The 63,580-nt window shown below is 35.3% G+C and overlaps 3 protein-coding genes across 5 annotated transcripts; 1 reads left to right on the top strand and 2 right to left on the bottom strand.

Moving 5' to 3' along the window:
• Window positions 1-7,614: 7,614 nt before the first annotated feature.
• LOC126972770 (kinesin-associated protein 3) lies at window positions 7,615-28,118 on the bottom strand. Its single transcript, XM_050819807.1, has 12 exons — window positions 27,933-28,118; window positions 27,655-27,845; window positions 27,239-27,477; window positions 26,585-27,149; window positions 26,406-26,506; window positions 25,082-25,324; window positions 22,350-22,524; window positions 20,533-20,760; window positions 17,451-17,569; window positions 14,522-14,666; window positions 11,626-11,695; window positions 7,615-9,226 (listed from the first exon to the last, which is right to left on the bottom strand). Exons 2-12 carry the CDS (start codon window positions 27,809-27,811, stop codon window positions 9,112-9,114), a joined length of 2,157 nt encoding a protein of 718 aa, XP_050675764.1. The 5' UTR covers window positions 27,812-27,845; window positions 27,933-28,118; the 3' UTR covers window positions 7,615-9,111.
• A 1,748-nt stretch (window positions 28,119-29,866) lies between these two features.
• On the top strand, window positions 29,867-55,581 carry LOC126972764 (E3 ubiquitin-protein ligase Su(dx)). 3 transcript variants are annotated; one of them, XM_050819795.1, is made up of 14 exons: window positions 29,867-29,987; window positions 30,073-30,143; window positions 30,585-30,710; window positions 31,909-32,196; window positions 32,282-32,514; window positions 33,591-33,802; window positions 39,607-39,875; window positions 40,889-41,094; window positions 43,472-43,765; window positions 47,192-47,692; window positions 49,973-50,068; window positions 51,645-51,797; window positions 53,237-53,368; window positions 54,652-55,581. In XM_050819795.1, the coding sequence occupies exons 3-14, from the start codon at window positions 30,641-30,643 to the stop codon at window positions 54,787-54,789; spliced, it is 2,592 nt and encodes an 863-aa protein (XP_050675752.1). In that variant the 5' UTR covers window positions 29,867-29,987; window positions 30,073-30,143; window positions 30,585-30,640; the 3' UTR covers window positions 54,790-55,581. The 3 variants fall into 3 exon arrangements, with proteins under 3 accessions (XP_050675752.1, XP_050675753.1, XP_050675754.1); XM_050819797.1 differs by having other exon boundaries at window positions 29,925-29,973; XM_050819796.1 differs by having other exon boundaries at window positions 29,899-30,143.
• Window positions 55,582-56,953: 1,372 nt separating this feature from the next.
• On the bottom strand, window positions 56,954-62,800 carry LOC126972756 (alanine--tRNA ligase, cytoplasmic). The gene is made up of 2 exons (XM_050819778.1): window positions 62,632-62,800; window positions 56,954-59,998 (listed from the first exon to the last, which is right to left on the bottom strand). The coding sequence occupies exon 2, from the start codon at window positions 59,983-59,985 to the stop codon at window positions 57,082-57,084; it is 2,904 nt and encodes a 967-aa protein (XP_050675735.1). The 5' UTR covers window positions 59,986-59,998; window positions 62,632-62,800; the 3' UTR covers window positions 56,954-57,081.
• Window positions 62,801-63,580: the final 780 nt, after the last annotated feature.

Here is a 63,580-nt window from a genome sequence, read left to right as displayed (position 1 = left end):
CTTCTATTGAACACCCACTCATAAAATTTTTCCTAACGCTAGCTAGATACCAGATACCTACGCTAAGCAATAGTTGCATATTCCAAAGCTCAACTACGACTAGTTAGATCCACAGTGCCTACCTTGCTAGAAAAGCAATTTTTTATGGAAAAGGAGGACAAACGAGCGTACAGGTCACCTGGTGCTAAGTGATCAACGCCCCCTACATTCTCTTGCAATAGCAGAGGAATCACAGGAGCGTTTCCGGCCTTTAAGGGAGGTGTACGCGCTTTTTTTCAAGGTACCCATGTCGTATCGTCGCGGAAACACAGCACAAGGAAGTTCATTCCACAGCTTTGTAGTACGTGGAAGAAAGCTCCTTGAAAACCGCATTGTGGAGGACCGCCACACATCTAGATGTTGGGTATGATATCCTAACTTGTGGCGTGTCATGCGAAGGTGGAATTCGGCGGCCGGAATCAGGTGAAACAGCTCTTTGGAACACTCCCCATGATAAATGCGGTAGCAGAAACGCAATGAAGCGATGTCTCTACGCAACGCCAAGTCATCCAGACGTTCACTGGGTCCCCGACAATTCGAGCTGCTCTGCGTTGCAAGCGGTCAAATGGATTGAGCTGATAATGGGGTGCGCCAGAACAGAGATGACAGCAATAATCCATGTGCGGCCGGACCTGCGCTTTGTACAGCGCTAGAATATGGGCTGGCTTGAAGTATTGCCGTGCGCTATTAATGATGCACAGTTTCTTCGATGCCATTTTGGCTTTGCTCTCCAGGTGGCCTTGGAATTGGCAATTGCTCGAGATTTCGAGACCCAGTATTCCGATACTAGACGAGGCTGTAAGGGAAGTATTGTCGAAGAACGGTGATACGACAAATGGGGTTTTTTTAGTGGTGAACGCGCATACTTGAGTATTCTAGGGGTTAAATTGGACAATGTACAATTTACCCCATTCCGCGACCTTCTCAAGAGAGGACTCGATAGAAGACACAAGTTTTTTCCCGGGACTGGTCGACCATTTCCCTAGAGAGACCTGCATGGCCCGTGTATACGGAATCGCCCGTGCTGTCGTCTGCATAGCAATGTATGTTGGAGGTGTCCAACATGTCATTGATATGCAAAAGAAACTGTGGGAGATAGCACACAGCCTTGGGGAACTCCAGCGTTCAGGGGTTGGGATTCGAGCAATAACCGTCGATAATAACAGTCTCTCAAAGAAAAATATAAAGAAATAAATATTATGACTGTTCATTGTGAGTACATTTATGAAAATATATTATCTAAATTCCTCACCTATATCTGCAATGAAACTGCTACAGAAAAACGTATCTTTATGTAATACAAACTTTAAATTTAAGCATGTTGATCGCATAGAGATTATTAAAACGTTTAGACTAATTAGCGTTAAGAAAACTTAAGATCTCTGGGGAATCTTTGTTAACGTAGTGAAATCTGTAATAGAAATTGTAGCCAAAGACTTAGCTTTTATTTTCAATAAGTGTGTAGATTGCGGTATATTTCCAAACCAAATGAAACAGAGCAAGATCACTCCTCTATTTAAGTCGGGAGATAAAGCTGACCCCACCAATTTTAGACCCATATCAGTACTACCAACCTTTAGCAAGATTTTCGAAAAAATTATGTTAACGCAATTAATTAACCATTTTTACAATAATAACCTCATGCATAATAAACAATATGGTTTTACTCAAGGTCTTTCAACTACAGATGCTAGTATCGAGTTAATATGAAATATTTTGGATGCTTGGGAGGATTCATGTGATGCGTTAGGAGTGTTTTGTGATTTATCCAAGGCACTCGACTGCGTTCATCATGAAACCTTACTTCAAAAATTTCACCACTATGGTGTTTAGGGATGCTTCACTAGATTTAATAAAATCATACTTGTGAAATAGGATTCAAAGAGTAGACGTTAATGGAAAAAGATCAACTGGCTCTATCATATCGATGGGTGTACCGCAGGGCTCAATCTTGCGTCCTTTTTTGTTCCTGGTTTATGTCAATGACTTACCATACCTTATTCAAAATAAACATGATATTATACTGTTTGCTGACGATACATCTTTGTTATTTAAAATAAAACGCCAGCAAAAAACTTTCTGTCAGGTTGACGACGACATTGCTGAAGTAGTAAATTGGTTTAATGTTAATAACTTACTTTTAAACGAAAGGAAAACAAAATGTGTAAGGTTTACACTTCCAAATATAAAGCAACAACCAACACCTATAAAAATTAATAATGAAAAACTTGATGTAATAGAAACGACAACATTCCTAGGCATTACATTAGACTTTAAGCTACAATGGGGTGCTCACATAAAAAACTTATGTAATCGACTTAGCTCTGCAGTATTTGCGATAAAAAAAATGAGGCAGCTGACAGATGTTGAAACGGCTAGACTTGCATATTTCAGCTACTTTAATAGTGTCATGTCTTACGGAATTATATTGTGGGGTAGGGCTGCAGATATTGAAAACATATTTGTGCTGCAGAAAAGAACAATTCAAGCAGTCTATAAAATGCGTTCAAGGGATTCATTGAGAGAAAAGTTTAGTGAAATAAATATTATGACAGTACACTGCCAGTACATATACGAGAACCTCCTATACGCCCATAAAAATATTAGCCAATTTAAAAAGAATAGTGATATACACAGGGTCAATACTCGAAACAAACATAAACTCGCAATTCCATCTACTAGGCTCCGTAAAATTGCTAGATCTTTTATAGTGGATTGTGTTGTATTTTATAATAAACTCCCAAATGAAATTATAATGTTACCTATTAAAAAATTTAAATGTATCGTAAAAAATAAATTAACATCTAAGGCCTATTATAGCGTGAAAGATTATTTGAATGATAAAGATGTTGGAATTAATGTTCTAAATTTTGTTAATGAATATTGTTATACTCATTTGAATGCTATTGTAACTTTTGTACTTGCACTAAATAACTTATAAAGTTTTACAGTGAATAAAGATTTTTTGACGTTGACTTTGACTATAATATAATGTATATTCAAAAATCCTCACCTTTTAGCTCTTAATAATGATTTTCATTATTATAACACTAGAAATAAGGGATTGCTTCGAACTAATTCTAGTAGGCTTCATAAGATACGTAATAGCTTTAAGAGTAAATGTATACACTTTTGTAATAAAGTCCCAACCACTGTTCAGGCATTATCTATAAATAAATTTAAATGTGTTAAAAAAAATGGCTCTGTCGTAAATCCTATTACTCCACAGCTGAATATCTAAGTGATCGGACAGCCTGGGACTAGATTATGATTATTTTATAGCGATAGAAATGATTGTACAATATTGTATATTTTTATTAAAAAGAGCGCAAAAATAGAATGCTGCGAGAGTTTCTTGCGCCGCTTCTTCTCTCTCAGAGCGCCATTTGTTTCTGAAGCGGTAGTAGTATCTAGTATATTAGATATGACATCAAAAACAATTCTAAAGGAATCAATTTTAAGAAAATAAATGGCTTTTATGCCTTTTTAACAACCTATATACTGCGCCCAGTTAGGAAGCTGGAGGTCCACTTGCATAAGCTCTCGGGAAGCCCAAATGATGGAAGCAATGCACGCCCCTGAGTGGGAGACTCCTTTGCATAGGATGTCGGCTAAATTATGGCTAACACAACAGTAATGTGTACCTAAGCATTGTTGTATTTCGGTCTGAAGGGCGCCGTAGCTAGTGAATTACTGTGACTTAAGACTTTATTAAGGTGACGAGCGTAATTGTAGTGCCGATCAGAATTTTTGTGTTTTTCAAGAATCTTAAGCGGCACTGCATTGAAATGGGCAGGGCATATTAATTACCATCAGCTGAACGTCCTGTTTGCCTTGTCCTTTATTATTATAAAAAAAAATATTAAAAATAATGTAATTTCCAAAGCGACCAAGGAGTAGGTATCTGCTACAACGCAATCCAAAAAGTTACCTATTAAGGAATATTTTTTTTAAATAAGAGGTGGAAAACCTGGGCAACAGGCTCACGTGAGTTAGGATGTCCACGGGGGTTACATCACCAGAGGCAACCCCCGTGGACATCCGTCGTATCGGTTTGGGAAAACTGCAGTCGGTAGGTACATCAAGTACCTTTCCACAAAATGGCTGTGAAAAGCAAGAATTTTCTCGCGAAACGAGCGGTTTTAGAATTCTAAGTGTCAACATGATTCGGGTGAAATTTCCTATTTCGACGTAATGTCCGGTGTTGGAATTCGGCTGACACCTTTGAGCTCTCCCCGTGATATATGCGGTAGACGATGCAGAGAGAACCCACATCTCTACGTAACACCAAAGAATCAAGCCGATCGGAGATGACTTGACGGTCAATGATTAAAGACGCATAAGACGAGCGTTCGCTCTTTTTTTTTCGAAGAAATTTGCACTGGGAAGTTGCCGTCCAGGGGTGATATTCATATATAATGTAGCGGCACAGTAGACGAGCTTGGTGTAGTAGACGAAGAAGGTGAAGGCAACTTGTGGCTTAGGATTGAAGTGTAAGTACTAAGTTAAGCCGACCCCACTACGAGACTTAAAGTTTCAATCTATCCACCTTTAAATTAAAATCCAAATGAAAAAACAATTCAAAGTCAAACAAAGTTCGCATCAGCCTGGCGCAACTTTCCAATAAACTTGAAAATGTTTGAAACGCGTACTAAGAATAATGACGGCAAACGCTGTCTCACTCTAACATATATTCGGCTCTTTCTTTATTTGGTTTGAGTAGGTATCATGTGAAATGTCATTCATTCAAAATAAAAGTGACTGATAACAATTTTTGGTACGAAATGTCGTTTTCTTTAACTTTATTCGTGTATTGTTTTCATGGGAATTAGCTTTATTATTTGTAGAGTAAATGCGTAAAACATTTCTAAGCTTTACGATTAAAAATCTTGTAAAATATGTAGTTTAAAATCTTGCCGGTCAGATGGGAGTAACACCCATATTCTAAGTCGTAAACTCACGATTTCCTCGACTCGACTCAACCTCACTGAGGGGTTTTCATATTCACAGTTGTAATTTTTGTCCTTACCTCAAACACCTTCCTCACTCGAGGTGAGTTTGAGTCGAGGAACCAACTGTCAAATGTAAGGTTGATCGCCATCTACCTTGAGGAAGTTTATAAGTAATTGTTAGCTACAAAAGACATTATTTCATTAATTTTTTATAATGTCTTTCGAAAGTTTTATTGAATATATGTACGATAGTCCTTACGACTACTTATCGCGACGATATTTACGAGATGCAGAAAATCCGATGGAAATTTATGATGAAAATGAATTTCGAATAAGATTCCGCTTCACCAAAAATATTGTGGCAAGCTTTTTGCTACCCGTGCTCTTCCAAAATACTGGAGACAGCAATCGTGGATTGCCGATTCCACCCGTGATCCAAATGCTACCAGCCTTACGATTTTACGCAACTGGAAACTTTCAAGTAAGTATTCTTATAACTTGTCTACATTCATAAAATTGCAATACAAAGCTTTGTATGTATACATTTTTACTTTAATCGGTATTTTTACAGATTGTTTTCGGCGACTTGCACCAAATAAGTCAATCAGTCGTTTCAAAGATTGTGGCCAATGTATCGAAAGCTTTAGCTTTAAAAATAAGGCGCTTCATTAAATTTCCTGACGTCCCTGAGCAAGCTAATGTGAAGATTCAATTACAATAAGAGAATAATAAGAAATTTCATGGCTAAATTCCGTTTGGGTAAAGAAAGGTAAGCACTAAAGAACAAATAATAAGCTAATAAAGAATGCTTAAATTGATAGAGAATTGATTTTATTCGTCGAGAGTAAAAATTATAATAATTTAATCTATCGGTAGTGCTTGACACTTTCCTATCGATTGTCGATATTTTATTTTTAATTATTATTATTTTATTAATGTATGTGATGTGCAAAAAATTGTTTAAAGCCTAATATTAGGGTTAACTAATTTCTGTTAATATGTATTCTGTTCTAATTTCAGATTCAGGATCCACGCCCAGTACTTTAAAAACATTTATTGCAACACCTGAAAAAAGAAAATCAGAGACTGTCTAAACCGAAACTACTTACACAACGCAAAAGAAAACTTTTAAAAAAATATTAATTATGTAAATTGTTTTTTTCTTTGAGATAACTAAAACGTAACCCTATTTTAAACAAATTCCCTCCCTTATTTACAAATCCCTTATTTTCATTAAAAAAAAACTCTTGGCTTAGGTCCAACTTAAAATTAACAAAGGGAACCTTAAAATTAGATAAAATTTATATTAATGCAACTATCGATAAAAGGATATATTTGTATAGTATAGTTAATTATCGATAAAAATTATGGATTGATTACAACCCTTACACTGGGTTACTATATTGGCAGCTCTGCTATTACGTTACTAGGTGATTATGTTGGTATGCAGATTAAGTACGCGTTTCACACAAGCGACATTTCTCATCATTTTCTATGGCACTCCCGACTCTTCAACGTAATGTTTAAATTCTCTTTGGTTGGCATTTAATAAGAGTTTCACTCTGAGATCTCGCACTTTTTTTATTTGAATCCAAAGTACCCAGAACGCCAAAACAACATTTTCTTAAGCCCCCTGTCATTGAAAATAATACATTATCTATGTATACAACTGTCGTTTCAAGTGATGTAGTCTGCTATACGGTAGGGGGTAGTACAAGCAAGCAGAGCGGAGTGAAGAATGAGTTGGTACACGCCAACCATTTATTTATTTATAATAAGTTTATATCCAAAGCATCAGGCGGATATAATATTATGATCCTGTGGTTTATAGGATGCAAACAACATTAGATCATTTATATATAATTGGCTGTGACAGCTGTGAAAACGTCGAAAAAAAATTAGGTTGACAGTTAAGTTAACCTCTTTTTTTAGCAATGCACGCACACTAACACAAAGTGACATACAATTCGGGAGTCTGAGACGTAGCTTGTAACGCGCACTAAAGTAATAAACCTGGCCTGGTTTCATCGGTTGTCAAGCAGCAAGAGTATCTATGTAAACGTATAAGCAACCAACCCGCGCAAGTCAGTCTAATATAAATTCGACAAGTAAGCTTTTCAAATACCAAAACAGGCGGCAACATTATTTTATACAATTTTGTCAAAACTTTGTGTTATATCGACCACTGACCTCTACTATATACCACTGGGCTGGCGGCTGTCAAAGTGCTTTTGCACCTGTTTGATATTCGCCATTTTGGCACTGTTGGCCATCTAACGAGAGTCTGCGGTACTAAAACTATTGACGACAACCTCAGCAAACATGGTAGGAAGCTATTTACAAAAAGAAATGTGTGCCTTATTATAAATAATACGGAAAACGAACGAAATTAATTCAAAATGCAAAAATACTTCAAGAGTATTGTACGTTCCTTCGCAGGCATTTGTATTATACGTCAAAATTAGTTCTCTGGACACTCGCGAGTGGCGCGTCAAATAGGCACAAAAATTGTTGTTGTCAAACATGAAACAGCCTGTCCAGTGGTATTTATACAGGTCAGTGTATATCGACTGTTGATATTTGATTTACATAATATGACATAGGTAAATGAAACACGAATAAGTTTGGTTCACTATATATTATGTATTTGGAAAGCAACTATATAAATAAAAATACAATAAATCATTCATTTCATTAAAAAAAAATATAAGACATATCATTTAGTATCACATAAATAAGAATACCACATTTATTATGGAAATAACATAAGAATTAAGCAACTTACAACACATGTACAACACAACAATGTAGAGTAAGTTATGTTGCCATACCAAAAAATAAATATATTATTTTTTGTTAAATTGGTAAAATTCATTAAATTCAACCATACAACCAATATTGCACAATAGACTAAAACCAGATTCGGAGTATTTTTATTATTATCAATAACAAAAATAATTAATCAACAAAATACCTAAATTTTACTCAAAATAAGGTTTCACATTCAATAAAACATTGAGTATACGTGGACGGAAACGAATACAGGAAACAAAACCGTCAACTCGAAGCCTTTATTAATTAATTTTACGACTAGGGTGTTATATTTGGTATTAATACATTATTAAGCCTAATTTAGTATGAAGTATACGCGTTTCCCTAGTTTGGATAATTATTAGGACTACCCCTTAAAAACTAATGGTTTAGAATTTTTTTTTGCGTTAATTAAAAACAGTGCGAAAGAGACATAACACTACGTTAAGTAAAGATGATTTTTATCGAATTTATTTGTGACTTAGGAGAAGTAAATTATTTATTACCGATACCGTCGGTTCAAATCTCTTACTGGTATCCCTGGGGACGCCGGGATGCGTGTCTTGATACATTGTAGATATTTTATATAATACTGCGTTTTGGTTCGAAGGGCGCCGTAGCTAATAAACCCTTTATGAAGTGGCGGTGGAAATAAAAAGAAAAGAAAACTTTTAACATTCATAAGTGTCATTTCCTTGACCTACATGAATAAAGTGATTTGGATTGGAAAAACAATTTATATAATATGAACTAGCCGTTCCCGCCCGCTGCGCTGGGCGAATTTTAAAAGTAAATAAATTAAATTTTATTCATCTTATTACAAATACAGTAAAAAATGAGTATATATATATAGATAAATTTCGCATCGAATGGTAGTAGTGTCATGTCGATACGATCAAGTGGTTTAGGCGTGATTGAGCCTCAAAGAATGACCATTTTCATTATATATATTGTAGTAGAAGTGATGAGCACATTGGGATGCCGCTCAGAAGTTTAGGTTCAATCAAGAATCAGGTGAACGTCATGCACGTCTCGTCCTTTCCTAAATAAAAGCTCCCAACCAATAATTTCAAAATTTTTACATAACATTAGATTCATATAAAGGAATTTTTATGAATCCATATAGATACAGTAAAGCGTAACCAGGTTTTACTAGCAATAATTAAACCTAAAGATTGTGAATGTCGAAAAGTCTAAATTTATAAGTGATAAAAATAATTTTATTAATACTGTTTAGTATGGTGTTCGTGCACTATAAGTTTGTCAGTGTTCCTCGAACTTATCTAATGCAATATTCGTCGTGGAAGCTTCAAGCAAAAACATTAAGTGTTTTTGAGAAGTGCGTGTCGTCATCCAACGCTGATATCGCGGACACAGAGTCAGATATGCCAAAATCATCGATGTGTCGTCCGTCTTGGGTGTTGCTAGAAATGAAGAAATAAAAATATATGAATCAATATTATCTGATTCTTTAACTGGGCGTTTTTATATTTTTGTGTACCAAAGTCAATTCAATTTATGTGATATGGCGTGTGTACGTAGGCTGCACTAAAAGTATCGGGAATGGAATATTTCCACTGTTCCTGTCATATTAAATCTTTTTAATTGAAAACTCCTTGGTTTTAAAAATCGAATACCATTTATTTATTCAAAAAAAGATTCTCGGTCTCGTCACAAGGTCTTGTCAAACTTGCTTAGTCGTTGAGAAAATGGAAATGACTCGAGAAAATTCTAGAGCGATGATTTATTCTTTCGAAGTGTTTTAACACAAAAACAGTGTGTTGACCGGATGATTTCTGCATTTGGTGATGAAGCCCCATCCAAAACCACAATTTATCGCTGGTTTGCTGAATTTCAACGTGGACGTGTCAAGCTCAGTGATGATCCCCGTCAAGGTCGTCCAAAAACTGCAGTCACCAAAGAAAACGTTGATGCTATGCGTAAGCTGATTGAGGAAGATCGACATTTGACATACCGCGAAATTCAGGCAACTTTAGACATTGGCATGAGTCAAATACAAATAGTCTTGCATGAACAATTAGGTGTAAAAAGTTGTTTTCCCGATGGATACCGCATTTGCTCTGTGAAGAGCAAAAAGCGGCTCGCGTTACTTGGTGCGTCAGAACTCTCGAAACGTTCTACACAGGATCCTCAAATGCTGTATACAATATCGTATCAGGTGACGAATCCTGGATTTACGGGTACGAACCCGAAACAAAAATCCCGTCACGAGTTTGGGTGTTCGAAAATGAGTTAAAGCCAACAAAAATTGTTCGTTCACGGAGTGTTGCAAAAAAAATGATGTCCACGTTTGTCTCCAAAACCGGCCATGTTGCGAATATTCCTCTTAAGGGACAAAGAACGGTGAATGCAGAATGGTATGCTAGCATTTGTTTGCCACAGGTCGTTTCTGAACTCCGTAAAGAGAACTGCAACCGCCGCATCATCCTCCATCAGGACAAAGACGAGTTCTCACACCGCGCATAGAACAAAAGAGTTTTTAGAGCAAGAAAACATAGAATTATTAGACCATCCGCGGTACAGCCCCGACCTAAGCCCTAATGATTTCTATACTTTCCCTAAAATAAAGAATAAATTGCGTGGTCAGAGATTTTCATCACCTGAAGAAGCTGTGGACGCCTACAAAACGGCCATTTTGGAGACCCTAACTTCCGAATGGAATGGTTGCTTCAATGATTGATTCCATCGTATGGCAAATTGTGTCAAATTTCGCGGAGAATTCTTCGAAAATCAATAAATACATTTTTAAATAGTAATGTTATGTCACTTCCTTGATTACCGAAATTTTCAGTGCAGTTCTCGTACCAAAGTCAATATTTGACGAAAAAGAATTATTGACAGTCAATTGATATTTATGGGTTTTCTTGTAATCTTAGTTATGTGAACATTAATTTTTTTTTAAAGTTCTCATAAAAAGCAAACTGATTATTGCTAAATGTTATTAATTTGTCTCAGCTTGAGCATCTTAATGTTCCACTGAGTAATGTTCTTTTTTTCTCTTCATAATGTTCTTTTCTACTGAGTTACGTTTTGGCGATGCAACTCTAATATCTTTTACATTAAAATGTCATCATGTCAATGCAATGAGATCAGATTAATACTTGCTGTAAAAAAAAAGTGCAGTGCTCCTTAAGAACACATAACTTAAAAAAGGGGTATTTTCCATTTCAATAATTAATTATTTCTAAAAAATAATTAAAGGCGCAAAACAGCCATAGGACAAGACAAGGTATAAAAATATAAAAAAAAAATCGCCCAACTCCAACTTTCTCCACAAGGAACCTCTCAATCTCTCTCTCTAAATATCATCTTCATCGGAGGTATCGTGTTCCTGCAGTGTGGTTCCAGGAAAGTCTACCACTACAACCCAACTGCTGAAACAGCTTTTACTGCGGTGTTCCCGAATCAATATGAGATGCGAATCTTCCAAATAAAAATACCAAATTAAGAAAAATGCCGACTCAAATCGCATTATATTACACTTCTCTCTTAACATTAAACTTAACATTAAAATTAATTCTAAAGGAATCAATTTTGAGAAAATAAATGCCATTATATTTAAACAAGATTACTAAAACCAAAATTCAAAAGGTTACGTTTTGCAAATCAACAATTTCAAAAAGTTTTATATAGAAGGCTTTTTTGGTGAAAAAGGTTTTTAATTTGCACATTTTAATTTATGACTGGCTGGGTTATGGGTCACTGAGGAGTTCCGTCGTTCCGGGTTCACCACCGGAACAGATCTGTGGGCTTTAACATGATATTTTTAAGAATTTGGTATCAAAGTAATACATATACCTACCGACTGTTAACTCGGTTGTAATCCACTCCGGTCAGACTATCTGAATCGTCGTTAAGTGATGTTTGTGAATCTAAAAAACAAAAGATAATAAATAATATATAGTTATACAAAAAGCAAACAAAATATCGTATCAAGATATTATCAAAAACCAGTTACCAGTGGGAGGCTCCTTTGCACAGGAAGCCGACTAGATTATGGGTACGGCACAACGGCACCTATTTCTGCCGTGAAGCAGTAATGTGTAAACATTACTGTGTTTCGGTCTGAAGGGCGAAATTACTGGGCAAATGAGACTTAACATCGCATGTCTCAAGGTGACGAGCGCAATTGTAGTGCCACTCAGAATTTTTGGGTTTTTCAAGAATCCTGAACGGCACTGCATTGCGATGGGTAGGGCGTATCAATTACCATCAGCTGAACGTGCTGCTCGTCTCGTCCCTTATTTTCATAAAAGAAAAGATAAAACCATTGTAACAATAATAATATGGTCGTGATGTGAACCAAGTGAGAGATCCTTGCACATGATACCGGTGAGTTCCACAGAGGCACCTTTTCCTGCCTTCGAGCAGAAGTGTGCAAGTATTATTGTGTTTTACCCGGCGAGCATGACCCAGGGTATCTGACAAGATACCCTGGCTATATCTATCTGATCTGATAAGATTTATAATTAATAAAGTAGTGTATTTTTTTAAACCTGGCAACCCTCGCTCGCTCAGTAGCTGAAGGGGTGGGCATGAGGGAGAGGATAGTGACGTGATTGCAGTGTGGCGTGGGACGCCGGCCGGGATATTAGAGCGCAAACCTCTTACGGGTATGTCTGCCTCATTTTTCAAGTATTTTTTTATGTAATTTTTCCATTCATGAGTTTTAACTTTTATTAGTTTTTTTATGTTAATAAACCTTTGTAGTTTTTTTTTTATGATTTACTATATTGGTTGTCTTTCGTTTCTTTAGTTGAGTTTTTATTATTATTTACAGTTTTTGATCAAAAGAGTGAACTCGTGCCTTGTTAGAGGAGAAATCAAGTGATTATTCTGATGAGTCCAGTTCAGAAGATGAAACCCAGCGAGCACGAAGCGAATTATGAATGTACCAAAACTGACGTTGATGTGGTTGATCAGTAGAATGCCAAATTACAACGTTACTCGCAACAGTAAACGATGGCCTATGACTCTTCTCTATGGTCTCTTGAACATGGCAGCTATAATTGCTTGCGTTATTTATCGAGCAAATAAAACATTACGACAAAGAGAACAGAATTCAGAATAAAGAAGAGAAGAAAGAAGAGAAAAATTTATTCGGCTTAAACTGATTTACGAACACTTGCAATCAAGAAAAAAAAATCCCACATACCTCCGCCATCAAATTGAGAAACAGCTAGGTGAACCATCACTTGGACATGAGAATGTACCAGGACGAAATATCAGGGGCCAGGGTTGTAAATACAAATACAAAATCAAGCATTCCTGCAATGCTTGTGCCAAGCCCATTTGCATGGTGTTGATTTTTGTGAACCTCAATATTTATTCCTATTATTACTTAGAGTAAGAAAAACATTAATAATTAAAATATATTTCAGGCTTTAAAACTTTTTTTACTGAATTCCATTAAATTATTCATTATTTGACAAAATAATGAACTGAATGAAATAAGATTAACAAAATTAAGAGATAAATAATAAGTTCTATTTCATGATACATCCAATTATGGGTATGTCATACCCTGCCTCATCCTATATGTAACTTTTTTTCATCCCATGCTCGCCGTGTTAAGTTAGAAGGACGCCATTGTGGTATAGCTCAGAATTTTGGGTTCAATCAGCAATCCTGAGCGGCACTGCATTGTAATGGGCAGGACGTATCACTTACCATAAGGCCTTCTATGTGATGTAGTCACGCTACCATCATACGACAACACACACAGTCAAGTCCAGTCGACCGGTTTCATACCATACTTACATAAAACCGGGTTAGCAACCCAGTGCCAACATGTTTCCATAGATAAGTCACCCTTCCTAAAAACTCCTCATCGCATAATTATGACGAAAGTCCTTATAGAGGTAATACTTGCCGACCTTTTGCAACATCAGGGCTCTAACCACAATATTGACAACAGATTTTTTGTTCACGACGGAGACACAAACAGCTCGACAAAGCGACATAATATAAGCTTGTCGTCTACGCGCCGCTATATTCTTTGTCTATGGTGTAGGCCCAGGCCGCATTACCGTTAAACCGCAGCGATTTTTAACCGTGTGAGTTTATGAAACAAAATAACAAATACAAGCAGCCGCACTTGCGGTTTTATCCCTCGACTGATTTAAAAACTGTGAAATGTTACAAAATTATCGCGAAAAAAACCGCGGGTATACACGGACTAAGCGTTAACCGCGGGCGATTTCTTGCGATAAATTCGGCCGACCGTCGCGAAGAATTGTCGTGAAGTCGCGTCATTGAAATAATGTCGTCATCCGAGTCGGAGTCTGTATCAAACGCAGAGTACGAGAGTTTATCCCAGAATCCCATTTTGTATCCATGGAGGTTATGTATGCTCCCACATCGTGCAAAATTTGATCAAAGCTCGCTACTGACATCCGATAGTAATCGAAAAGTTTATCTGGGTGTTCCCTTAAAATTTGATATTACTTATGAAAAAAAAAACTCTAATCTTAGGCTAGTTAGCGAGATAGATAGTGGATGGACCCAATATTTGCAAAATTTTCGTATCTTAGTATCAAATCAACAAAACTTTTCTTACTTTTCGTTTCTTTTGAAAGCCATCTTCAAAGTGTAAAAATCGCGAGTGGTTTCGCGGTTTATAATCGTGGTGTGTGCGTCTCAATCGGTTTCGCGGGAAAATACTGTAGTGCGGCCTAAGCCTTAAACAGGGTGATTACCTGAAGTGGTAAGTCTGTGTGTAGTGAGATAGTCGGCAGAGAGATAGGGCGGCAGATCATCAGCCGCATCTCCCGACCCACCCTCTGCTCCCAATGTTTCCACCACAGACAACCACTGCCCATTGTGGCATCTGAATCTCTCCACCTGCAATTCGATAATTTTTCATTGTTAATATTTTTTCAATCAGCCGACCACCACGCACCACTCACGAATCACCAGGCTCTTCTGCACAGGATGCCGGCTAGATTATGGGTACCACAACGGCGCCTATTTCTACCGTAATCAGTAGAAGCAGTAATGTGTAAACAATACTGTGTTTCGGTCTAAAGGGCACCTTAACTAGTGAAATTACTGGGCAAATGAGACTTGACATCTTATGTCTCAAAGTGACGAGCGCAATTATAGTGCCGCTTAGAATTTTTGGGCTTTTCATGAATCCTGAGCGGCAATGCATAGTAATGGGCAGGGCGTATCAATTACCATCAGCTGAACGTCCTGCTAGTCGACCTAGAACGACTAGAACGACCAATTATATTGGTATAATATATATATAAGTACCTATACCATGACTAACGTGGACACGAGCACTTTTTATTTTATACTACAGTAGTGCGGCAGATAGTGTTCTAACACCGATTGAGTAAAGTTTGTACTTCATTCCAAGTTATACATTTTTTGTAGACTGTCGTTTTTATACTGTTTTTTTTTTTAATATTCTACTACAAAGTTATTTATAGGGCTTAGGGGTTATATATATAAATAAACTAATGTTTTATATGCATTTGTCAATAATATATCATAGCATCAAAAATTACTTCGTAAAATATGCACCCTGCTGTCGTAAAGAAATTGTTTCACAGCAGAACTGTCAAACCGTGTGTCAATAAATTCTCTCATAGAAATTATGTATGGACACATCAAAGGAAAAACAAATTTGTTGTTTTTATTTAATTTAGCACCATTTTCCTATTTATTCACCTTTTAAACCTTCTCTGGACTTCCACAAATAATTCAAGACCAAAATTGGAGACTAACGAACAGCAATTCATTTTTAAATACAGGGTGTCCCAAAGTTATGGGACATGAAGGGAAAGTACCTTAAATATCGAAGATAGGCTATTTTACTGAAAGAAGACAATGTTATTTTTAAAAGTTAGTATTCAAAGATTTTCTAACAATTACTTGCCTCGTCTGGGAATCGAACCGACTGAAATGTAAAAAAAAACACCCCTACTTTTATAATTCCAATCGAAAGAATGGCCAAAAACTAATAACTCTTCTTAAGTAACATAGTATTTTAAAAGAAAGGAACAACGAAAAAGGAATGTTTTCCTACTTGGATTGGTACGAATGGACCGATTAGATGGCCGGCCAGATCCCCGGACCTTACACCATTAGATTTCTTCTTTTGGGGATATGTGAAAGATATGCTATACAAAAAACGATACGAGAACGTGGGCGAGTTACAAACAGAATTGTGCCATATCATATCGAGTATTCACCTTAAAATGATAAAACAAAATCTTGAATGAGTTCATTCATTCATTCTTTTAATGAGTCCGCTGCCTGTTGATTTTCTTATATTCTATATACTCGATTACTGTATCTTTGCCTATTTTATGCTGGGGGGTCTCTGTAGTGAGGCTCTGAAGGCGGGGAATATCTTGTTTAGTGACACGCGCAAAACTTAGGCAAAATTGAAGTGTAACCCTTCTACCTAAATTCTGTGGTGATAATGAACCATGATGAATGAAAAATTAAGTGTGGTGTAAATATTTCTGTCGTGAATTTGCATTAGTGTTTTCATCTACTTATTTTCTACTTCGCGGCTCACGATTGAGAAACGCTACTAAGTTTACATAAATATACAAATGATTTAAGTTTTCTTTAGTGTTAATTCCGCCAATATTTGTTTTTAAACAATTCGACACGTGCATCCTCAGGACGTGTTGTCTCGCCAAAATCTGGCACGAGACTACACGTTTCATTTGTATAATTATGGATTTCCGCAAAGTAACGCCTACTTCAATAAAAAGTTTACATAAATTAAATTTGAAAACACATTAATGAACGATGCGGGACTGGACACCGTGACCTCTCGCGTTCCGTGCGTGCGCTCTTTCACTGAGCCAACCTTTCAAGTGACGACACGTTTGAAATGATATGTTTTGTTCAACTCTCAGGTTGTGGCTTCGTCTACAGCAACTTCTTTGAAGTTTATACGCTCAAACCCAATATTTGCATATTAGGAAATTGATTTGAGATGTCGATCTTAGAAATCCAAACAATTTGTTATTTTTTAAAGTGATAACCCCCACTTCTACTTAATTACACAAATTAAATTTGGAAACAAAATTCATGAACATGAAACGTTGTGGGACTCTTAAGGTATGGACAGACGTGCTCAAAAAAAGCGTGCTTTTAGGTATGCTTAAAGTTAGCATGCTCATGCAACTGTTCACATTTGCCAGCAATAAGCATGCTTGCTTAAGCATACTCATAAATAAGCATGCTCAAAGCAAACGTACCGGACAGACGTGCTGCTATTTGGCACCAGGCGCTTGGACAAAATGGATGTACAAAAATATAGTGACAGTGATATCCATACAGAACTCAATAAAATAATCATAGTCACCCGCCGCGGATCGAGATCAAATCGATGCTAATAAGCAAACCTGTTCAGACGCGCTCGGAGCACGCCCCCTTCTACACGCGCCTCAATAGCATGCTCGAAAATCAAACGTCGGTTGATTTTTAAGCATGCTCTAAATAAGTATGCTCATTACAGTACACACGTGCTACTAATGAGCACATGCTGCACACAATAAAAGCATGCTTTCGTGCTAGTAATGAGCACGTCTGTCCGTACCTTTACCCGCGATCTCGCACGGACAAATTGACGACTAATTTTAATGTAAATAATATTACCTTTATTCTAGCTGCCCAATCATTTTGCATCTGTGATATGATGTCAAGACAGGAATCACACATTTTCCTTATTTCGACGTTCTTGTCTTGCATAAGATCAATTAAGTAGGCTGGGGCTTCTGTAAAATTTAACACTCTTATGAAATATGCTGCATAAATAATTTTTTAGTAAAAAGGCATTTATTTTCTCAAAATTGATTCCTTTAGAATTCTTTTTGATGTCATTTCTTATACTACTAGATACTACTACCGCTCCGGAAACAAATGGCGCTCTGAGAGTGAAGAAGCGGCGCAAGAAACTCTCCCAGCATTCTTTTTTTGCGCTCTTTTCAATAAAAATATACAATATTGTACAGTCATTTCTATCGCTATAAAATAATCACAATCTAGTCCCAGGCCGTCCGATCATTTAGATATTCAACAGTGGAGTAATAGGATTTACGACAGAGCCATTTTTTTATAAAACATTTAAATTTATTTATAGATAATGCCTGAACAGTGGTATCAGTTAGTCAAATAAACTTTATTTAATTAGGCTTAAACTAAGTACTTCTGAATAGTCACTATAAATATTTCTTTTAAATTACTGAATTTACCAAAATATGTTCGGAAAAAGTTGAGCTCGTGAGAGAAACATACAAGAAACTCAACAGCCACCTTACGGGCCCTACCAGCGATTTTACATAATTAATATTTCTCAAACTATTTACAATCATTAACATTACATGGCTGTATGTAAAATAATTTAAAGCTAAACACCACTTGTTAAATTGGCTTATTATTTACTTTATAAATCTAAAAGTTAGTTAAAAACAGGATTCAACCCTAACAAGAGAATAACTAATTCATTAGTGTTTTAAGGGGGCCGTTCATAAAATACGTTCGCATACGGGGGACGGGGGGGGGGGGTGTCTGGCTGAGTGTGACAAGATGTGACAAGGGGGGACAGGGGGTATACGGTAACGTGACGTTCGCCGTTTATTATTTTTTGACATGAGCGCAAACTCTGTGGCGCGACTCTAGCGGCGTTGCGATCCGTCACAACTGGTTTCTTTGTTTTTCCAATACTTGAGATAGTAACGTTTCCACGTACCCTGCGCTCTCGATTCAGTAACAAATGAAAATATTGTTTCTCGTGTATTTATTATTATTATATTCCTTCATTCGCCATTTAGCAGTGAACTAATACGGACTTATTTCATCTTCTCTATTTAATACTCTCCAGTTAATTACTTTATACTCTTTATTGCCGAAATATTTTTAATTTTCAGAATTTGTGTACTATCATTTAGAGTTTATCATACTCAGCAGGGGGGGGGGGGGGGGGGGGGGTTAGTTTTTGTGACAAAATATTGTGATAGAATGATATAGAAAGTGTGACACAGCGTGACAATAGGGGGCGAGGGGTCAAAAAAACCTGATTTTAGTGTGACGTATTTTATGAACGGCCCTTAATTCAAATTACAACTAGATATAGTAAGTAACAAAAATCTTAATAGTAACCCAACTAAATATATAAAAAAAAAAAAAAAATATATAATTATAATATATATAATAACTAACATGAGAAAGTGGCCTATCACACTCAGGATGAATACCATATATAAAAATGGCGACACAATAAAATCGTAAATGTAGATTAAATATTTTATTTTTCAATCCATAGTTAAACTTGAGAAACCAAAAATATTTTAAAGCTTTGAAATAATCCGCTATGAATAACGGCCGTTCCCAATATTCAGTCTATCTCCGGTTGTGGCATAATTGCGATGAAAATCGTAACTATCGTTGACTTTTCTGTCCCAATAAACTTATCGACGGTAACTCACCTTATCCGTACACGCTGTCTTGTCTGTCAATGGGAAGACGTATAGAGCTTATAATAGAAGTTTGTATGGAAATTGAAATTCACGCGTCCCAATACAAGGCGATAAGAATGACTTATCGGGTATATCGGGACAGCTTCAGATTATTGACAGCTAATTACTGACAGTAGAACATAGTAATTTATCTCTATCTGTAGATAGTATATTGGGAACGGCCCTAAATCGGTTAATGTAGCTATGCAAAGCCAAAATCTTAAATGACTTGCCACATTCTATTAGACATACCAGTAATACAAAATCATTGTTTTTAGGGCGATGTAACAGACATTTCTGGGGAATGAGTGACGTTGATCATGGCCACATACTCTAGGAAATGCCTATTACTAATGAGCATAGCCTGGGTGTTTCATTTTTCCATTATTTCTATTGTTTTTCTTTGTTTTTATTTTGGTTTGTCTCCTTTGCTATTTAATTCAGTCATGTATCATATGTAAAAAAAACTTCGACTTATATGATATTTTTAGAATAATTATTATTTAATATTCAAATATTTTAAGTCTAGAATAAGCGAACTCGCTATTCCTCACATAAACACTTACTGTCTTATTCATAATGACTTAGCCGAGATTTAAAACATCGCTAATATACGCTTGTTAAAAAATGGTATTCATAGTCGCATATTAGAGCTAAAACGCTCATTAACTCTTCGATAAAGCTGACGCGACTTAGAGTAGTCAGGACCCTTCTATAAACCTATTTTAAGCACTCGAAAGCAAAAAAACATGGCCGACATCGATCAGCTGTTCGTTAAATAATGTCATATATAGCTTCCCGCTCAAAGTTGTTGGATATCCGTCATAGATTGACAACCGATAGACTTCAAAACTTAGTTGTAATTATTCTGTCATCGACTTTTGACAACTGACAAACCAGACATTGAAAAGATGTCTGTATTCATTGACAGTTCCTCATTAAATTAGTTAAAATCATGGTTTTTGTACGAAATGGCAACATTGCGTACTATAGGGACGTGTTAGTTATGGGAGATTTATCTAACAAATATGAATAAGGAATTTTATCGAACGTTCGATAGGCTTAAAACACGTTTTAACTAATATAGCTTTATACCTTCGAAAAGCGTTTTATTATGAATAAGGCAGTTAAGTTTCTTGAGGACTCACGGCTTAAACTGTTTAGTAGTTTGTTTCTTGTATATTTTGAACAATATATAAAAAAATAAATTAAAAAAAAGCAACCTGTGTTGTTAACGAGATGGTCTGCTGCGCGCGGGTGCGACAACATCTGCCGGAAAGCGAACACGGTCTGCAGCACGTGCTCGTCGTCGGCCTGTCGCTGGCGCAGCGCTGCCACGAGTGCGGCGCCCCCGCCCCCCGCGCACAGCGCCTCCGCGCAGCGCTGCTCCGCGCACACGGCGCCTGCGCAGACCACGCCCTCCAGCACCAGCTCCGGGTCGCACTTGGCGTCTGCGACAATCACGTGTCTAGTAATACCTGCTCAATGAACTACAATAATAATATGGCGATAAGAAAAGAAGACGTGTAGCACTCGGGGGCTGCCGCGGTAAAGCTATTGCATAGCATTTTTTATCAACTTATGCAATTATAATTATTTATGCAGTATTTTTTTAATAAAATTAAAAAAAAAGCAAACGGGAGGTGAGTAAAATTTAACTTGCGAGATTTGATTACAGACAAACAACGGGACAGGTGAAACTAAATAAAAATGCTTGTCATAATAATAAAAAATAAAGATATTTAATAAAAATCAAGACGTACCCCAGGCTCGAACCTGGGACCTTCTGCACAAAAAGCATACGTGATAACCGCTGTTCCACGGCAACTGAAATGACCGTGGCGAAATATCTATATACATTCAGTAAGTAAGTGTTAGGTTATTTTCGTTACAGAATTTCTGGATTCGGTCTCCACGCTCAAGGCCCGCGATGGAAGCTATGCAATGGCTTAAAATATTGAAGTACTTTGCGGAAATCCATAATTGGATGGTCCAGAAAACCGTTCCAAGCCACAATATCACATTTTAAGAATTCGTGTTTAAAGATTAATAAATATTAATGTATTCCATACATGTGGGTTGGGCTACTAAGTCATGGTGTCATTTAAAGAGTGACAGTAGGGCTGCCATTTTTTGTCAGTCCGTTAATATGAATCATGTGACCAGTTTTGTGTTCTTAACCCAATTTCGATATGATTGTGGTTTGGAACGTTTTTCTGGAATTACGTCTAATTATCCAAATGTTTTCAGTTTTCTTAAGTGTTAATTCCGCTAATATTTGTCTTAAAACAATTCGACACGTGTTTCGCCTCAACACGAGCCATCCTCCAAAACAAACTAGGTCATGAGACTCAAGTCTCGAATTGAGGCGAAACACGTGTCGAATTGTTTAAAGACAAATATTGGCGGAATTAACCCTTAAGAAAACTCAAAACATTTGGACATTATGGCGACATGCAAATTATAATAAATATTAAAATATAGTCAAATATTATTTTTAATAAACTTACTACTTCAATATTTTGATGATATCTTTTAAATTTTGGGAAATTCTTTTTTTTTGCATAGCAACGATGGAACAGAGACTTGTATGTTAAAAATATGACGTAAAATTTTCAACCTCACTAACCTAACCCCTTGTATGTTAATAAGCAAGGGCGTCATAGAACATAACGACCAAATGCAACAGATTAAGATGCTTAAAGTATTGGTGTCAGTTGGTGTTTTTTTATTATAATTTAGTGATTTAAGCCATTTAATAAAAATACAATAAATATGCGTGTTCTCTATCATAAACAGTATGGTTACACCATATTAACATTCACATTATTATTACAATTGAGTGGTATATGGATTTAAAAATCCCTCCATTATACATTAATTTGCACCTAGAAAAAAGCTCATGTTAATCAACCAACTTTACATTATTAATGTCTTGTGTACTAAATTTATAACAGCGTACTAAACGGTGGTGCCATGTCGTTGCCAAATGGCAACGTGAGCAGCCAGGAAGCTATTTGATACATGAATGAATAATTACCTGGATTCAAAACTTTCAAGATAAACGGAATAAGATTATATCTCTCAACTACAGCATACACATCAATGTTATTCACAGGGTTGAGAATATTGCTGAGTGTACCAAGACATTCTATCACAAACTCTTCAGGTGCATCACCACTGGTCACTGCACCAGCCACATCACCAACAAACTCCTGAAAACATAATATAAATGACTTGTTTGAAATGTTTTGAGATATTTTTTCATTTAAAATGTTAAAAAATCAGCACTAGTGTTAGTGTGTAAATGAAAATTAAAATTTACAAAATTTTGTTTAACAAGAGCCGGCAACATAATTGTCGCAAAACCTATTGTTATTTTATTTGTATGAACACTTTAATTACCGATTACTTATACAGTATTTTTGGATGAATATACTCCTTATACTTAAGTGTAGTTATGTGTAACGAACAGATTTAAAAAATATGTATATAATTTTACTATTTACATTGTTTGTACTAACTAATTTTAATTTATAATAATAAAAACAACAACTTGGTTTTTGTTTTCTATGTTGTAATTATTGGAAAATTGGTTAATTCATTGATATTTCCATTAGCAGTTACTTTTAGACCAATACCTATTACTAGATTGGAAACAAACTAGACTAGACAGTATAAATATTATTTACATCAAACTTGAAAAAAAAAATTTCAAATATGTTGTAAACGAAAACATACACAAATTACTAAAATCAAAACTATTCGTTGACATAAGGTTATTATAACCAATACATAGAACCAATACATTGGCAAAAAAGAATAAGCTAAATGCGATTCTTGCTCTCATTCTTCTCAAGTCTGAGGCATACATTTTTGAATGCATGGTAGTTATTGACAATCAATAAGTGTAAACAATTTGTTATTTTTTTAAAGTGATAACCCTCACTTCTGGGATTAATGCGACAACCTAAGTGTTGAACAAATATTTATCTAGATTTATGTATTTTACGCCACTCGAACGGTTACCACAGTGGAAGAGCGCTCGCACGGAACACGAGAGGTCACAGGCTCGAGTCCCGCATCATTCATAAATTTATTTGTATAATCAATAAGTGATCTTTTGTTGCAAATAGGATTTAAAATCCTAATCCTTTTGTTTAAAATAGGATTTTAAGTCCTATTAATTTAAATTATGTATATTGTGTTCGTGCTTAGAACGTGTGCCCCTGAGTTGACGCCGGTGCTAACGCGTTTATTCCGGCACTCTTATTCTAAGGGCGTAGTCCCTGACTCATGGAAGTCAGCCCTTGTCCATCCGATCCAAAAAAAAGGAGACAGTTTGGATCCGGCAAACTACAGGCCTATTGCTAATACCTCCCTGGTCTCCAAAATCATGGAGAGCATAATTAGCCGTCAGCTCTTGTATACCTAGAATGTCACCAGTTGATCAACGACCGAAAATACGGGTTTCGCAATGGTCGGTCGGCAGGTGATCTTCTGGTATACCTAACACATAGATTGGCGGCGGCTATTAAAAGCAAGGGGGAAGGCCTGGCAGTTAGCCTGGATATAGCGAAGGCCTTTGATCGTTTATGGCACAAGGCGCTCCTCTCCAAACTTACATCATTTGGGCTTCCCGAGAGCTTGTGCAAGTGGACCTCCAGCTTCTTCACTGGGCGCAGCATACAGGTCATTGTCGACGGATATTGCTCGAACCCGAAGCCCGTGAATGCTGGAGTGCCCCACGCTGTTTCTTCTGCATATCAATGATATGTTGGACACCTCCAACATTAATTGCTATGCAGACGACAGCACTGGTGATGCCGTATACACGGGCCATGCAGGTCTCTCTCGGGAAATCGTCGACCAGTGCCAGGAGAAACTTGTGTCTTCTATCGAGTCCTCTCATGCGTAGGTCGCGGAATGGGGAAAATTGAACCTTGTCCAATTTAACACCCAGAAGACTCAAGTTTGCGCGTTTACCACTAAAAAAACCCCATTTGTCGTATCATCGCTCTTCGACAACACTTCCCTCAAAGCCTCGCCTAGTATCGGAATACTGGGTCTAGAAATCTCGAGCGATTGGCAATTTCGTGGTCATCTGGAAGGCAAAGCCAAATTGGCTTCAAAGAAACTGGGCGTCATTAATAGAGCACGGCAATACTTCAAGCCGGCCCACATTCTAGCGCTCTACAAAGCGCAGGTCCGGCCACACATGGAGTATTGCTGTCAACTCTGGTCTGGCTCACCCCAGTATTAGCTCGAGCCATTTGACCGCGTGCAACGCAGAGCAGCTCGAATTGTCGGTTACCCAGTGCTCTATGAACGGCTGGATCACTTGGCGTTGCGTAGAGACGTCGCTTCATTGTGTGTCTTCTACCGCATTTATCACGGGGAGTGTTCCGAAGAGCTGTTTAATCTGATTCCTGCCGCCTAATTCCACCTTCGCACGACACGCCACAAGTTAGGATATCATCCTCACCATCTGGATGTGTGGCGGTCCTCCACAGTGCGGTTTTCAAGGAGCTTTCTTCCACATACTATAAAGCTGTGGAATGAGCTTCCTTGTGCAGTGTTTCCGGGACGATACAAGATGGGTACCTTCAAAAAAAAGCGCGTACACCTTCCTTAAATGCCAGCAACGCTCCTGTGATTCCTCTGGTGTTGCAAGAGATTGTGGGCAGCAGTGATCACTTAACACAGGTGACCCGTACGCTTGTTTGTCCTCCTATTCCATAAAAATAAAATTGACATGTTTTGCTTACTTACCACAATTAAGGGTATATTGGCTGCATGATGTGACAAATTCCTAACAAGTTTCATGAGCATTGAGTTCCGGTGTCTAAACGCTCGCGCTAACAGCTCTCGCAGACGACCTTCAGACGCCATCTGTTGGGCAGCTCGCTCATTCCAAGACAAGTTCACACATAGTGCCAATAAAATATCAGTTGTTCCAGGACCATTCTCACAACTCAGGTCACTGTTCACATTTAATAGAAGCATATCTGTTAACTGAAAGAGAAATCAATTATCAACAAACACAAAAAACACACTGAGTACATTAAGCTTTGATCCATAATTGGTGAAATATTGTACTTTAATAGGCACAATATTATGACTTCTTTAATGATTCAAAGGAGGATTATTAAGTTTGCAATAGTGCTGAAATATCCAGTCATAAAAGCCTACATCACAGAGGATATTCTGTGTGTAATATTTAAACATTGTGAAAGACTATGAAAGTTTAAAACAAGTATTTAAATTTCTACCCCAGTTTAACGAGAAACCAATCTTAATTACTATTAAAAAAATACATATTATATGGAATACAGACACAGGATTTTTTATTACCATCTTTTTGCTGCTTTTCAATATATTCTTGATAATGTTATGTATGTACATAGCAACATAAATGAATTTGATAGGAACTGTCATAACCATAATGTTAACACCAGGAACAGATATATTAAACTTAAAATGCCTACTACTTGGCTGAGTTGAGTTAGTAAGTCTTTTGTGGGGCAATGTATATGCTTTTACAACAAGATCCCAGAGCATTTTCAAAACAATTGTATTACGAAAATCAAAAGAATTGTTAAATAATATTTGTGTAGTTATTATAACATTAATGATTTTCTTAATGATACCACAGTCTGGGAATGGAGTGAACACCCTCAGGCTATTTAATTATAAATGTTTATTGTACTATATTACACTGTAAACATATAATTATGAAACAAAAAAAAGGCTGCGGAGTTTCTTAGGCCTGTTCTTCACAGGTCTGAGGCGCTTCATTTAGAATCGGTGGTAGTTGTTGACATTCAATAAGTGATCTTAAATTCTATTTTGAATGAAAACTTCTTAAAGACAAACACAAATCCGTATATGTAAAAAAACCAAATTCACATCAGAATAAATTGCAAATATTTAATAGTTGATCTTTCATTCATAATTAAGTACTGGGCATTAAAAATGATCTCATGTGAATGTTCTATAGATTGATGGAATTAGATATATCAGAATAAAAAGTCTTCAGATGTTACAGAATAATTTGCTGAAATTTTATTTTTTCATTCAGTAATAATATGCTTACCAACTTCACACAATCAGACTGAGTAAACAGTACTTTAACACGGTCATCCATACTGAGATGATATAATATCTTCATAGCCAGTGTTATATGTTTATCATCACCTAAAATCATCACATATACTATAATATACATTATAAGATATATATGAATTATACATTTGTATTAAAGAAAATCCATACTTGTAAATTGAATAAATTTTGGTAATAAGTTCATTTTAATAATCTTGTTACGAATTTTACTGTCAAAAGTCAGATTGAATAGTAGTTTTAATGTGACATTCACTAGGTCTGCATTAGGGGAATCCAAAAGGGGTGCCAATTTATCGATAATCCCCTTTGACACCATTACATTTTTGTTTTCAATAAAAACAGACAGCTTTTGCAAGAATGAAACAATTAGAATAAGTAAATCCATATTGGAATGTCTTTCCATGGCTCCTATGAGCAATCCAACTATATCCTTCTTATGCATTTTCTCTTCAACCTTAACATTGTCAGCAATATTGAGTAACATGTAAAATGCAACTCTTAAGAGTTGTTCTTGTCTTTTAGATAATGCTTTCAGTTTCCTTCTTAATTGCTCTTCATCATTCTTTGATAAACAATCATCAGAAGCATTGCAAAGGTCTTCATGATAACTAGACACAAGTGATCTTGACTTTTGTAGATTGACATCAGCCACTGCCCAAGTTCCTGATTTAGGGCGTCTTTTTGGCTCTGGGATACGACTCTTAGGTAACTCATTCTATAAGAGGGAAAAAAAAATATTTTAAACACATAAATTATTATTGTGAATTAAGTTATATAACATATGTTATAATAAAATATGTTTACCTTATCGGGGGTAGCTAATGGTTTTTTTCCCTCCACCTTTTCTTTCCACTGGTCATATCTCTTTAATTCATAATCAATTACATCCATACATAATGATCCAATCTTATATTGTATAATTACTGAATGAAATTCAATATAGGTGGAAAAGCAGAAAAATGTATAAACAATATTTGTACTCAGTTCAATACTTCTTTTCCATTCCTCTCTCAGAACTCTAGATAGGGCACTCAAAAGGGCCTCTGAAACATAATTATTTTGATTAACTTTGTAAAAATTAAAATATTGCTTTTAAATACTGAAGTAGGTAGTGCAAAATTAGGTAAATTTAAATTTCTGGTGGCCTTAACTACTAAACATATTTAGTTCAGTGTAAATGTATTCAGTATTGTAACCATCACAATATTTGAAGAAGATACCATTTCGAGCCAATTCCACTAAATTATCCGGGTTCCTAGCGAGTTGTAATATCAGTGCCGATCCTTTTATTTTCTCGGGAATGTCATCATATAATAATTCAACATAATCATCGACACGGTTCAAAACTGCAACGGGGACACTCTCAACGGGGCTCATTTTGTGAATAAACTTATTAGTGTTCACAGTTCGGCTGCAAGGTCAAGTAAAATGTTAAATTTCAGACCACTGGTTAATGAATTCTTCAGAAACGAAGATATCATAAATTCAATTCACATACACGGGTTACCATAATAATATAGCCAGTTAAATTTTATGTAGGTAAAGTTGTAATTTATTTCATATTATAGTGAGAGTCTTCTTCTTTCCTTAAATAAAGTTTTAACAACCAGGAGAATATATTTGCTATTACTTGATATATTCATAAAAATAATTTATCCTTGCTTTGTAACTTTGTGTTTTGTAATTTGTTTTGTCATTGTCAATTGTCATAAACTCATAAGTCAAGCAGTCATACGCAGTGTTGACAGTCTGACTCTGAAGCAGGACAGCCAACGATGGCTGGATACGATAATTTCCATGTACGATAGTTTTACGTCCGTGGTTCGTACCACGGACGTAAAACTATCGTACATGGAAATTATCGTATCCATCAGGTGATAATAGTAAATCAGAATAGTACAACTATCATAATATTATTAAATACAGACAATAACATGTTGCAAAAACACTAAACATAGAATTTTGTTATGTCTTGTTCAACTCTTGGGTTGTGGCTCAAAATTTCTGTCGAAGCGTCACTCGGACGGTTGGCTCAGTTGGTAAGAGCGCTTGGTTGCTATTATTATAAAATTGAATTTATATTTTTAATCCCAGAAGTGAGGGATATTACTCGTCCATTTCTAATTTTAGAAAAGTACAAATTCCCAGAATACCTATTTCTATCCCAAGATTTAGGTATTTCGTTTGTTTTTTTATTTTTTTTAAATAATAATACCAAATATAAAGGTTTATTGGTTCAAAAAAATACAGAATTCTTAAATCTAATAACAATATGGACATAAATTCCCAACATAATGCTGACGTCTAGTCATTAGATCTAGAATTTTACTTTTCAAGGCTGGTATTCACTAGACACTGAGACACAGACTTCGAGAATTAAATATTTATTAATTTAAATAGGTATTTAATCCCCCAAGTTCACTGCTACCATAAACATTGTCAATGAAAAGAATAAAATTATATATATATACTCGTATATATATATATATATATATATATATATATATATAAATTCAATCTGTTAGTTATACACTTATTTATTTAATTTAACATAATATTAACATAGCATTATATCATAATATTGGTAAGTAATCGCCTACTTTTTTCTTACAAATAAAATAACAATAGGTTTGAATAAATAATAGGTAAGCCATAACTTTGACCTATAAAACAAAATAAAATATATTCATAACATCAATAAATCAACTATAAATCCAAATAACAACAAATCACGTAAATGCTTATCATTATCAAGTCATAGATATTTAAAGTAGGTAAGTAAAATCTTAATAACAGAGCCACGGACTAGTAAAAAAAGAAGGACTCCGCGCCGTGATATTAAAAAGTGAAGCACCTTTATGCTAGTGTGTGTGCGGTTACGGGGAATACCAGTTACACAATTTTTTCTCCCTTATTTAATCATATATCCACAAATACTTATATATTGTTGTTTTGACATATTTCACAACGCACGACGTAATTTTTAAAATATTTTATTGCGACGCAAACTGATCTGTCACAGTCGATGGCAAATCTCATAATGGCGGCCGATCAGCTTATATTAGTGTTAGTGTATGCGTGGGGCCATGTATTTACACGTTTACCGGTTTGTTTTGGTGCCTCACTGTTATATAAGGTGACACGGAGTCCTTATTTTTTTTCTCGTCCGTGAACAGAGCAAACTATGAACTTCTAGCAAGTGTCATTTGTGATTTTTTTTTAAACCAGTGACAGACCTAATTACCTTACCAAATTCCCATGTAATGCAAACATTCAACCGGTTTTATTTACCCTACCTTGAAAGAAATAGAACCACTTCTAATGAAAGAAATCATAAGCTTGATGCACAGAACGTGCGAGCCATAAGCGCCGAGATAGGAGTGAAAAAAAAACTGCCTCAACCATCTACTCTACTGTCAGTTGTCTGAAAGTGATAATGACAGTTTAATTCTTATTCTTGTGAGTTGAGTTTACTTTACTATAAATTTGTTTATTAATTTTCCTACTTAGTTCCAGTTTATCAAATTGTGGTTTTTCAAGTGAGCGAAAACATGTCGGTGAAAGTTTACTATTAGGCTTAAGCATAGGAAATCTACAAGCATTTAAGTTTTCTTGATAATTCTACCTTTGCCTTTCAGTGATAAGGGAGGAACGATAATGACCTAATCTAAAGATTTCCTTCAGTCGTCAATCGTCATAATTATGTTTTGTAAGTAATCGATAATATTTAGCTAAAATCTGTATTTATGTTGTATTGGCAAGTTGCAGTATGTTATTACTTATGTACAATGACTATAATAAAATCTACGATTACAATGAATTGTTGACAATTACTTTGTACGCAGTTCGCTATCTCACCATATTTTATATATTTTACTATGTTCTTATATCTATGGTGTTATCCATGTGTTGGATTATCTCCCATTTTCTATAACTATTACTTTGGCACTGAATATTCCTGTACCAGAAAAAAATGGAAACATACTTAAAACATTTGAAAGGAAAACAGTTCAAAGTAGACAGAATTATTATGTTTATTGTAATAATTTTGTCTGCTTTGAAATATTTTATCATCTTCATTTATATCTACAATTTATGAAGGTTTCTGTTCGGAGTACCTCTGTTATATTAATTAATATTATTATTTTAGATAAAGGATAGTTAACATGTATTGTATATAAAAGGGAATGATATAACAATATCACAATGTCAGAAGACTCACAAACACTCACAGCCCCAATTTCTTTAACCACATATCATCAACTGAGTTTGACAGGTAAGTGCATTTCTTCCTTTATATTTTAATATATATCATACTTTGCATATTATAATGATATATACAAGAGTAATAAGGCTAAATGTATACACTTCTATAATAAAGTCTCAGCCACTGTTCAGGCATTATCTATAAATAAATTTAAATGTTTTATAAAAAAAATGGCTTTGTTCGAAATCCTATTACTCCACTGCTGAATATCTAAATAATCGGACAGCCTGGGACTAGGTTGTGATTATTTTATAGTGATAGAAATGACTGTACAATATTGTATGTTTTTATTGAAAAGAACGCAAAAAGAATGCTGGGAGAATGCTTGCGCCGCTTCTTCTCTCAGAGCTCCATTTGTTTCCGAAGTGGTAGTAGTATATATAGTTATTAGAAATGACATCAAAAAGAATTCTAAAGGAATCAGTTTTGAGAAAATAAATGCCTTTATGCCTTTAATGTATCATTTTGTTTACAAGTTTTGTTTTCACTTTTATTCACCCAATGCTATATTACAATTTCTTAAAATACACACCAACCTTTCCAACCAATATTATTCTGTGTATTTTAGCAGCATAATTTAATGAAACAATAATGACATGGAAAATAGTATAATAATATTTATATAATAATATTTTTTTGTTACTACAGCGGTCAATAATATCTCAGCTATGCTATATAATGCATTATGTGCTAACATGTCTTTAACTATTTGAATAGCAATTTTTTAAGAGATTAAAACATGTGTAATTCTAACTGTTTTTAAATTTCTTTTTGTGTAAGAGTTACATTTTTATTATTGTTCCAGTTAACCAGACACTTCAAAACCTTTCCAGATCTCCTTTTCAGGGTCCCCTTAACTGTAACTTTTATGCAAAATCTTAATGTAAAAACAGTTACAATTACAAACATTTTAATCCTTATAAAAGTGTTTTATTTAAATGTGTAACACATATTGTGTTAACCAAACAAGATACTATGTCTTTAAATACTTAAATACAACATTTGTATTTTTTTTACATAATTAAAAATGTCTACAGCGTGATTGATGCTACTCAGTTATATTAATAGAACTTTCTAGGGCTTGAAATGTGATGTTAGTTAATTGCCAAAAATTAGATTATCTCATAAGAAAAACATTAAAATTAGTTTTATTAGTTTGAACACCCATCAAGTTATATTAAATGTAATTTCTCTATGTTTTTTTTAGTTGAATCTGCTAACATAAGAGCTTCTGGTCTCTTCAAACCCAATCCATACCTCCAAGTGGCAGTAAATGACAATGTCTTTAGAAGGACTGAAGTTATTAAGAATACCCTACATCCCAAATGGAAGGAGGAGTTCACACTGCTTGTAACACCATTGTCTAATATTGTTTTCCGATTAGCAGACCATCATAGTTTCAGGAAAGACAACATTCTTGGTGAAAATAAATTAAATATTCCAAAAGTTCTTTTATATTTTAATGGAAAAATTGAAAATCTGGAAGTAACAATAGGTAACTAGCAATATGACTATTAACACTGATAATATGTATAGTATAATATATTAATAGTGATATATTTAATATTGTTTTTTTTTAGATTTGATGAAATCAGTGTCTCAGGACAATGCTTTAAACACAGAGGTCAAATCAGCAGAACTAGTAATACTTCTTGATGGGCTTAAATTAGACCCAGCCACCTTAAACCACCCTGAGGTGGTAGGAGAGCCATTGACTTCTCGGACCCCATTTGGTGAAGGGATTAGAGCTAGAGTAAGACTAAGAAACACTGAAGCACCAGTTCGGACCCAAGTTCGTCTACCAAGCTTCAGAGTGAGTATAATTATTTGTTGTACCAGAATACCCAGTGCTCTGTGAACGGCTGGATCACTTGGTGTTGCGTAGAGAAGTCGCTTCATTGTGTGTCTTCTACCGCATTTATCACGGGGAGTGTTCCGAAGAGCTGTTTAACCTGATTCCTGCCGCCGCATTCCACCTTCGCACGACACGCCACAAGTTAGGATATCATCCTCACCATCTGGATGTGTGGCGGTCCTCCACAGTGCGGTTTTCAAGGAGCTTTCTTCCGCGTACTACGAAGCTGTGGAATGAGCTTCCTTGTGCGGTGTTTCAGGGACGATACGACATGGGTACCTTCAAAAAAAGCGCGGGCACCTTCCTTAAAGGCCGGCAACTCTTCTGTGATTCCTCTGGTGTTGCAAGAGATTGTGGGCGGCGGTGATCACTTAACAACAGGTGACCCGTACGCTCGTTTGTCCTCCTATTCCATAAAAAAAAGGGTATTACACCTTTTGTATCTTGAGAAAGGCCCAAAACAAAGATATGATGGATGAATTGTAAAATATTTTTAACTATGTATTGAGTGAACAACATACTGAATCAATCAGTACAGCTAAAATATGTAGAGATTGCAGGTATTACATTAGGATAAAATGGAATATACACCATAATTGTCCAAACAATTATTGGATGTAGTTCCTGAAAATATTTCCAAGCCACAAACATTACAATTTAAGGAATTCGTGTTTAAAGTTTAATAAATATTAGTGTACCCCATACATGCTAGGGCATGCATGCATGGGTTGGGCTACTAAGTCATGAAGTAATTTAAAGAGTGACAGTGGGACTGCCATTTTTGTCAGTCTGTTAATATGAGTCATGTGACCAGTTTTGTGTTCTTAACTCAATTTTGACATGTTTGTGGTTTGGAATGTTTTTCTGGAATTAAGTAATTAAACACAATTTTTTTGGATAAATAAATAAAGATGTCATCATAATGTGATAGTAAGGCTAAAGTAACAAATAGTATTTGAGATATTTTGTTTGTAAGACAAAATGTATTTCACTTATTAATGGTATATTAACCATATTATTACTTATGTTGACAGCCACCACCCGGACCCCCTCCCATAAGTAATGGGGCACTTCCATTTGGAGAAAGTGGAGCCGGACCTTCGCGAGTAGAGACAGACACAAATACCCAATCTAATGTGACACCTCAGCCACAAAGTGGTTCCAGCACTCAGGCACAGACCACCAGCGCTGGAGAAGATCCTTTACCGCCCGGCTGGGAAATGAGATATGATGTGTATGGCAGGAGGTAAGCTAATTTACACATAAGCTGTAAAACTACTAAACGCCAACCTGATGCATGCTAGAACATGGGTAGTGATCAAGTAACATAAAGCCTATTTCAGTCTATAGATTATTCTTGTGGTAAATGATCGTTATATTCCGTATAGAATACTATACTTCAATGAGTATTTAAAAAAAAAATCATAAATAGTGTTTCAATTAAAAGATAAAATAAAAATTTCTAATGAGTGTTGCCGCCTCTGGCCTTTATGACTTCTTGAAGCCGGTTTGCCAATCCATTCATGGTATGTTTAATGTCCATTTAGGGGGTATTGTGCTACTCCTCTACCGCAACTGTTTTGAGCTCTCCTGAGGTCGTAGGGGCTGGTACTCTTGCTCGAACACGTCTTTTGAGAATAATATAGGTGGGCGGTTAATTGTGCCTGTGAGTGTATGTAACTTTGAAAATATAGTAACAATGATAAATCACCAAACCTTCGATGTCAGCAGACCACGTCATAATGAGTGAATAATATAGAAAAAAAGATAACAACGGAATTTATGTTGATAAATTTCAATTAAATATATGGTTAAAGTATTATACATTAAGTAATGTTCCCTATAACACAATAGCCTTATAACGCGTTTGCATATTACGCGAATACCATCCTCCACATAACAGGGGCATACTCAACTAACGCGGGGATTTCCCACATAGATTGTGTACTGTGAAAATTATAATGATTCGTACAATTCATAATTAGCTTCGCGTACCTTTGCACGTGTGTCGATTGTGTTCTCTTTTTAGAATATCATTATTATAAAGAATTAAAAAAATATTATTTATATATTTTTTTAATATATTTTTCATAGGTCAAAAGTACCCAAATTTGAGATTTTTCGAACCTTTAAAAATTCATATCTCTAAAAATATTAACTTTATCGTGAAAAGTTGTGGAACTTTTTTATTTATATTTTAATAAATAATGTAAAAAAACCGGTTGAAAAAATACAACTCCTTGCAATTGTTTAAACAATTTCGGTTTAAATAATATGGCACGGGGTTGCCACATGGCAACATGCATCAGAAGCGCAATTTGAAGAGCATCGCATAAAAAAATTGAGGTGGAATAGTTTTTGGTTCTCATGCGCCGTTTCCTCCTGTACTATTGGATAACTAACTGGTTTGGTAGTCATGTATTTGTCAGTCATTCTATAATAATAATAATAATAATAATAATAATCTTTATTAAAATATGAAAGCAACCATTATACAGCTTCTTAATCTATACAATTAATTACACACAATATAAGTAATTATTATTCAAAGTTAACTTTCATTATTATAGGTAACTTAGTGGCTGTCATTAAACTGATTAACCCTATCGTTTCGTACTAGTAAAAACTGTATCACGAAAGGATAGTATAAGTCGTCCTTAGATCAGCGATACTTAGGTGCGTGTACTTGAAATTAGCAAACTTATACAAACTAGGTATTTCATTGTGTTCAAAAGCGATCAAGTGTTATATTATATTTACGTTATGACTGTTATGTGTGTAATAAATAATATTTGAACTGAATATAACATAACGTATTTGAATATAAAACCAGTTTCGAAAATGCATTCCTTAGAAAAAAATCATCCCTGTTTACATCAAAATTCATTGTTATAACAGGTAACTAACGATATAGTAACGAATATATTACTAATGCTAGTTATTCAAGCCTGTTGCTTCCACCACATTTCTCTATATAACGTAGGTATGTCATTTTGTCGTTCTATAAATGTTTTATTTAATTTGTAATGTTATAAGCAATGTCTACAATACAACATGATAACTTATCTGATTTATGCAATAAAATTATCGGTACACTTTGATAACGTCTTCTAAAACATCTGTGATTGTAAATAATTTGAATTTTACGGATTGTTATCTCTAAAATATCAATAGCGATTAATTTATTTTAATACTAACATTACATAAATAATTTTATCGATATATATGATGTATACTTGGGGCACTCAGAAAGTATTGAGAATCTAAAATTTTCTTCAAATTCGCCTTATATAGATAAACTGTCTCACGCGTCTAAAGCAGTTTTCGATTTTTTTGATTCGAAAACTGGATTAGTTTCAAGTTGAGTTTTTATTTTAGGGAATAAAAAGAAGTCACACGGTGCTAGGTCAGGACTGTAAGGAACCGGAACTTTGACCGGCGTGGTGTCCAGAAAGTACCTTGTTTTGAGCGCTGAGTGCGCATGCGCATTGTCGTGGTAGAGCATTAGCCCGCGAGCGTAGACAAGCCTGCTTCATATTAATTATTATTGATCATGTCAAGGCACCATTCCACATGGGCCACCTTCTTACGCGAAGGTCTCGTATAGGATCTTGTGAACGATTCCTGATCGAATCTGCAATACATGCTGAATTTATTCGAATGTTATTCGTTTGTTTTCTTGAATAAAATTTTTCACTACTAACATTTTTTCTCGGTAACAGCAGTCGAAGGACAACCATTTCTTCATCCCCCAACGATAGACGATCGCGCTTAAATTCGTTATGCCAACGGTATATGGGTGCTTTAGAAGTGTCTTCATCCATAAACGCCATTTGAAGTAGATCAAATGACTCGTCGGGTTTAAGGCCACATTTGAAAGCATAAATACTTAATCATCGCACGAAAATGTTTCCGACAGAGATCAATGAGACATGATAATTCAATTTATCTCTAAAAAATTTTTGGGTTTGTCAAGTTACTCAGGACTCGTATTTTTTTTACTTTGTAAAGAACATTATATCAGCTGCTTCTCTTCATTCTTTAAGAGCATGAACGTGAAATCTATGCAGTCTCTCATTATAATTACAGAAGGACAACTGCGCTCGAAATTATTAGGCATTTTAAGAAATACAAGAAGCGAGTAGGTTGTGCAACATAGATTCCAGACATGTGAAACATTTCTAATTGGGACAGAACGAAAGAACAATTGAAAAAAATATTTTAAATATGTAATTTTGCAGACATCATCAGTGCAAATGCGAGTCATTGTTGCCTTTTAATGTTATTGTTAATATTTATATTTATCGAAGTTTCAAAAGTATAAATAATAGTTGTGTTTGGTAAAGTGTAGATGCAGTTCGTAAATGTTTTCCTAGTATGCAATTGTTATCACATTCTTGAGTAGTATATCACTAGTTTGAATTTATATGTTATAGTTTGCAGTAAACAAATTACTGTACAATTAGCACACTTAATATTATTGTAATAAATGTCATATATGCATGGACCTGTTAAAATTTCTGTGTAGGGCACCGAATTAAGAACATTTCCGACATTTCAATTCCAGAAGATTCTTTAACTATAAGTCTAGTTATGTATGCTTTATTTGAAATATATGTCATACTAGCTGACCCGGCAAACGTTGTTTTGCCATATAAAGTATAATTCACGTGATAGTTTTATAAGTAATAAAATATTGCCTATATTATAGCCTGTACATCATTTTGTTCTATTGTCAATAGTTTTTGCAGCGCACGCAAAAATAAGTTTTCGATTTTACACCTTGTGTTACAAAATAGCAATTTTATTACGGATCCCTAATTTAAAAAAAAAGCCATAGACATATAGCCTATAGCCTTCCTCGATAAATGGACTACCCAACACTGAAAGAATCATTCAAATCGGACCAGTAGTACCAGAGATTAGCGCGTTCAAACAAACAAACAAACACTGCAGCTTTATAATATTAGTATAGATTTGCTTTGGGCAAGTTAAGGTTTGTTTACACGCCTCGCGACTCATTTCTTCTCTTTCGTCGTCTTTTTTATATTGAATTTGACTAGATATTGAATACTGCTACCGATGAATCATTGCAAAACTATTCGATATTTTACAGTCTTTATTAAGAAATATTAGCATCAAATCGTTTCGTTGTAGTAATTGGGTGGAACATATTCAAAAAAAGTTCCTACGCTTTCTATGCTACCGTACTAACGACAGATACAATTCAAAGTCCTACGAGCAACATTGTAAAAAGCAAGCCACCAGTGGGAGGCTCCTTTGCACAGGATGCGGGCTAGGTTATGGGTACCACAACGGCGCCTATTTCTGCCGTGAAATAGTAATGTGTAAACATTACTGTGTTTCGGTCTGAAGGGCGCCGTAGCTGGTGAAGTTACTGAGCAAATGAGACTTATATCTTATGTTTCAAGGAGACAAGCGCAATAATTGTAGTGCCGCTCAGAATTTTTGGGTTTTCAAAGAATCCTGAGCGGCACTGCATTGTAATGAGCAGGGCGTATCAATTACCATCAGCTGGACGTCCAGTTCGTCTCGTCCCTTACTGTCATAAAAAAGCAACATTTACTACCGCTTGAGAAACGATGTATGATCTCTGAAATTGCTTTCTTCTTGAAAATACGAGTAACTCAAAATGAGTTTGATTGTCCAGATCTTCTTTCGACAATTTCATTGAGAACTTCGTCAACTGCACTACGCTATAGCCATTTATTGTATGTACTTCAACCATCTACTAACTACCGAAGCAATAGTTATATCTTGCGGGCTAGCTCCACCTATAATAAACTAAGCAGTGAAAAAATTAATTTGGATATTTTTAATACAATTGTTAACGCAATGAAACAATGTATCATGAAATAATTTTTTGAATCCGTTGACTAACCGGTAAATATTAAGTGTGCTTATTATTAGATTATAATATTACATATTTACTCTTTATAATTTGGTTCTTACTATTTCTATTGTCATTAGTGAATATCTGTAATTATCACTAAGTTTTTATTGTATTTTGATTTTGCGTAAATAGCTGTTGATATTCCTTGAAGTAAATAAATTCCAGATTTACAAACAAACACCAGTTTTCATGATATTATTCCAAGAATATTAAGTTCAAACTTAACACATGTATCAAACTTAATAATTTGGTTTGGAAATAGAGGAGACATGAACAAATGTGACCTTACCAAATATGTTGAGACATTATGTTCACTAAATATTATTAAAATTGTAATGTTTACATTCCCGTATAGCAAAAGCCTACCATAAGCTGAAAACGAACTAAGATATATGTTTATAGTTATTCATGCAACTGTTGTGTAATAAGGGGTATTAAAACACGAATGTGGATTTATCTCATGATAATAGTATCACATGACTGTTTTAATACCTAATTATCAACAGTTGCATACAAGACTTTATCTACACCCGGAATATGAATCCTCTAAAAGATTCTGAAACAGCTTACTGTTAACATTAAAACACCAGTTCTAGTAGTAACCTAATATCATTCATTACTGATTATATACAAATAAACTAAGTATTAATGAAACAATTATTTATTTTAGTAGTAATTTACATTTTTTATAGTTCAATAATTAAAATTCATTCGATTATAAAGATCATTTTGTAAACAAAACAATAAAAATATCGAAGAAAAATGGCGGGGATTCGAATAACCTACTTTTTTTTACGGCGCGCGATGCTCTGGTAGTGTGAAACGCGTGTAAACTAAAATGTTCTTTTTTTGAAATTCATACAGATACCACGCATCGAGCAATAAGAATGTGGCTGTCTGTTGAAACTCTTTGCGCATGAAGGGATCGAAAAAAAATCATAGGAGTGTTGTTATGAAATTCAGTACAACACTCGTTTGGATGATGTAATGGTTATTAGAAAATTGGGTGTTTTAATGTAGGTAATAAGCTCACTGAATCTTTAATAGAGGATTTAAAGCATGGGTGTAGATAAAAAGTTTTACAGGGAAGAAAGATGCTTTTGAGTTTGATTAAATAAATAAACATGTCGGTGCAGGTACTATGTGGATCACAACACGCGGTCGACGTCGTGGGAGCGGCCGCAGCCCCTGCCGTCGGGGTGGGAGGTGCGGCGCGACGCAAGAGGCCGCGTCTACTACGTGGACCACAACACGCGGACTACCACCTGGCAGAGGCCTGACACGGAGCGACTGGCACGCTTCCAGGTGTGGCGCGGTGAGCGGCGGCACGTGGTGGCGCAGGGCAACCAGCGGTTCCTGTACCCGCAGCCGCAGCCGCCGCACCCGCCAACGCAAGACGCCGAAGGTACCTAACACACGGCCCCGTAGCTCACTGACCTCTACTACATACCACTGGACTGGCGGCTGTCAAAGTGCTTTTATGCCCAATTGATATCCGCCATTTTGGCGCTGTAGCGAGAGTCTGCGGTGCTAAAACTAGTGTTGAAAACCTAAGCAAGCATCGATAGATGGTGGGAAACATCATTAGGGCTTCCCGAGAGTTTATGCAAGTGGACCACCAGCTTCCTCGGTGGGTCGTACAGGTCGTTATCGATAGTTATTGCTGTGTGCTGTCTCTTTTGCATATCAATGATATGTTGGACACTTCCAACATGCATTGATATCCGGATGTCAGTACTAAAGATACACGGGCTATGCAGGTTTGTCTCGGGAAATCGTAGGCCAGTGCCTCGAGTGCGATCGAGTCTTCCAGAATGTCGTGGACTGGGGTAAAATGAACATTATCCAATTGGACATCTTGGGCGAAAATCCTAATTAAATTTTTACTCTCATTGTCAGAAAATGGATCCGAAAATATGACCCGGAGTCCAAAATAGGAGTTACTGCAGTATATAAAAAAGGGGGAAAGCCGCTGCGGAAGTTCAAAGTCGAAAAATTGGCAGCAGTTTTTGCAGGACAACGCATCTGTTCGCACAGTGCGATTTGCAAAGCGTGCTCTGGCTGAAACAGGGTTCGAAGAAATTAACCATCCACCGTACAGCCCAGATCAAGCCCCCAGCTATTATTTTCTACTTTAAAGAAAGTCTGAAGGCTGAGCCAGTGATGCGGACCACCACATAATAATTGTGATTGTGTCATTTTTTCGTGTCCTTCGACTGTGACACTGTTACGAACCAGCCCATACTTGTGATCGATAGCTGCGTTGCAGTTCCACTTGTAAACTATTCCGTGTACCTATTAGTATTGTTACTATATGGCCGGTAATATACTGTAAGAATAGGCGACAGTATGAAGACTAGTATAATTGTATGAACTGTCATTTGTAGTGTTATTTGAAAGTGGAATAATTGTGTTAAGGTGGCAGTAGTGGAGCGGTTGGTAGTGCCAGTACGAGTTCGGCCTCCAACCCGGGTGCTCCCAACAGCGCGGGTTCGACGGCGGGTGTTGACGACGGCCTGGGCGCACTACCGGCCGGCTGGGAACGACGGGTTCAGCCCGACGGCCGCGTGTACTACGTCAACCACAAGAACCGGACCACGCAGTGGGAGGATCCCCGCACTCAGGTATACCCGGCGAGTTATCATACCCGCAAATTGCTTGGGGGACAAAAAACATTCAAAATTTCTTTATTTGTACACAGTCATTTACAATCACATATGAAACTCTGCTGGTAGATTTCAAAATTATATGATTTTCGCCGTGCGGCTGCCATTCGCTTCACAAATTGCCTCACCAAGCCGGCATGCTCACATAATGCCTCTATTTATTTTACGGTATGTGTGGATTGATGCCTCTACTATACTCAATAACTCTTGTGTTTATAAGTATTAATTTTATTTTTTTTATTTTTTAGACTAACTCGTGTAAGCCTTTCAATTTTGACATTTGAGTATTTTTGTTGCGTCACTTTGCATATATTGTAATTGAAATGATTTTTATATTTTTTTGACATTCATAAGTGTCATTTCCGTGACCTACATGAATAAACACATGTTTTTGAATTTGCATGGCTAGCCCGTTTACACAGGTTACTAAAATCGCATGCGGCTCCGTCATTTCCGTCGAAAATATATAATAGCAGTGAAACACTCCTTCATGTGGCGGGCGATCGCCTCAAACTGATCGTTTTACAGGGTCGATTTTAGTCTCCAGTCGCATGCGGCCAGTCGCCCCGCGGCCAAAGTCGGATGCTACCCAACTTTGGGGGTTGCGGCTTTAGTCACTATTACCTAGTCGAATTGCCATTTAGACGGTCCATTTACACCGCGCGGCTTTAGTTACCCGTGTAAACCGCACTTTACTAGAGAATCGCTCATTGCAAGTTATAATCAAATTTCAAAATCGTGAATACCTATTTTAATGTTCCACGTTTCGTCATGAGTGAAACAACTAATCTTTACTACGTCGCACTATACCCGGGGACGTCCGCTCGCAACCGATAGCCGATTTGAACTGCCTTCCGCTGTACCGTGCATTCCTTATATAGCACTCAACGTCACACGGTTAATTTCACTGTCGATATCATGACAGTGACAATGATTGTTACCACATACTCAGTCAGACTAGATGTCAATACACTACAGCCATAATACAAATAAATAGGTGCCTATTTTAAGTAAAACGTTCTGACAAAATTTAATGTTACTCTATGACTGATCGTGTGTAAATTATTTAAACTTATTCAATAAAAATGTCAACATAACACTGACTACACAATAACTAATATTTTTGTTATTCTGATAACAACTAGTGACTTGCTTGAGATAACTAACTCCTCATATGAACACACATCAGAAGAAAATTTATTGATGTAGGCGTTACTTTGCGGAAATCCATAATTATACAAATGATTTGAGTTTTCTTTAGTGTTAATTCTGCCAATATTTGTCTTTAAACAATTCGACACGTGTTTCGCCTCTACACGAGGCAACCTCAGGACGTGTTGTCTCGCCAAAATCTGGCACGAGTCTCGGAGACAATTATTGGCGGAATTAACACTAAAGAAAACTCAAATCATTTGTACACATCAGAAGTCCATATCACCACATCTGCTTAGACCAACCAACATTTTTGGCAAAAGAAAATAACTGGTTTTTGTCGATAATTGTCGATAAAAAAACATACAAAGTCCAACGGAGAAGACGGATTTAATATATACAACACATGAGATCCAACAATCTCTAATTTAATACCCAAAACTATACATACCAAACGAAAAGAGGAAACTGTAACGTGAATTTTGCCAAATCCAACCGTCTACTGCAAAGATCAGCTCCGAGGCAATGAATGGCGCTTAAAACTTCATAATAACAATTTTGACATTTATTTGCCTCCTACCGATCGCAGCGCCCTTGAAATCCTACAATTTCAATGGTCTCGAAAAATCGGGTTACATAAATAAATAAATAAATAATAAATAAAATCATTTTATTGCAGGTCAGGGAGCCATATAAAACATGTTTACATATAAGTAGGTAGTCAAAATACCAAAAAATTATAAAAAAAAAAATATGTAAAAAGATAATTAATTAATATAAAATTAAAGTCACTTAAAAAAAATATAAAAAATAGTCATTTTACGTTAGGGATCTGGTGTACCCTTAGCCAGTGTTTGTAAATCACATTGTCAAGGGATGCCTCAGCGACGACTTTAATCATCTTGCTATTAGAATTACGGACGGTTTCCCAGAAACCCGCTATTCTATTCCGTATAACAGCGTAGTAGTCCGGGACTCCATTTTTAATAAAATGTGAAGGGCATCATTATATTGAACCCTGAGGATGTTAAAGGATCTTTTGGTGTAGTTGATCCATAATTGTGAAGTATAAAAACTCATACAGTACGCTTTAAACAACGTAACTTAAATCTATATATTGTACAAACAATTTGTTTCTCATTTGGTAATTTTTTTTCAAATATATTGTAATTAAACATTTTAGGGTCAAGAAATAAGTGCGCTGGAGGAGGCCCTCCCGCCGGGTTGGGAAATTCGCTTCACGGAAGATGGCACTCGATACTTCGTGGACCACAATACTCGGACTACCACCTTCCAGGATCCTCGACCTGGAGCACCCAAAGGACCGCAGGGGGCGTACGGCGTACCCCGGGCCTATGAGCGATCCTTCCGGTGGAAGCTCAGCCAGTTCCGGTACTTGTGTCAGAGCAACGCGCTGCCGAGTCACATTAAGATCACTCTCTCCAGGCAGACCTTGTTTGAAGATTCGTATCACCAGGTAAAGTTGTAGCATGCTTTGATTTTATAGTTGTTATGATCATAAACATACATTATATTTATGTATTATTATAAAAATAAACTGAATTTATATTATGGGCAATAAGACCAAAAGGGATTTTTAAAACAAATTTAATACCACCTACCAAAACTTCACAAACAAGCTGACATCTAATTAATAAACTGTTAAATTAAATATAAAATGTTACGAATTTAAAATAAATTAATTTGCTAAGCTTCTAAAAATGAACGAATAATCGCAAACAGATTAGGTATTTAATATTTTTAACTACACCCATGCTTTAAATGCTCTATTAAAGATTCTGAAACAGTTAGCTTATTGCCAACATTAAAACACCCAATGTTCTAGTAACCATTACATCATCCAAACGAGTGTTGTAATGTTGTACTGAATTTTATAACAACACTCCTATGTTTTTTTTTTGATCCCTTCATGCGCAAAGAGTTTCAACAGACAGCCACATACTTATTGCTCGATGCGTGGTATCTGTATGAATTTCAAAAAAATAACATTTTCGTTTACGCGCGTTCCACACTACCAGAACGTCGCGCGCCGTAAAAAAAAAGTCGGTTATTCGAATCCCCGCCATTTTTATTGTTTTGTTTACAAAAAATGAGCGATTCATCTTAAACGCTGCAAAATAACATTATATTCGAGTTAATTTTAATTATTGAACTATACAAAATGTAAATTACTACTAAAATAAATAATTGTTTCTTAATTGTTGTACTTAGTTTATTTGTATATAATCATTAATGAATGATATTAGGTTACTACTAGGACTGGTGTTTTAATGTTAGCAGTAAGCTAACTTTTCCAGAATCTTTTAGAGGATTCATGTTCTGGGTGTAGATAAAGTCTTGTATGCAACTGTTGATAATTAGGTATTAAAACACTGATGTGATACTTTTATCACACATATAAACCGACATTCGTGTTTTATCACCCCTTATTACACAACAGGTGCATAAATAACTAAAACAGTTATCGAACAGAGTAACACCCTAACAGGGCTTTCGCACGTCCGATCCGAATCCTATCCGTACCCGTGAAAACACGGTCCGGTGTACTCGTAGAACTATAGACGTAGTGTGGAAGCTCTCTTACTCGACAGCGCGTGTTGAATAGCAAAAAAGGAAATCGACGCCAGTGAGACATCGCCTTTAATAGCTTTCTTCTTCTTTCATTTTCTATAATATTAAACTTTATTTTTAACATATCTAGTTAGAGAGTTCGAGAGCTTGACTGAACGTAACGAAGAACTCAAGTGTTGGCTCATAAGCTCGTCACGACCTATCAGTTGCGATTCTGTCGTAGTATTAAAAAAGAAAAAAGTTTCTTTTTCAAGGTCACCGGACATGATCGAAACTACATCGGAGTATCCGAATTGATTAAACGTAGATGTTGGTATTTGCTGTATATTTCCAACAGAAAATTTTCTAAAAGAATTTTAGGAATTCATATCTATATAATATATAAAAATGAATTGCTGTTCGTTAGTCTCGCTAAAACTCGAGAACGGCTGGACCGATTTGGCTAATTTTGGTCTTGAATTATTTGTGGAAGTCCAGGGAAGGTTTAAAAGGTGAATAAATAGGAAAATGCTGCTAAATTAAATAAAAACAACAAATTTGTTTTTCCTTTGTTGTGTCCATATATAATTTCTATGAGAGAATTTATTGACGCACGGTTTGACAGTTCTGCTGTGAAACAATTTCGTTACGACAGCAGGGTGAATATTTTACGAAGTAATTTTTGATGTTATGATATTATTCAAATTCATATAAAAACATTATTTTATTTATCATATACAGAACAACGTCTGTCGGGTAATATATATATATTAATAAAAAATATAAATAAGAATAAAGAAAAGTATCGGCTTTTAAGCGCATATAAGAGCATAGTCTTCGACATCACACATGTACTACCTTTTTTCCCTGAAGATAACGAAATAACACCGTCTACATATAAAAGAAAAATTGGTAATAATTTAAAAAAATCGTAGGGAATTAATAGATAAAATTCATTGCAAACTATAGATATCGCCAATTCAAAACACATTTCCCCCGTTTTTTATGGGAAGTATAGAAGAGCTGGCCACTCTGTAAGCGAGCGCAACACTATCTAGATAAGTTAATACTTAAGGATTTTAAGTCGGGATTCGAGATTATCACTTTCTATACCACTGGGACTAGAAATTTCGCAAAATTTTTAATTATGTATTAGGTCATAAGTTGTCACTACTCTTTGCTATCATAACAATAACATTTACACACAAAGCATTTAGAATGATAAGGGTCCAGTATAACGATACATACGGGGCCCTTATGAATCTTCCGAGATGCTGCAACGCATCAGGCACGGCTATCTGACGATATCAGGAGCCCTATGTATAATAAATAGCCTCATTTATTCCTAAATTTGTAAAATATACAGAAAATCATATATGAAATAATATGATAGATAAAAAACAAAAAATATTTCACAAATTAATAATCAGATTTATATTATTTCAATTTTATGTACATAACAGTTCTTTTTAACTGTACGGTATGTATGAGAATTTTATTGCAATTTGTATTGCATGCAACGTTTTCGATATGGTAATTATCTTTACAAACATAATGAATTTAAAATATATATCATATCATAATTTATATTTATTAATTAATAATTTTATAAATTATTAAGTACTTATAATTATTGTAACTTTATTTATATTAGTTAAAATAAACTATTAATTACAATAAATTAAATTTAAAATTATTAACTTATTACATTGTTATTCTCTTTATTTTATTTATGTTATAGAGCCCTTATATATACGATGGATATCTGTTCACAACAAAAAATAAATTGGACTTGTAATGAATATTATGAATTTTTATATTTTGGATACCACACCCCTATACAGTGATGGTTTTCTAGTTTATAAGTTTCCTTTTTATTAGAATAAATAATTAATGTGAACTATGGGACGTAATTGGCCTGAAATTAGAGAATATTATAACTTCATTAATTATCCAAAATATAATAATAAATAAATGTGAATACAATTTCATTTTAGAATTCTAAATTATACACAAATTTATTGAACAGAAATATACTTTTGTCAATATTGCAATGCCTTGATCGAATCATTGAATGAAGCAGACATCATAAATGTTTTCGTGGAAATGAAAATATTTATCAAAATGAAGAAGACAACATCTTATTTTCTTATTAGATTGATAACTCTACGGTTTTTTTTTCAACACTGAACTTAGTACACACTCACTCTGCTGGTGCATTTTAAAACTAAATCATGTTCCAACTAAGCACAATTGGGCATTGTGTGGCACTGAGTTGCATTATGCTCTGTAATTGGAAAACTACCACTATATTGACAAACATTTATTTCAGATAATGAGGCTACCTGCATATGAATTACGAAGACGTTTGTACATTATATTCAGAGGGGAGGAGGGTTTGGACTATGGCGGTGTGAGCCGAGAATGGTTCTTCCTGCTCTCACACGAAGTTCTCAACCCCATGTACTGCTTGTTCGAGTACGCGAACAAAAATAACTACAGCCTCCAAATAAATCCTGCCAGTTACGTCAACCCAGACCATCTGTTGTATTTTAAGTTCATCGGGAGGTTCATAGCGATGGCCTTGTATCACGGCAGATTTATTTACTCGGGATTCACAATGCCCTTCTACAAAAGAATGCTCAATAAGAAGCTGACAATGAAAGACATAGAATCCATTGATCCGGAGTTCTACAACTCATTGGTGTGGATTAAGGATAATAATATAGACGAGTGTGGGCTTGAAATGTGGTTCAGTGTGGACTTTGAGGTGTTGGGCCAGGTCATCCACCATGAGCTGAAACCGAGCGGCGACAAGGAGCGCGTCACAGAGGTACGTGTCAGTTATATATTTTGACGACCCATATAGCCGAATGGTTAGTGACCCTGACTACTGAGGTCCCGGGGTCGAATCCCGGTAGATGCAATCATTGATATGATGAATGTGGATGTTTGTTTCCGAGTCATGGATGTTTATAAGTATTTATGTATGTTTAAGTAAGTATATTGTATTAAATATATCGTTGTCTTGTACCCATAGTACAGGCTATGCCTAGTTTGGGGCAAGATAATTTGTGTAAAAGTGTGTCAATATTATTATAGGTAACGAAGAATGCATGATTTGTTCTAAATTTTCGAACGGGTCACCTGATAATAAGTGGTCACCGTCATCCACAGTCTTTTGCAACACCAGAGGAATCACAGGAGCGTTGCCCGCTTTTATAAGACACACGTCTTTCGTACCTCTGCCGTATCCTACTAGAAACAAAACACACCTTAGTAAATTCTTTCCAACTAGTTGTGCTCGAATAAATGTTAGGATTTTATGGATATTTTGTGGTTATTATAGTAAATTCAGAGACTGTGTGCGAGACGATTTCCGTCTTTCCCCGTGATCAAATCAAAATCACTTTATTCAGTAGGTCAGGGAAATGACACTTATTTTATTTAAATAAAAAATTCTTATTGAATCTACCGCTACTCCGTAAAGGGTTGAGCTAATGAAAAGAAGTAGCAAGAAACTCACTGCCACTCTTTTAAATCAAGATTTACATTTTCATCGTTTTACAAATCATTTCAACTACAATATGATCACGGACGAGTAAAAAAAGAAGGACTCCGCGCCGTGATATTAGCAAGTGAAGCACCGTTATTCTAGTGTGTGTGCGGTTACGGGGGATACTAGTTTCACAATTTTTTCTCCCTTATATAATCATATATGGCCACAAATACTTATACAGTATCGATTTTACATTTACTCACAACGCACGACTGCATTTTTAAAATATTTTATTGAGACGCAAACTGATCTGTCACAGACGATGACAATTCTCATAATGGCCGCCAATCGGCCTGTAGTAGCGTAAGTGTGTGCGTGGGGGCTATGTATTTACACGTTAATGGGCTTGTTTTGGTGCTACACTGTTATGTAAGGTGACACGGAGTCCTTATTTTTTTACTAGTCCGTGAATATAATATGTAAAGTGATGCAATAAACATACTCAATCGACAAATAGTCAACGCCTTACACGAGTAAGTCAAAAAAGTAAATGTTAACTAATATAAAACAAAAGTTATTGAGTACAGTAGCTGCATCATCCACACACACCGTTAATAAATAAAGGTATTCTGTGAACATTTTATTTAGATCGTATTGGTGATTCCCTGTTTATCCAAACACGATGTCTATTTGAGCCGCATTAGAAAAGTTTCAAGTTTTCGTTGATGGCTACCGGCTATTTGAATTATGAATTTCATTGACTCTTCCATTTTTGCGTTTTTGCGTTACACTAAAAGCGAATTGTTCACCTTAACATAAAGGATATACTGTGCCTTGGGGATGGGACGTTTTCTACTAGGCTATTTCATATATAACCCTGCAATTTTATCTGTAAACAATATGGCTTACTTTAATATGCCCGTTGTACTCAAGACATGTTTTCAAATATGTGGTAGATTACAAATAAGCGATACATATATCCAACATTTAGGTTAGCGATCCTACCTACTAAGTTAGAGATGAATATAGATGTTTGTTTCCGAGTCATGGATGTTTAAATGTATTTATGTATGTTTATATGAATTTATGTATGTTTAAGTAAGTATATTGTATTAAATATATCATTGTCTTGTAACACATAACACAGACTATAGATGCTTAACTTGGGGCAAGATAATTTGTGTGAAAAGTGTGTCAATATTATTATACTCTTTATTACAATTTCATCTTATTTTCTACATTTATATATATAACATATTTATAAAAAACAATATTACAAATATAAATATAAAAAATAGAGTCCCGCCGGCGTTGGTTCACGACAATTCCGCCGGTGGTTAGGGCGACAAACTGAGGAACTTCCGCACGATGCGTGCTGTTCCCAAAACAGCTGCTTTCTGTAACTGACCCTTTATCGAGTTATTAAGTGAGAGCCTCTTGAGATGATGGTCGAGGCTCTTTGCTATAAGACCGTTAACGGAAACGACTATTGGGACAATTATTGTTGAATCAACATTATTATTATAACATTTAAAAAGTGAATTTTGTATGTGGTGCATATTTACTTTCAAATCTATATTTGGTTGGCTCAAATCATTTCCAATGTTGTTTCAGGCTAACAAGGAACAATATCTACAACTGGTGACACAGTGGCGAATGACTCGCGGCATCGAGGAACAGACATCCGCGTTTCTGGATGGATTCAACGAGGTGTGTTGCAATTACGAGACAATGTACTAGGATTTATAAATTATAGTTATAAACAGATTACAAACCAAAAACATAATTATATTTTTTAAGAAGTTCAGAGTATAATGTGTAAAAAGGGTTGGTAATTTAAACGCACATAATGAAACTGTTACATCTGTATTTTAAAGTTTCCACACTTAGAATTACATTATCATACTAATTATCAAAAATATTAAAGATATTTAGGGCAGCGTTACCCCTTAGAAATCCCAATGAGTAATGTTGCCTCGAACTGAGCTCTCTGGCTTATATAGGGCACGACCGTGTACGGTAATGATGCTACCAACTGTTAGTTGGCACTATTGTAGTGCCAACTAACTTACACGAATCAAGTTAACTAAAGAACAGAATAATATGCTATTATAGTTATTTCTAATTCTAGTGATAATTATATTAAAAAGTATTGAAATATTAACAGTAGTTAAATGAATGTAATTATTGGGGATATCTTATGACAGTTCCTGACGTTGGATTGCCTCTACTATATTAAAAAAGAATTGTGTTTCATCTCCATGTTTTCTTTTACCGTAAAAGCGTCAAATAATGATAATGGAGAGGACATCTCCTTTTAGTAGGAAAGTCGGGGTAAGACTTTCGGGGGGGGGGGCTATAATATAATATCTTACGTTTAAATATAATCGTGGCAATAGCTGTTTTAAATTCGCGACAGATGGTAAGTAAAATTAAGATGGGGGGCTCTAGAATAATAAAATATTCTCAAAGTGGTGAGCAAAATAAGGTTGAGAAACTATGGTCTAGAGTCTCGTGCCAGTGTTTGGCGAGTCAACATGTCCTGAGGATGCTTCGTGTAGAGGCGAAACACGTGTCGAATTGTTTAGAGACAAATATTGGCGGAATTAACACTAAAGAAAACTCAAAACATTTGGATAATTAAGAATTTCCGCAAAGTTCCCACTTCAATAAATATTATTGATGTATGTTATTCTTCTACACCCAACGATTTTTTTACAATAAAATATATTTTTTTACACTATTTTCAATTTAAATTTATTTTCTATTTTTTAGTTGAATTTTATATAAAGCGTGCTTTTTAGTTTTTTTAACTATTATTTATTTTTCCTTTTCTTACTTAAATTTTCTATAAAAGCGTATTTTTAAAACTATTAAGTAAGTACTTTAACATCAATTATCCTTATCGACTATAGATGAAAATTATATAAATTAACAAAAATCATATTTTGCAAATTGAAAAATTGAATAATTTTATCAAATTAGTGTAATGTCATCGGTCCTCGGTAAATCTACAAAGTTTGAACGAAATCTAGCCGTTTAAAGTGGGTCAAAATCGCGCCCAAAGAAGTCGGTTACAAACATACAGGTGAAGCTCATATAAAGCGTATAATATATAGGATGTATGGCACCCATTCTCCTGGCCTTGCCTAGTTTGGGGCTAGATGGTTATTAATTATTATCAACAGCAGTAGAACACGATATGTAACTATAATATACTAAAACTATAATAAAATATATAACAGTAAGAGATCAATTCGTCTACAGAGAACTGGTTTTGTTAAAGGTGGTACCACTTGAATGGCTGAAATACTTCGACGAGCGCGAACTGGAGCTGATGCTGTGCGGCATGCAGGAGGTAGATGTGGATGACTGGCAGAGGAACACCATCTACAGGCACTATACGAGAACTAGCAAGCAAGTGGCCTGGTTCTGGCAGGTGAGATACTTTCAAATTCAAATATTTTTATTAAAAACTAGTGGACCCGACAGATCTTGTCCTGTATACACGTCTTAAATTTGAAAAATCGGTCCAGCCGTTAGGAGTTCACTAACATACACATGAGCAGGAGAATTATATTACATGGACGGAATTGAGAATCTAAACTAATCTCAAATTCACTGGAACACACAAAAAATCATTAAAATCGGTCCAGCCGTTTAGGAGGTAGTTCAGTTGTGAATCAAAACCATTCTCGAATCCACCTGAAGACACACAGAAAGTTTCATTAAAATCATTCAAGCCATTTAGGAGGAGTTCAGTTACATCAGACGCACAAAAGAAATATATATATTAAGTTGATGTGACTACTTTCATTTTTAGTACATATTTAAAGTATTCAAGCGGTTGTTACTAAATTTAATAAAAATTTGTTATAACACGTAAAATGTACAGTCCTAACCAAGTGTTACCTTCGTTCGTACCACACAAGTAAATATAGCAAGTAGTACAATAGTAACGGTATATCGATAATTTACCAGTGGGAGGCTCCTTTGCACAGGATGCCGGCTAGATTATGGGTACTAAAATGACTCCTATTTCTGCCGTGAAGCAGTAATGTGTAAACATTACTGTGTATCGGTCTGAAGGGCGCCGTAGCTACTTTAATTACTGGGCAAATGATTCTTAACATCTTACGCCTCAAGGTGACGAGCGCAATTGTAGTGCCGCTCAGAATTTTTGGGTTTTTTCAAGAATCGTGAGCGGCACTGCAGTGCCGCTCACGATTCTATGAGAAGACTGTAAGCGATGTTAATATACTTACAATATAATAATAAGAGTTATCTCTCAGACATACACTCATTGATAAATAATTGATGAACCGCTTTCTTTTAAATAATTATGTACAATTTACTTACCAAACATTTGAAGTTCCTTTCCTCAGTTCCTTTCCCAGACGAGGCAAGTAATTTTTAGAAAATCGTTGAATGCAGAATTACTAACTTTTAAAAATAACATAAAGTCTTCTTTCAGTAAAATAGCCTATATTCGATATTTAAGGTACTTTCCCTTCATGTCCCATAACTTTGGGACATCCTGTATATACCTACTGCTAATAGACTTGACAAAATAAGATTATGCGCCATTTTTATTTCTCCTCATATTGATAAAACAGTTCATCAGGCCTTCTTCGAAATCATCTATTACAAATTAATATAAATAAATCTATTAAACAATTGTTAGTTAGGGATTTTAATATGAATCAACCAGAATTACTGATAAACTAAACTCAGATATGGATGATGATCCTACTTTTAATCAGATGGGTTATCTGATGGTTGGTTGAAAAACTACCCCCAAAAAAATTATCTTCATCAAATATCGCTTCTAGGTTACTATTGATCATGCTTTTTCTAATGTTGTCCCAATTTTTCTAGTTCGTTAGACAGATGGACAACGAGAAACGCGCGAGATTGCTTCAGTTTGTGACGGGGACGTGTCGGGTACCAGTCGGTGGGTTTGCCGAGCTGATGGGCTCCAATGGTCCGCAACGGTTTTGTATAGAAAAGGTAAATGAGTATAATATTTCAGACATACATGGAAATATTGTCATTATTTTCGAAAAAAGAACACGCGAATTATAGAATTTTCGGACAAAGAAAATCAAATCTATTGCAGGAGCGTTTTTTGAATTTGGAACATTACAACGCTACTGCAATGTTGTATGAAACGGCGTGCTGGGGTTATTAAATATTTATACTCTTTGATCGGATCTCTTTTGTCATTCTTGGCATACTATAGTCTCTGCGTTTGCCTGTCGGTACAGATGATAAAACAAATTGGCGTCAAAGCTGAAAATTCGTATTGATTTGTTATTTACATACCTACTTAATAAATATAAATTTAATAATAATTAAAACGAGTTCCAACGGTTCAGTGAGTGAAATTGAGATTGATGGCACTCCACCAGAATTAAGATCAGAAGCCAAATTGACATTGGAAAACCTGCTTCCAGCGAAGTCAAAAGAAAAATACATGAAAGTATATTAAAATTTTATGAGTTTGAAGAACGAGTTTTAATAAACATTTTCTCCGAAACAGTATTTTTGGCGTATTTTAATGAGATGGCTAAAACTAAAAAGCCGTCTACATTATGGACAATTTATTCCATGCTTAAATGTACAGTTCATTTTAGAAACGGCATTAACTTGAAAAATTATGGGAATTTAACTACTTTAATGTATAATATAAAAAGTGTGTATAAGCAGTGTGCTCTGTTTAGAGCATAGAACTTTAAATTGCAGCAATGTAAAGTTATTTTTGATATTTTTAAATTTGGATACATAAAAAAAACATCTATTATTTTAAAACCCACTTTAACCTGAAAGGTAGAAATTAAATTTTATATCACGTTATAATGTGTGTAAGTGTTAAACCCCGTCACGATAATGTTCAAAAGATCTTATTTTTTTCTTCAAATGTATATTATGTTCAAATGTATGTATGTACCGGGTGTAATCGTTAAGTGTGCACAGGCCATTATTCCGTAACTATTACAGATATTAAAAAACTTTCAACAGATATTGAAAGTATGTTACCTAAACAGTAAAATAACATCAATAACTTTTAAAACACTACTAATCTCATAGTAAATGTATGGGAGTGTTTAATATCAAAATTTTGGATACTTCTCGTTTGATTTAAAAAAAGTTATTGATGTTATTTTACTGATTAAGTAACGTACTTTCGATATCAGTTTAAAGTTCTTTGATATATGTAACAGTTACGGAATACTCTCCTGTTCACACTTAACAACAGTACACCCTGTATAAGTATATTATGTTTTATGCAGGTGGGCAAGGACACTTGGCTGCCCCGATCTCACACATGCTTCAATAGACTAGACTTACCGCCCTACAAGAGCTACGAGCAGTTGTGCGAAAAGTTGAATTATGCTATCGAAGAGACCGAAGGTTTTGGTCAGGAGTAACACATTACTTTGTCCACCCAGTATAAATACGGAGAAAATTGTAAATTATTATTATTATCACACATAAATTAAAAGCACCAGTACCTCCAAAAGAGGGATATTACTTTTTACCAAGAGAATTGGTGCAGTCGTGAAAAGACCAACCAAATACTTGAATGATTTATTTGTTTAAGGGTACATTAGTCGACGGCTCAAACTCGTTAGGGCTAAAATGCATGTTATCTCATCCAATGTCATGTGTGAAAGTGAAACACACTGTAAAGAACAGTAAGATGCACTCGGGCACACACACTCCAGAATTGATAATGATTTATATCGAAAATGTGCGCGTAAAATTTTATGAAAAGGCCTCTGGGCATATTTTGAATCTACTGAATGTACCTGATCAATATAAAATCATTTGAAATGTTAAGTAACTAATCTATCCGTGGATGGTAAAAGTTTTGCCATTTTCAAAATCCATAAGTTGTTTATTTACGCTCGACGTCACGTTAAAATTACTGATAAAAATGGAAGTTTCGAATCGAATTTTTACTTTTTTTTTATTTTACATACAAGGCTAGGTGAGACAAATATAACTTTTCAGTTTAAACATACACCGTCAATCAGGGTAGTAATCGCCATACTACGTACGTTTGTATGGAAGAATGCTCGACTAGCGCAACCTTAAACAATTATTTTATAATTATGTAGATATCACTAGTGTATTGTCGGTTATATAAGATATTATATTATTTTGTTTGAACTATATTTAAAAGGTTCTTATAAAGTTCAATAAAATTTTAAAACGAACTTTGTGTTTTTATTAATCTAGTTTGGTCCCATTCGTTGAGATTTTTTTTTTGGATTGATGAATAGGTGAGTTTTGAAGGTATAAATTTATCTGTCACATACAATTAATAATAATTACTATTATTAAGTAAGAGACTTATTAATTATTTATATACTTATTACTATCTTACACAATCAGAGACCCCATGGATCCAAATCTTTTCACGGCGTGGCTAGCAGTCCTACTAATATTATAAATGTGAAAGTTTGTATGTCTGGATGTATGACACCAGAATAACAAATAGGCTATAATTTATAAAACTATAGTGTGAATTATACAAAATATAAAAGAAGTGTGATTGTTACTAATGAATACAACTAGCGCCATCTCTTATCAACCAGCCAGCAAAAGATCAATACAATTTATATGGCAAAACAACGTTTGCCGAGTCAGCTAGTATGTCATATTTGCATGCAATAATAATATGCCCTATTATCACTTTAGCATGTAAAGCACATTCACAATAAGGTATGATTGTAATATTTTTCATTACAATTGATACTTCATTCAAGAAAGTATCACCGTGATAACCAATCAGATTTCGTTATTTCCACACCTCTCCGCTTTGGTGGATACCGAGCCTTATGCAAGCGTGATGGCGTGACTTAACTACTTGAATTTTCCTTTCCGTAGCAAATCCTCAGTTAGAAGAATGTGCTCGCCAAGCGCTTCTGTATAAACTGGGCGAATATTATAAAAAATATGGATAAAGTAACGAAACAGCATTATTATTAGAAACATAAAAATATTAAACAGTTATTTAGTTTGTGTGGCAGAACGGATCTACTATCGTTCCAATCGTCGACCTCACCTGCAGGTGAGGCAGATTTACCAGTCCATCTTCTGTCGTAGCTCCAAGGCTACCACGTTCCTTAACAAACGAGGCCAACCAACCAACGAAACCCGAGAAGAAACAGTTAATGATAGCGTGCATAGCACATGAAATACCTACTCATAGTCAATGATATGTATTTATATGCACTGGTATCGACGAGTTAATCCGTTGAGCAAACATCTAGTAATAGATCACTATTAGTGGATGCTCGACCAACGGATGAGGGGTTCCAAACCAGCTTTAAAGATACGGAAAAATGGTCCCGAGTGAGGTATTCGACTCCGATCTTTCTTGCATTAATTTTGTCTTAAAAAATAAATATTAATTTTTCTAATAATGAATTAATACATGGGTAATAATTTCTTTGACGGGTATAGCAAAAAACAAGTTTGAAAAATATAATTATTACCATTGTTGCAAATTTGTATAAGTTTATGAGATGTAACCACAGCCGATCTTCACGTTACGGTTATTTAGGATTTTAATAAAACATCAAAAAGGGGGCTAAATTGTATTCAAATGCAAAATTGAAAGAATTCATTAAATTAATAAAAATAAATATGCGAAAAGTTTAAATTACGGGAAAATATTCTTATTATAATTGAGTTACATTGTTTATTCGCTTTTAATATATTTTCGAAGAAGCAAAGTCGCGGGCAACCTTCATTGCTTCACTTAAAGCCTTTATATTATTTCCAGACGCTTGGGCAGATTCTGCTTTACCTCCTCCTTTACCGTGTAATAAACTTACAACAGATTGCACCCATTCAGATGCAAGTAGCCCTTTGCTATTTAAACTCTTAGGAACTGCGGCTAAACAAAATATTTTATTTGTATCTTCGTCCACGGAAAAGAACATGGCTGCGGCATTGGGAAGGCTTTGTTTCACTTGTTTTAAAGCACCATCTAAAGCTTTAGTGTTACTATAGGCTTTTAATTCTTCAACAATAATTAACGATGATTCATTCTTAAGACAAAGTTCTTTCGCTTTTTCCGTTACAAGATTTAACGTAGCCGCTTTCGCAGCACGTTCTTTATCATCTATCTGCTTTTTTAACGTTCTAAGTATATTTCTCATTTCATCTTTTTTCCAATAAGAAATCTGAGCTTGAGATATTTCATTTGTTAAGTCCACTATTTTTTTAACCGTATCTTTCTGATTGAGATCCTCTGCGTGTTCTTTCACATAGTTAGTTATGTCGTTTACTTCATTTTCTAAAACACTCATTTTATTTATAGCTTTTAAAGCTTCTTGTCCAGTGAATGCTACTATTCGCCGGATACCTTTAGCTATGCCTTCTTCACTAACTATCACATAGTCTCCTATATGACCAGTTTGATGCAAATGACTACCTCCACAAAACTCAACTGATGTTTCAAACCCGTTTGGATCATTCGGATTTTGTTCAAGTTGTTCAACTGGTATTCCGACTGAAACTACACGCACTGGATCTGGGTATTGTTCATCAAACATGGCTCTCAAACCATTTATTTTTTTAGCATCACTTAAATTTGTATATTTTGCATATACTCGTTTGTTTTCGTTTATTATATTGTTGATAATACTTTCCGTTTCTTTTATCTGCTCGATAGTCATTGGACCCTTGTTAGTAAAGTCAAATCTTAAACGGTCAGGCATGACAAGTGATCCGCGTTGATCTGAATCATTGCCAAGAACTCTTCTTAGAACCCCATTTAATATATGTGTTCCAGTATGGTTATTCATAATAAGTCTTCTTCTTTCTGTATCAATATTTAACGACATAATGTCACCAACTTTTATTAAACCTTCAACTTTTCCAGTGTGCAGAATATATCCACCTTTAACCTGCACATTATTGACTGTGAATTCTACACTTTCATCATTTACTTTAACCATATAACCTTCATCGTAAATTTGTCCTCCTTGTTCTGCATAAAAGTTTGTTCGATCTAATAAAACACCACATTCATCACCAGATGAAACTTCACTGACAAACTCTTTGTTTTTACGTAGAGCTAGAACTGTACCAGTGCATGGAGTAAATTTGTACTCAGCATATTTGTCTAAAGATGTTGCTAGATAGTCATACTTTGGAGAGTCATCTGTAGTAGGCACATTGCTTTCTTTTAAGTAACTAATAGCATGTATATCCAACGCCAATAAATCTTCATTGGCTCCTGTTTTTCCTTGCGAAGTTAGTTGGGACTCTTTTTTCGATTTCTCATAGGCATCCATATCGATTTGTAATCCTTTTTCTTCACACATTAGACAGGTTAAATCAATTGGAAACCCATAAGTATCGTACATGCGCCAAGCTACGTCACCGGGTATTACTTTCGTGTCTTTAACTTTTTCGATTGTTCTATAGAGCAAGTTTCGACCTCTAGATAAAGTTTTCAAAAATTGAATTTCTTCTTCATTAATAATTTGTATGACTGAGTCTGGATCCTTTTTAATTTCGGGGAATACATCACCTAACAATTCCGCTACAGTATATACCAAGGTCGCAAAGAATCCTGGTTTTGCACCTAACTTTTCGGAAGCATATCGAACAGCCCTTCTCAAAATTCTCCGTAATACATATCCTCTTCCAGTATTATCAGGACATCCACCATCAGACAGTGCAATGGTTAGTGTTCTTGCATGATCTGCTAAAACACGATAAGCCATATCTATTCCGTCAGAATCGTCAGTTCCAACTTTTCCAGAATAAGGTCTTGTTTTAGTTCCAATCTCAATAGCCTTAAAGATAGGCATAAATAAATCAGTATCATAGTTTGATTTTTTATTTTGAATAACAGACACTAAACGTTCAAGTCCCAGTCCACAATCTATGTGTTTTTTGGGTAAAGGTTTAAGTGATCCATCTAACTCTCTATTATATTGAATAAAAACTAAATTCCAAATTTCCAAAACATCAGGATCATCCATGTTTACTAAATGCGCCGCATCTCGCCCTCCGATTCTATCATAATGCAGCTCAGAGCATGGCCCACATGGTCCTGTTTCTCCCATTTCCCAGAAATTGTCCTTCATACTTCCAGGAATAATATGAGATTCAGGAAGACCCAAACTGAGCCAAATGTTTTTGCATTCCAGATCAGGCTCTAAACCAGATGCCTTATCTCCACCAAAATAGGTAACATATAATCTATCACCAGATAACTTTAGAACATCTGTGAGAAGCTCCCATGCCCATGTACAAATTTCTTTCTTAAAATAATCTCCAAATGACCAATTACCCATCATTTCAAAAAATGTGTGGTGGTATACATCTTTACCAACATCATCAAGATCATTATGCTTGCCACCAGCCCGAATACATTTTTGGGTATTAACAACTCTCACATATTGAGCCATGTCAGAATTGGGATCAACAGATCCCAAAAATATGGGTTTAAATTGATTCATTCCCGCATTAGTAAACAATAAAGTGGGGTCATCCAAAGGTATTATAGATGAAGAATGTACATATACATGGCCCTTACTTCGAAAAAAATTAATGTATGCATCTCTTATTTCCTTTGCTGACATGGAAGTATTCATATTGAGGAAAGACCTGCAAACAAAAATAATAATATTATTAATTTTCGAGCATTTGTTACCAAATACCAAAAAGAGAATGAAGGGCGACTGTTGGATGAAATAATACTCTCGCTAACATTAAGATATGTTTTAAGTGTGTCCGCCAGCTTCTTCTATTTGAACGTATACAACGAAAAGCAACTCAATTCGTTCTACGAGCATATACATCGCCCCACAAAAGACTTATAGTTCGACTTAGCTGAGTAGTAAGTTTATGTTAGTTCCTAGTATATTTTTTTTATATAGAAAAGGAGGACAAACGAACGCGGGTCACCTGGTGTTCACCGTCGCCCACATTCTCTTGCAACATCAGAGGAATCACAGGAGCGTTGCCGGCCTTTAAGGAAGGTGTACGTGGTTTTTTGAAGATACCCATGTCGTATTGTTCCGGAAACACCGCACATGGAAGCTCATTCCACAGCTTTGTGGTATTTGGAAGAAAGTTCCTTGAAATCCACACTATGGAGGAACGCCACACATCCAGATGGTAGGGATGATATTCTAATTTGTACTAAGGTGGAATTCTTCTCTTGGGAACACTCCCCGTGATAAATGTGATAGAAGACACGCAAAGAAGTGACGTCTCTACGCATCGCCAGGTAATCGAGGCGTTCACAGAGCACTGGGTCCCCGATAATTCAAGCATATCTGCGTTTCACGCGGTCAAATGGTTCGAGCTGATACTGGGGTGCGCCAGATCAGAGATGAAAGCAATACTCCATATGTGGCTGAACCTGCACTTTGTAGAGCGCTAGCATTAACACAATGTTAGGCCGCTTGTTCACACACGGGGTTTTTGCCGTGAAAATCTTAATTCGCCGTGAATAGGCACGGTCGTCAGTGTTGGCTCACAGTTAAAGCTTACTGATATACACGACGACGTACTTGCCCTTCGACACGCCGCGCCAGGCCGACGCACGGCGTGATTAACATCAGTGTTATATCGCAGTGTATGCGACCGTGTCGACAGCACCGGATATTTGTACGTTTTCGTGACAGTGTAATAATAAGCTGATTTTGTTGTACAAGTAAAATGAATATAAATCAAGAATTACTAATTATATTCGTTCAAGAAAGACTCGTAATATGGGATAAGACTATCAATATTTATAAAAGTGGCGTTTGAATCCTTGAAAGAAATCTTTACACACTTAAATCCAATATTTGAAGATTTAAGGTGTGAAGAAAAAAACAGTTTTGGTAAATTAAAGATATTTTTTCTTATTTTCCAACCACTATTTATTTAAGCATAGTTATTTTGATAGTCCTTCGTTAGACATAAAATATTGTGAAAAACCTTAATGTTTATTTATTTACAATTGTATAAAATGTGCTTAATTCCTCCCGCTTTTCTAAAATAGGATGTATCCAAAATCTTCTTTTTCTTTTCTCCTCTTTTTTGATATTTCTATATACCTAGTACTCAGGGTAGTCTTTTTTCTCTAATGATTCATAGTGAGGAAATCTGTAATTGGACGGCTGGCACAGAAAAATCTTAACTGAGCAGCACTTGGCCACTGTCTGAAATGGTGGCTTTGCCATGCCATGTACATGTTTGCATGTTTTGTTAACCATATAACAAATATGCCTTATGGTTAAGGAAATGTGCCATGTACAAGAGGCCTCACTCCACAATGTGGTTTTCAAAGAACTGACTTCCACATACAACCAAGGTATGGAATGAGCTTCCTTATGTGGTGTTTCCAGGATGAAATTTACTTGTTAAATGTGACCACCAGTGTTTGTAAACCATATTTTTCAGAATCTTTAAAATAATGGCATAGAAAGAAATATAAATTTTTAAATATGTACATTTTGGTAGTATTCTAATAAACAATTAAGGCTTTTATAATCAAACTGGAGGATTAAATTGATGATACAAGTTTTTATCCTCCAAACATTCATGTTTCACTCCAAAAAGGCTTTGTTTACCATTGTTGGTATCATATTGGGGTTACCTGTGTTACAGTTTGTTGACCATAACTCAATTTCCTATAAACATTCTCATAAAAAAGGTGGTATATATATTTTGTGTGCAACCTGTTTCTATGAGTGTAACCATCCTAGGTACACTCATACAAGCAGGTTGCACACAACTTATACTAGGTAATAAGCTATTGCACATTTATCCTATAAATGATCTCCAGAACCCAAAATATAATATATATATAATGAAAACTATATGCACTTAAATCATTGAGTTAATCAACCTGTTGGCCAAAAACAACTTATATGTGAGGAAGCTAATGACCTAGTTTCAAAAACCCCATTGAAGATTTTTGCATGAATTCTTATGAAAAACACAATCAAATGGCTACACCATAGTGTACATATAATGTAATCTACAGTCCAGGGCATCTTCCATATGTTGAAGTTAATAAACCAATAAAATTTATTTTAGTAGTACACTTAAGAGCTGAACTGAACACACACTTATCCTAATTAGAAGATTTAATAAATAGTTATTTTTAAAGAGTTTTATCATTTATAAAGCAGCATATGTTAGGGTTTGGAAGGTGAAAGTGTTAACTTATTACTGTGGCATAAAATTAGAGGTTAAACATTTTTGTCTCATTTAAATTAATAAAAGCAATATAAAAATCATACCTTTTGTAATTCTGCAATTCTTAAATAGTATGTTATGACTTCTGTAAAGAACTAATTCTAACGTAGTCAACTCTCCACTCTCCAGTCGGCAGTCACAAATCACGATTCTGATTTCTGAATTCCCATTCCAGATTCCACGGTGCACCAATGACAAACAATGACCAAATTAAACAGTATGACACTATCACTCATCATGACTTTGGCATTAGACAAGGACGTGACATGTGAGCAATGTCTCAATTTTTTTCTTTATATTGTCACTAGATATTTTAATAAAAAATATTAAATCATCTAAACATAGAAATACTACACATTCTCCTCAGACCACAATGCTACTCTCTCTCTCTTATTACTACTTAGTAGTTACTATGTTTATTCTAGATTTGATGTGAAACATCTATAGGCGGAGGGTAAGCCTGGCGTGGCGATACAGGCCGTGGCGACGCTTCGCCACGCTATATTGTTGTTACCATATACATGTTATAGAGTAAAAGTGTTCTGTGGTTGTTACCGACATCTATACGTATTACGTAGTACTTTCTCCTGTGGTAACTTCGAATTTCAAAAGTTCTGTTTATTGTGGTAAAACAGAAATTACATAATTATTTTAACAATGTAATACTAATAATTATTATACTTTCATTTGTTGAGTAAATGCTTAAACAGTGATTCTAACCTAGTACCTACATTATTAAAATTTGTCCTTATTATAACCCGAATTTCAAAAGTTCTGTTTATTGTGGTAAAACAGAACTTACATAATTATTTTAACAATGTAATACTTACCTGAGTTTTACATAAAAAAATATTTTTTAACGACCATAAATGTATATTAAATATACTGTCAGCATTTTCTGGAGAAAATTCATAATATTGTATTTTTTTATCATGCCATATTTAGTTCCTGTCATAATCTGTACTTTTGTACCTATTACTTGTACAAAATAAT

Source organism: Leptidea sinapis, chromosome 27 (genome assembly GCF_905404315.1).
Source record: "Leptidea sinapis chromosome 27, ilLepSina1.1, whole genome shotgun sequence".
Taxonomy (NCBI): domain Eukaryota; kingdom Metazoa; phylum Arthropoda; class Insecta; order Lepidoptera; family Pieridae; genus Leptidea; species Leptidea sinapis.
The sequence above is the reverse complement of the archived record's forward strand: the minus strand, read 5'-3'. Positions and strand labels throughout refer to the sequence as shown.

Excerpts from the sequence above, each read along its gene's own strand:
- LOC126972770 (XM_050819807.1), bottom strand. The coding sequence starts at position 27,811 with ATGAGCCCCGTTGAGAGTGTCCCCGTTGCAGTTTTGAACCGTGTCGAT. Across the intron at positions 27,478-27,654 it reads AGTGGAATTGGCTCGAAATG|AGGCCCTTTTGAGTGCCCTA; the intron begins GTATCTTCTTCA and ends ATTATGTTTCAG. Across the intron at positions 14,667-17,450 it reads ATTGGGCAGCTAGAATAAAG|GTGGAGAGATTCAGATGCCA; the intron begins GTAATATTATTT and ends ATCGAATTGCAG.
- LOC126972764 (XM_050819795.1), top strand. The coding sequence starts at position 30,641 with ATGTCAGAAGACTCACAAACACTCACAGCCCCAATTTCTTTAACCACA. Across the intron at positions 30,711-31,908 it reads TCATCAACTGAGTTTGACAG|TTGAATCTGCTAACATAAGA; the intron begins GTAAGTGCATTT and ends TGTTTTTTTTAG. Across the intron at positions 53,369-54,651 it reads AACGGTTTTGTATAGAAAAG|GTGGGCAAGGACACTTGGCT; the intron begins GTAAATGAGTAT and ends TGTTTTATGCAG.
- LOC126972756 (XM_050819778.1), bottom strand. The coding sequence starts at position 59,985 with ATGAATACTTCCATGTCAGCAAAGGAAATAAGAGATGCATACATTAAT.